The following is a 72,089-nucleotide window of genomic DNA, read 5'->3' on the forward strand; positions in this document are numbered from 1 at the left end:
CGCCCCAGGCCGTCATCCGTTTCGCCTGGCCGCACCGCTGGTAGCCGAACATCTGGCCGTTCACCGGCGGAGGAAGCTCCCCCTCCCGGCCATCCTCCTGAGATGGCCGATGACCCTATAGACCCCATGGACGATGACTGTCTGCCTCCTGCTAGCGGCGGCAGTGCTCGCTCGAAGCCAGGCCCTAAGCGGCCTTCGAGGTGACCCCTTCTCTCATCTTCCTTTTCTTACGATGGCACTTATTAACTGGAATATTCGCAGCATTCGCTCCAACCGAGAGGACTTGAAGTTGCTGCTCCGCTCGCATCGTCCGCTCGTCGTAGCCCTCCAGGAAACGAAGCTACGCCCATGCGATCAAATTGCCTTGGCACACTACACCTCTGTGCGTTTTGACCTACCCCCTGTGGTAGGTATCCCAGCTCATGGAGGGGTTATGTTGCTGGTCCGGGATGATGTTTACTACGATCCCATCACGTTGCACACCGGCCTGCAGGCAGTAGCCATCCGCATTACTCTCCCCACTTTCACGTTTTCCTTTTGTACCGTTTACGCTCCATCGTCATCTGCCGTTACCAGGGCAGACATGACGCAACTTATTACTCAGCTACCTGCACCATTTTTGTTGACTGGAGACTTCAATGCCCACCATCCTCTTTGGGGCTCTCCAGCATCCTGCCCGAGGGGCTCCTTGTTAGCAGACCTTTTCAACCAGCTCAATCTTGTCTGCCTCAATACTGGCGCCCCTACTTTTCTTTCGGACACATCTCATACCTATTCCCATTTAGACCTCTCTATATGTACTCCCCAACTTGCACGCCGGTTTGAGTGGTATGCACTTGCTGATGCATATTCGAGCGACCACTTCCCGTGTGTTATCCATCTCCTGCAGCATACTCCCTCTCCGTGCTCCTCTCGTTGGACCATTTCCAAGGCAGACTGGGGGCTCTTCTCTTCCAGGGCGACCTTTCAGGATCAAACCTTCACAAGCTGCGATCGTCAGGTCGCACACCTCACGGAAGTCATTCTCGCTGCTGCTGAATATTCCATCCCTCACTCTACCTCTTCTCCATGTCGCGTACCGGTCCCCTGGTGGACCGCAGCATGTAGAGACGCTATACGTGCTCGTCGACGTGCTTTACGCACCTTTCAACGCCACCCTACAGTGGCGAATTGTATTAATTATAAACGATTACGTGCTCAGTGTCGTCGTATTATTAAAGAAAGCAAGAAAGACAGCTGGGCTGCTTTCACAAGCACCTTCAACAGTTCTACTCCTTCTTCTGTTGTCTGGGGTAGCCTGCGCCGGCTATCTGGCACTAAGGTCCACTCCCCAATTTCTGGCTTGAAGGTCGCGAATGAAGTCCTTGTGGCCCCTGAGGCTGTCTCCAATGCCTTCGGCCGCTTTTTCGCCGAGGTTTCGAGCTCCGCTCATTACCACCCTGCCTTCCTCCCCCGCAAACAGGCCGAGGAGGCTAGGCCACGTGACTTCCGCTCCTCGAATTGTGAAAGTTATAATGCCCCATTCACCATGCGGGAACTCGAAACCGCACTTGGCCGATCACGGTCCTCCGCTCCAGGGCCTGATTCTATTCATATTCAGATGCTGAAGAACCTTTCTCCTGCGGGTAAAGGTTTTCTTCTTCGTACATACAATCGCATCTGGATTGAGGGACATGTTCCCGCATGCTGGCGCGAGTCTATTGTTGTCCCGATACCTAAGCCGGGGAAGGACAAGCACTTGCCCTCCAGTTATCGACCCATCTCGCTTACCAGCTGTGTCTGTAAAGTGATGGAGCGAATGGTTAACTCTCGATTGGTTTGGCTGCTCGAGTCTCGACGCTTACTTACCAATGTACAATGTGGATTTCGAAGGCGCCGCTCTGCTGTCGACCATCTGGTTACCTTGTCGACCTTCATCATGAACAACTTCTTGCGGAAGCGCCCGACCGCGGCTGTGTTCTTTGATTTGGAGAAGGCTTACGACACCTGTTGGAGGGCGGGCATTCTCCGCACCATGCATACGTGGGGCTTTCGCGGTCGCCTCCCTCTTTTTATTCGTTCCTTTTTAATGGATCGACAGTTTCGGGTACGTGTGGGTTCTGTCCTGTCCGACACCTTTCGCCAGGAGAATGGGGTGCCACAGGGCTCAGTTTTGAGCGTCGCTCTCTTCGCCATCGCGATCAATCCAATAATGGATTGCCTCCCAGCTGATGTATCAGGCTCCCTTTTCGTGGACGATTTTACCATCTATTGCAGCGCGCAGTGTCCACATGTCTTGGAGCGCTGTCTTCAGCGTTCTCTTGACCGTCTTTACTCCTGGAGTGTCGCCAATGGCTTCCGTTTTTCTGCCGAGAAGACGGTCTGTATTAACTTCTGGCGCTACAAAGAGTTTCTCCCACCGTCCTTACGACTCGGTCCCGTTGCTCTCCCACTCGTGGAGACAATCAAATTTTTAGGCCTTACCTTTGACAGGAAACTTAGCTGGTCTCCACATGTGTCATATTTGGCCGCCCGTTGTACCCGTTCTTTAAATGTCCTCCGTGTTCTCAGTGGTATGTCGTGGGGAGCGGATCGAACCGTCCTACTTCGTCTATATCGGTCGATCGTCCGCTCCAAGCTGGATTATGGGAGCTTCGTATACTCCTCTGCACGGCCATCCATCTTACGCCGCCTCAACTCCATACAACATCGGGGTTTACGACTTGCGATCGGAGCATTTTATACCAGTCCCGTAGAGAGTCTTCATGCTGACGCTGGCGAATTGCCACTCACCTACCGGCGCGATATACTGCTTTGTCGGTATGCCTGTCGGCTACTGTCAATGCCCGACCATCCTTCTTATCGTTCCTTTTTTGACGACTCTCTTGACCTTCACTACGGGTTGTATGTCTCTGCCTTGCTACCCCCTGGAGTTCGCTTTCGTCGCCTCCTTCAACACCTTCATTTTTCACTCCCTGCAACCTTTCGAGTGGGCGAGAGCCGCACGCTACCTTGGCTCCAGGCTCAGGTCCGCGTTCACCTCGACCTCAGCTCGCTCCCAAAAGAGGTCACCCCCGGTTCGGTCTACCACTCCCGTTTTTTGGAACTTCGTTCGAAGTTCAACAACATGACTTTCATTTATACAGATGGCTCTAAGACCAATGACGGGGTCGGGTGTTCCTTTATTGTCGGGGCACAAAGTTTCCAATACCGGCTCCATGGCCATTGTTCGGTCTTCACAGCTGAGCTCTTTGCCCTCTACCAGGCTGTTCTGTACATCAGCCGCCACCGACATTCTGCTTATGTCATCTGCTCAGATTCCCTGAGCGCCATCCAGAGCCTCAGTGATCCGTACCCGGTTCACCCTTTCGTACACCGGATCCAACGCTCTCTTCAGCAGCTGGTGGACGTCGGTACACCGGTTAGCTTTATGTGGGTTCCTGGCCATGTCGGTATCCCTGGGAACGAAGCTGCAGATGCCGCGGCCAAGGCTGCGGTCCTCCAGCCTCGGACAGCTTCTTGTTGTGTCCCTTCGTCCGATTTTAGCAGGGTCATTTGTCGGCGCGTTGTGTCGCTGTGGCATGCCGATTGGGCTGCACTTACCGACAACAAGCTTCGGGCCTTAAAACCTCTTCCCGTGGCTTGGACGTCCTCCTCACGCCCTTCTCGGCGGGAGGAGGTCGTTTTAGCAAGGTTAAGAATTGGACACTGCCGGTTCAGCCATCGCCATCTGCTGACGGCTGCGCCGGCGCCGTTCTGCCCATGTGGGCACTTGCTGACAGTTCGTCACATTTTAATGTCCTGTCCCGATCTTAAAACACTGCGCCTCGATCTTAACCTGCCTACTACTTTAGATGCCATTTTAGCGGATGACCCACGAGCAGCTGCTCGTGTTCTTTGTTTTATCAATTTGACAAACCTCGCTAAGGACATTTGATGATGTTTTTTACTCCTATGCCTGTCAGTCTGTCTTTTATTGTGTTTTCCCTTTTAGTTGTTGTTGTCAACTTGTGCCTCGCGGTGCATTCTTAGAGTAGTCAGGGCGCTAATGACCATTGAAGTTGTGCGCCCGAAAACCACAAAAAAAAAAAAAAAAAAAAAGAGCCCCTTGTCAGCCAGTAACTCTTTTTAAGTCAACCTCATTGTGAATACCAAGTTGCAATTGTGTACAAGTGCAGCTAAAAGTGTTTGTGCTGTGCATATAAAGATGGAAAAAGAAGCTTCTAATTACACAATGACAGGCAACTGCAGCTTTAGAACTTAGTTCATAAAAATGTATTGATGAAGATATAAATGTGTTATCCCAATTGAAGATGAATGCAAGCCCAAACCATATCATCACATAAATAACGTTATTAAATGGGGCTGGTAGCTGTACTTTTCAAGTAATTCATTCTCGTTTAGTTTTTCATGTAATAAGATATGTTAGGAAATCATAAATGAGCACTATGTTTCTGTTTATACTTTATCAGAATTTATGTTAATACGTAACTGCCTGGTCAGTGCAAAACTTCTGCATCTTGTGAAAGAACCTCGCTTAAAGTGACTCCTTACATGGATAGTTTTAGATTAGATAACTTTTGTACTAAAACACAATCTCTCTGCTTTTAATTATTTTGTAGTGGATCAAAATGGATCAAGTGGAGATAAGTGACATGACTATTTCATAGACCTTTTCATTTTTTTTTGTGTGTAATCAAAGATATCTTTCCAGAGTTGGTCACTACAAATGACGTGCTGCCCAACATGAAACTATCTCATCTGTGCAGCAGTTTTGCTTATTTATCACTCCAATAAGTTTTAAGTGTAACATAATTATACAAAAAGATTTTACCCACTTGAATTTTTATATCATGTCGCCATTACATGTGGTGCTACTGATGGCAAGCATTTTTTAACTTTTTACGAAGTTGGGAAGAACTGGTGTGAATGATACTTTATGAACTCTACATAAAGATCTCATTGTTAAATTGGAATTGCTGTGTCACTGATATACCGTGTGATCAAAAAGTCAGCATAAATTTGAAAACTGAATAAATCATGGAATAACATAGATAGAGAGGTAAAAATTGACACACATGCTTGGAATGACATGGGGTTTTATTAGAACCAAAAAAATACAAAAGTTCAAAAAAATGTCCGACAGATGGCGCTTCATCTGATCAGAATAGCAATAATTAGTATAAAAAAGTAAGACAAAGCAAAGATGATGTTCTTTACAGGAAATGCTCAATATGTCCATCATTCCTCAACAATAGCTGTAGTCGAGGAATAATGTTGTGAACAGCACTGTAAAGCATGTCCGGAGTTATGGTGGGGCATTGGTGTCGAATGTTGTCTCTCAGCATCCCTAGAGATGTCAGTCGATCACGATACACTTGTGACTTCAGGTAACCCCAAAGCCAATAATCGCACGGACTGAGGTCTGGGGATCTGGGGGGGGGGGGGGGGCAAGCATGACGAAAGTGGCGGCTGAGCACACGATCATCACTAAACGATGTGCACAAGAGATCTTTCACACTTTTTTTTTTTTTTTTTTTTTTTTTTTTTTTGTTCTAATAAAACCCCATGTCATTCCAAGCATGTGTGTCAATTTTTACCCCTCTATCTACATTAATCTGTGGTTTATTAAGTTTTCAAATTTATACTGACTTTTTGATCACCCGGTAGATAGACTATCTCAGTGATTTCTTTCAAGCATTGTTTTGATATCTATTCTATCGGTTAAGGAAAGGCAAACCTACATTATAGCATTTGTGGACTTAAACAAAACTTTCGTCAATGTTGACTGGAATAGTCTGTTTGATAGCAGGGGTAAAATACAGGGAGAGAAAGGTTTACAACTTGTACAGCAGTTGAGGGCCATGAAAAGGAAGCAGTGGTTGAGAAGGCCGTGATTCAGGGTTGTAGCCTGTCCCCAGTGTATCCAATCTATACACTGAGCATGCTGTAAAGGGAAGCAAAGACAAATTTGGAGTAAGAGTTAAAGTTCAGGGAAAAGAAATAAAAAGTTTGACAGCAAAGAACTTGGAAGACCAGTTGAACGGAATGGACAGTGTCTTTGTCATGAAAGGAGGATGCAAGATGAACATCAACAAAAGCAAAACAAGGATAATGGTTTTAAAATAAATGATGATGGCCGAGGTAGAGGGGACATAAAATGTAGACTGGCAGTGACAGGAAAAGTGTTTCTGAAGAAGAGAGATTTGTTAACATTGAATAGAAATTTAAATGTTAGGATGTCCTTTCTGAAGGTACTAGGGCTATTTGGGGAGTAATTTTTGATTGGTCACGAAATAGAAATCACTGTGAAAATCAAAAATGTTTTATTTTCAGCCTTTAACTACACCTTCCAGCTACTTGTCTACATAATTGCTGCTCCAACTTACTACTCTTTGTCATAGAAGGCAGCTGCCTGTGTTTTCTGACAATACTCTACACTGGTCTACAGCTCGATGACTGTGCCAAAATTTTGTCTTTGAAGCCAGCACTTCATGAGAGCAAAGATGAAACTCAGTGGCAGCTAGTCACAGGTTGTATTGTGGATAATCCAACACTTCCCATCGAAAACATTGCAGGAGCATCTTCATTGCTCCTGCAGAGTGTGGCCAAGAATTGTCATGGACAGTTGTTATGTGGGCTGCGGAACATCAGGAAAAATTTCTCAAGCTCCCCATACTTGGCGGGAAGCACCATTTCCTAGGCATCTTTATGTGGTCAGTGTACACTGAGAACTGAAAAGAGCAACATGACGCCATCAACAGGCATACTAAAGACACTGCCCGACACTTCTGTGCAAAGCTTCATGGGATTTCCACAGCGGTTTCCACTTTGCAACTGATCAGTACTTGCTTTCCGAATGGTCCTTGTATTTGTCTGGAGTGTAGCCATATATGAAATGAAGCATAGATGATAAAAAGTTTAGACAAGAAGAGAATAGAAACTTTTGAAATGTGGGGCTACAGAAGAATGCTGAAGGTTTAGATGCATAGATCATGAAACTAGTGAGATGGCACTGAATAGAATTGGGGAGAAAAGAAGTGGAAGAGAGGGGGAGGGGGGGTAAAATTGTAGATGGAGACCAAAAGATTAATACAGTAAGCAGATTCAGAAGGATGTAGGTTGCAGTAGTTATTCAGAAATGAAGAGCCTTGCACAGGATAGAGTAGTATGGAGAGCTGCATCAAACCATGCTTCAGACTGAAGCTAACACCAACACCAACACCTGTTTGGGTGGCCTGTTCTCAAAATTAATTGTTTTGTGTATGCTGCTCTGCAGCCTCAACAAATTGTTTGAAATGCACGATGTTGTAATAATAATCTACTAGAGCTGTCTTTTTTAATATATACACACATCCCAAAAAGTTTTGCATCACCCCAGTTCCCAGAACTGAAGATAGATGTTGGCTGTGGATATTATATCACAGACACAGTCCCTTTGGCTGTTCAAAGATGTCACTAAACTCACCACAAGATGTAAACAACAATGCACGAGCTGCACCGGACGGAGGGTGTCAGACAGCCAATCAGTTCCAGTCATTCCACCAGGAAGGAGGTACACGGCTCAAGTTGTTTGTAGTTCAGCCATGCCTGCATGGTCAATACCGCAGTTCGATCACGTCCATATTGTTACTTTGTGCCAGGAAGAGCTCCAACAAGGGAAGCTTGCTCTAATGGCTCTGAGCACTATGGGACTTAACATCTGAGGTCATCAGACCCCTAGAACTTAGAACTACTTAAACCTAACTAACCTAAGGACGTCACACACATCCATGCCCGAGGCAGGATTCAAACCTGCGACCGTAGCAGTTGCCAAGGGAAGCGTCCAGGTGTCTCGGAGTGAACCAAAGCAATGTTGTTCAGACATGGAGGAGATACAGAGAGACAGGAACTGTCGATGACATGCCCGGCTCAGGCCGCCCAAGGGCTACTACTTCACTGGAGGAACCCTGACAGCAATACCACCATGTTGAACAACGCTGTTTGTGCAGCCGCAGGACGTCGTGTTACGACTCAAACTGTTCGCAATAGACTGCCTGTTGCGCAACTTCACTCCTGATGTCAAAGGCGAGGTCCATCTTTGCAACTACAACACCATGCAGCATGGTACAGATAGGCCCAACAACATGTTGAATGGACCACTGAGGATTGGCATCACGTTCTCTTCATCGATGAGTGTTGCATATACCTTCAACCAGACAATCGTCGGAGACATGTTTGGAGGCAATCCGGTCAGGCTTAATGCCTTAGTCACATGGGCCAGCAAGTGTGCTGAGGTTCCCTGCTGTTTTGGGGTGGTATTATGTGGGGCTGATGTACACCTCTGGTGGTCACTGAAGGCACCATAACGGCTGTATGATATGTGAATGCCATCCTCTGACCGATAATACAATGATATCGGCAGTCTATTGGCAAGGCATTCATCTTCATGGACGACAATTCACATCCCAATTGTGCACATCTTGTGAATGACTTCCTTCAGGATAACAACATCGCTCGACTAGAGTGGCCAGCATGTTCTCCAGACGTGAACCCTTTCAGACATGCCTGTGATAGATTGAAAAGGGCGGTTTATGGACGATGTGACTCACCAACCACTCTGAGGGATCTACGCTGAATTGCCGTTGAGGAGTGGGACTCTCTGGACCAACGGTACCTTGATGAACTTGTGCATAGTATGCCATGATGAATACAGGCATGTATCAGTGCAAGAGGACGTACTACTGGGTACTAGAAGTACCGGTGTGTACAGCAATTTGGACCACCACCTCTGTAGGTCTCACTGTATGGTGGTACGACATGCAATATGTGGTTTTTGTGAGCAATAAAAAGGGCGGAAATGATGTTTATGTTGATGTCTTTTCCATTTCTCTGTGCAGGTTCTGAACTCTCAGAACTGAGGTGATGCAAAACTATTTTTGACGTGTGTATTTATTTACAGGTTGATACCCATTCTCAAGTGATGCGTTATAAGATCATAAATGTTATTTGTCAAAATAAACAAAAGTGGAGAATGAGCCCTCACTTGAAACTGGTAGCAGTAAGTATAAAATTGCATTGGATTATTATTACAACAATATGCATTTCATACAATCTTTCAGAATGCCCATACTGCAGTGTTCATCTGTTTGACAGTGTGTAGCTGGTAGTACTGAATGTGAATTTGACTGAAATATATTTCTAAAACTTGTAGCACAATGGAAATGATTGCCAGAACAATAAACATGGTTATGCAATGTTCAGTGAGTAATTAACTTTTGATACTTGTATATTGTCAGTGTGTAGGTAGTGAATATTCCCAGAGAACTTAAGCAGCTTTTTCTTAGGTTGTGCTACACCTGGTTCTGTAAACAGTGATTAGAGAGGGTTAGGTTACACAAGGCAGAGAGAATTATTGTCACTAAAGATCATCCATGTGAAGAAAACAGGTATTCTGAAAATGTTTTCCTTATTCTGTCAAAACATTATAATATCAACCTATGTACTTGTGGTGGTGACACTGGTAGTAGTATTAGAAGTGGCAGTGTGCTTGTCGTGGTCTTCAGGCTGAAGCCTGATATGATGCAGCTCTCCATGCAGGTCTACATTGAGCAAGTCTCATCATAACTATTGCAACGTACATTCTTTAGAACCTGTTTGTTGTATTCTTCCCTTGGTCTCTTTCTACTGTTTTAAAAACCCCTCACCTCAACATGTTTATTTGACCCCTCCACAGATATCCTTCTGATGTGTACATCTATCAGCAACATGAAAGGCAAGTGTGCCACCCCACTTTGACGAGGTCCATGGGTCATCGAGAGAATTATTTGGTTGCAGTGGTATTTTTCAAAAATTTTTTTTGCATCTATAAATGCTGAGTCCTGTTTATAGTACATCATAACTTGTCATAACAACTTAATAACCAATGTTGCTGCTTGCCTTAAGGTTAACTTAACTTTTCGTTCTCTGAATCTAGATATTCAGATAATTTGTAGAAAGAGCAGCTAATGTATATTTTTAATTTTCTTTTGAACTGGTAGTGATTCCTAATTTTTTGCCATATGTTAGAGATGAGCTTGTTGAACATCTCACCACAGGGGTACATAACTCCATTCTGAACCCTGCACAGTGAGGCTAAGTCTATATGAAAAATATTTTTGTGTCTTATGTTGTGAGAATGTGTACCACAGTTCAGTTGAAACTGATTTTCGTTACCAAGAACAAAAACCATTACGGACTAAATGTACTGCTGAAGTGAGTGTAAGAATTTTTAGATTCTTGAAAACACTTCTGTAAGCTGTAGCATTATTCACTTTGACCAATATTCTTACCACTCACTTCTGCTGAACACATTTTATTTACTTCAGGTGCTCTGTCCCACAAGATCTACATTTGTGTCTATACTCTGCAAACCACTGTGAAGTGCATGGTAGAAAGTACTTCCCACAGTATCAATTAGTAGGGCTTTTTCCCATTCTATTCATTCTTAGAGTATGGAGCATGGGAAAAAAGATAATTCCTTAAGACAACAGGGAGTGAAAATATGCAAAATAAGCATAGGGGAGCTCATGACTGCTGAATCAGTGGTTATAAATCTCAGAGTGCTGTCAGAGCTGCATCAAAGTATGAACACCTTAGAACTGAAATCAGATGGGATGGGATGCCACGCAAAAGAATGCCATTGATCAGACTAGGTTCTTGTATTTTTTGCCATTGAGATCGATAAGAGACTCTTTCATCACATGTAAACACCCCTTCATCGGAATAACTGTATCACCTGTCTGAAGGATGCCCTGTTGACAAACAAGATGCATCAACACAACTTGGATTTTATACTCTGCCATTTTCATGTACCATCTTGAAGTGTGTGTGTGACCTATCAGCCTAGACAATCCTTTACCTGGCCTCCTGCTAAACTCAACCGTTTTACATGGTACGTCTATGTATACATGAGGGGCAGTGTCTTCTGTATCCTATATTAAGAGGTTGGTTTAATGGAGTGGCTACTCACCTGTTGCTGTTGCCATCAAAAACTGAAGTGGTTTGATGCAAAGTGGCTCATTTATTCATTATTAGAATCTGCAACATATGGTGGTGGTACCAGCAGTGATATCGTTGACACAGTGGCACATCAAAAATCCAGTGCTGAATGGCATCAGACATTTTGTCGAGCACCCACAATGAGCTGTTCTCATATTGTGTGTCTTTTCCATATTGGGTTTGACTGTCATGCTGACTGCTGGTACAAAGACTAAAAACATCCCACTCACATGATACACCAAACTATTCCATTTGCCATTGTACCAGGAGCACTTAGTAAGACAGCTAACTATATTTCATACGTTTAAGGGTGTAGTATGGAATGCTCATATCATGGATACTTTCTTACAGCATCACAATTTTTATTACTGTTGGAAACATTCTTCTAAACATATCTGTTTTTGATCTAAGAGTTTAGTTTTAGTAGAATTTTGTATTATTTAAAGTTCTTTGGCTGCTTATTTTAGCTGAAAAGACTGAGGCTCATTGTTGCTCTAACAAGGCATTTTTTGTCAAATTGTTGTTATAAAATTGTCTGTTTCTTGGGCCTTATTTTTGATAAAAAACTGACATGGCTACCCCATATTCACCACATTAAGACTACATGCATGCGGAAGCTTACTGCTCACTGCCTCCGGGCCCACACATCTTGGGGTACAGACCGTGCTACTCTTCTCCATCTTTACCATGCTGTGGTCTTGACCAGACTAGATTATAGTAGTTAGGTTTATGGCTCAGTGGCTCCATCCACTCTGAAAATACTTGGCCCTGTTCACCATTGTGGGGTACATCTGGCTATTGATACCTTTCGCACCAGTCCTGTTGACAGTTCCTTATAGAAGTGGGGATTCTGTCTCTACAAATACGACAGATCCAACTCCTGGTTTCTTACGCAATCATCATTTGCCAGTTCCCTGACCATCCTGTGTACCCTGTACTCTTTACAAATGAGGTATGTCTCCCTCCCATAGGTGGATTGCCAGTTGGAAAGCATCTCACATTCATACCAAAGGAATCAATTTAATAACTATTATGGTGTAGTGACATTAACATGTTAGATGTTCTAGCACTTCTCGTGAACATGCTGCCTGCTGTTCCTGATCTAATGGAATGCTCTTCTGCTTATAATTGAAATATTGTTAAATAACTGATGTAAGAAATGTATAGCTACAGCTCTACCGATGATTACCAGACAAAGAATTGATTGAGATGGTTACAATGCCTAATTCATTGACAGTGATCATTGTAAAAAGTCAGTAGTTGAAAACAATGCTCATTTTCTGTTGTTGCTGTAAATGGTGTTGTTGCTCATTGGCCTGAACAAAAAGAGGTTACAATTTTGCTGAGAGGATTTGTAAGTCTTGAAAGTATTTAAGAGCAATAAGTTCCCCTTGGACTCAATTTTCTGGCTTAATTCCTTTATTCAGTAAAGTTGTGAATAATGTAGAACAGTTGTGCTCTCAAAATGACAAATTTCATGTGTAAATACAAGCACTCTCATATGCATGATTGCAATTTAAATAACCACAAAACAATTTTTTCACACTTCATGAAACATTAACAATATAACCAGCAAGGGCACATGAGGGACAAGTCACATTTTGACTTCTCTCCAGCACAGCTCACATCCATCTCTCTACCACCACTACTAGCCAAGCCAAAGATGCATAGGATTTATATCTCATTCATACAGATTTTTCAACAGAAATGACATACATATGGAATAGGTTATGTCAAATAATTTCTGTGTTGATTTTGAATAATCGATTTTAGTTTTGGATAGTCTTTCATAATAAAAGGAGATAAATAAACATGATATAAAAAATTGTGTTCCCAACCATAGAAATAAACCAATAATCTTATAATAAAAAATATACATTACCAATGTTACAAAACATTATATTATCAGAAAGGTGTATCGTGTTGTATGATTAGAAACGGCCTACTGTAGTGCAGAATCACACACATTTGGTCTTGTTATAATGTCTTCCCCCCTCCCCGCTCCCACTCTCTCCCTCCCTCCACACACACACACACACACACACACACACACACACACGTGTTTCTTACTCTTCATGAAAACAAAGTTCATAAGATTGAGAATTTTGAGTGTGTATTTCTGTTTTGCAGACTAAAGAAGCTTTAAGTTCAACTGATTCTTTTCACATGCAAAATATCACAGTTAATATTCTTATGAATATAATAGAGGGAAACATTCCACGTGGGAAAAATATGTCTAAAAACAAAGATGATGAGACTTACCAAACAAAAGCGCTGGCAGGTCGATAGACACACAAACAAACGCAAACATACACACAAAATTCAAGCTTTCGCAACAAATGGTTGCTTCATCAGGAAAGAGGGAAGGAGAGGGAAAGCTGAAAGGATGTGGGTTTTAAGGGAGAGGGTAAGGAGTCATTCTAATCCCGGGAGCGGAAAGACTTACCTTAGGGGGAAAAAAGGACAGGTACACACTCGCACACACACACAAACACACACACACACACACACACACACACACACACACACACACACATATCCATCCGCACATACACAGACACACAGAGACATTTGTAAAGGCAAAGAGTTTGGGCAGAGATGTCAGTCGAGGCGGAAGTAGAGGCAAAGATGTTGTTGAAAGACAGGTGAGGTATGAGTGGCGGCAACTTGAAATTACCGGAGGTTGAGGCCTGGCAGATAACGAGAAGAGAGGAAAAGTGCCCCACTTGTGACAGGGTACTTTCTGGGACTGGATCAGACTCTGAATGTGGCTCTCCAGCAGGGATACGACTTCCTCAAATCCTGCCCTGAAATGAGATCCATCCTTCATGAAATCCTCCCCACTCCACCAAGAGTGTCTTTCCGCTGTCCACCTAATCTTCGTAACCTCTAAGTTCATCCCTATGAAATCCCCAAACCACCTTCCCTACCCTCTGGCTCCTACCCTTGTAACTGCTCCCGGTGTAAAACCTGTCCCATGCACCCTCCCACCACCACCTACTCCAGTCCTGTAACCCGGAAGGTGTACACGATCAAAGGCAGAGCCACGTGTGAAAGCACCCACGTGATTTACCAACTGATCTGTCTACACTGTGAAGCTTTTTATGTGGGAATGACCAGCAACAAACTGTCCATTCGCATGAATGGACACAGGCAGACAGTGTTTGTTGGTAATGAGGATCACCCTGTGGCTAAACATGCCTTGGTGCACGGCCAGCACATCTTGGCACAGTGTTACACCATCCGGGTTATCTGGATACTTCCCACTAACACCAACCTGTCAGAACTCCAGAGATGGGAACTTGCCCTTCAGTATATCCTCTCTTCCCGTTATCCGCCAGGCCTCAAACTCCGCTAATTTCAAGTTGCCACCGCTCATACCTCACCTGTCTTTCAACAACATCTTTGCCTCTTTACTTCCGCCTCGACTGACATCTCTGCCCGAACTCTTTGCCTTTACAAATGTCTGCTTGTGTCTGTGTATGTGCGGATGGATATGTGTGTGTGTGTGTGTGAGTGTATACCTGTCCTTTTTTCCCCCTAAGGTAAGTCTTTACACTCCCGGGATTGGAATGACTCCTTACCCTCTCCCTTAAAACCCACATCCTTTCGTCTTTCCCTCTCCTTCCCTCTTTCCTGATGAAGCAACTGTTTGTTGCGAAAGCTAGAATTTTGTGTGTATGTTTGTGTTTGTTTGTGTGTCTATCGACCTGCCAGCGCTTTTGTTTGGTAAGGCTCATCATCTTTGTTTTTAGACACAGTTAATATTCTTTTCCACATGTAAAAAAGATACATATAAAATATGCTTGTTTACAAAATTGTTCATGAATCTAGAGTCTTTTCCTCTAATACTCACTTCACACTTTGATCTTAGGATCCAGACTTATTTCAGGAACTTTCTTTCTGTAACCATTTGCTCTAACACAGATGTTTTTTCATTCACTTATCCTCTTCTCAGTCCACTCTGAACTCAAAAAGCACATGAGTCCTACTCACTGGCTCTAGTTCTGTCTTTTGAGCTCCTTATTCATGTCATCATTTGCATTATCCTCATCATGGCCTTTACACCAGTATCATCATCTCAGTACAATCAAACATATGGTGTTGAAAATACATCCAACTTGATTTATTTTGTAGAAGGTGTGATATAACAAATGGAAAAGTTTGTCCATAAAAAAGAAAGGCATAAATTAGATGTGAATTCCAGTTATCACTAAGACTGAATACAATCAAATGACAAAAAGTTTTATTTTTATTTTTTATCTTTTTTTCTCTGTCCACCCCGATTAGCTGAGTGGTCAGTGTGACAGAATGTCAATCCTAAGGGCCCGGGTTCAATTTCCGTCTGGGTCAGAGATTTCCTCCACTCAGGGACTGGGTGTTGTGTTACCCTAATCATCATCATTTCATCCCCATCGATGTGCAAGTCGCCGAAGTGGTGTCAAATTGAAAGACTTTCACCCGGCGAACGGTCTACCTGACGGGTGGCCCTCATCACACATTTATATTTATTTATCTATACATGTATAGGATTTAAAATGACCTGATAACTACAAATTTCTTTTAAAAAAAGACAAATGGTTTTTCTATAGACTATAAGGTATACATATTTTTGACTAATCAAGCTGTAATTAACAAAAATTCCTTCTCCCCCTACCAACAGTCTTATGTGCAATAATTTAAGTTTTATCAGAAGATGATGTGGTAATAGAAGTAATAAAAGAAATGAGTAACAAGAAATTCTAAATACTAGTCACATGTTCTGGCAGTCTGTAGTTGTTTTGCTACATAGTGATGTCATCTCCCTGAAAAATAATACATATCATGAAATTAAAAGAGTACTCATGAAAAATATAGGAAAAGATGAGTATTACATATACACAAAATATGTACCATTAACCCTACCAATGTAGTGTATCACTACTTTCTCCGACCCGTACCAACATGACTGCCTGTAGCGATAGCATAGCTCTCTCTTTCTCTTGCTCTCATCCTTTCTACCACTTAAGCAACCAAACTACTGATAACTGATGGTCTTTTGAAACAGTAATAAATGTGACACTGTCTCAAATCTTCCTCTGTATATTCTTTCAATATACATTTGCACTGATAAACCAAGACATTATGAGCACTGCTCAGTGCAATATTGGATGTTGCCTGATGGCACTGTGGGCATGTGACATGGGAACGAATGTGTGTAAGTGGAGCAGACACATAGGAGATCACCCTAGAGGAGATATGGGCTGCAGATGGATAAATAAATTGAGATAAACAACTTTGACAAAGAGCAGACTATTATTACACAGAGCCTATGAAAGAATATCTTGAAAATGGTGTCAAACATTCAAGTGCTACTGTTGGCAGTATCTATGGAAGGAGATACAGAGACTGTGAAACCACCACTAGGTGCTAAATGGTTGGACGTCCACGCGTCTCCACAGAACGTGTGTTTCAGAGTCTTGTCTGCTCTGTAAAGTAGGATAGATGGGGACCTGTGGCATCTCTGGCAAAAAGAGCACAATGCTGATTTCTGCACAAGTGTTTTGGAGCACACTGTTCATTGTACATTGTTGAACATGGAGCTCTGCAGCAGACCACCCCTATGTGTTCACACATTGACCCAACAATATCATCAATTACAGTTGCAATGGGTATGGGACCATCAGGATTCGACTGTGAATCAACAGAAACCTGTTTGGTTTTTGGGTGAATCACATTTTTGCTACACTATGTTGATATTTGTCTTCAGAAACACCATCATCAAGGTAAATGGCAGCTTGAAATGTGCAGTGCACCATGGATGGAGTCTGGTGGGAATGGTATTATGCTATGGGAGACATTCTCCTCCACTTGCATGGGACCTGTGGCAGTAATTGAAGACACACTGACTGCTCTGAAACACCTGAATCCCTTCATTCTTCGTGTCTTCCCTGACTATGATGTCATCTTTCAGCAATATAATTAACCATGTCTCGAAACCAGAACCATGTTAGAGTGGTTTGAGTAGCTTTATAGTGAATTCATGTTGATGTCTTAGTGACCAAACTCACCTAATACAAATCCTATGGAACCCATCTGGGTCACTATCAGCCATCATCCACATATATGCAAATCAGTGGCCTATTGTTTATGTGAATTATGTGACCTACATATACATCTACATTTATACTTCGCAAGCCACCCAACAGTGCGTGGCAGAGGGCACTTTACATGCCACTGTCATTACCTCCCTTTCCTGTTCCAGTTGCATATGGTTCGCGGGAAGAACGACTGCCAGAAAGCCTCCGTGCATATTCAAATCTCTCTAATTTTACATTTGTGATCTCCTCGGGAGGTATAAGTAGGGGCAAGCAATATATTCGATACCTCATCCAGAAATGCACCCTCTTGCAACCCGGACAGCAACCTACACCATGATGCAGAGCGCCTCTCTTGCAGAGTCTGCCACCTGAGTTTGCTAAACATCTCCTTAACGCTATCACACTTATCAAATAACCCTGTGACGAAACACGCCACTCTTATTTGGATCTTCTCTATCTCCTCTGTCAACTCGACCTGGTACGGATCCCACACTGTTGAGCAATACTCAAGTATAGATCAAATGAGTGTTTTTTAAGCCACCTCCTTTGTTGATGGACTACATTTTCTAAGGACTCTCCCAATGAATCTCAACCTGGCACCCGCCTTACCAACAATTAATTTTATATGATTATTCCAGTTCAAATCGTTCCGTATGCATACTCCCAGATATTTTACAGAAGTAACTGCTAACAGTGTTTGTTCCGCTATCATATAATCATACAATAAAGGATTGTCTATGTTAAGGGTCAGTTGCCACTCCCTGCACCAAGTGCCTATCCACTGCAGATCTTCCTGCATTTCGCTGCAATTTTCTAATGCTGCAACTTCTCTGTATACTACAGAATCATCCGCGAAAAGCTGCATGGAACTTCTGACACTATCTACTAGGTCATTTATATATATTGTGAAAAGCAATGGTCCCATAACACTCCCCTGTGGCACGCCAGAGGTTACTTTAACGTCTGTAGATGTCTCTCCATTGAGAACAACATGCTGTGTTCTGTTTGCTAAAAACTCTTCAATTCAGCCACACAGCTGGTCTGATATTCCGTAGGCTCTTACTTTGTTTATCAGGCGACAGTGGGGAACTGTATCGAACGCCTTCCGGAAGTCAAGGAAAATGGCATCTACCTGGGAGCCTGTATCTAATATTTCTGGGTCTCATGAACAAATAAAGCGAGTTGGGTCTCACATGATTGCTGTTTCCAGAATCCATGTTGATTCCTACAGAGTAGATTCTGGGTTTCCAGAAATGATATCCAAGCAAAAAACATGTTCTAAAATTCTACAACAGATTGATGTCAGAGATATAGGCCTATAGTTTTGCGCATCTGCTCGATGACCCTTCTTGAAAACTGAAACTACCTGTGCTCTTTTCCAATCATTTGGAACCTTCCGTTCCTCTAGAGACTTGCGGTACACGGCTGTTAGAAGGAGGGCAAGTTCTTTCGCGTACTCTGTGTAGAATCGAATTGGTATACCATCAGGTCCAGTGGATTTTCCTCTGTTGAGTGATTTCAGTTGCTTTTCTATTCCTTGGACACTTATTTCGATGTCACCCATTTTTTCGTTTGCGCGAGGATTTAGAGAAGGAACTGCAGTGTGGTCTTCCTCTGTGAAACAGCTTTGGAAAAAGGGGTTTAGTATTTCAGCTTTATGCGTGTCATCCTCTGTTTCAATGCCATCATCATCCCAGAGTGTCTGGATATGCTGTTTCGATCCACTTACTGATTTAACATAAGACCAGAACTTCCTAGGATTTTCTGTCAAGTCAGTACATAGAATTTTACTTTCGAATTCACTGAACGCTTCACACATAGCCCTCCTTATGCTAACTTTGACATCACTTAGCTTTTGTTTGTCTGAGAGGTTTTGGCTGTGTTTAAACTTACAGTGAAGCTCTCTTTGCTTTCGCAGTAGTTTCCTAACTTTGTCGTTGAACCACGGTGGGTTTTTCCCGTCCCTCACAGTTTTACTCGGCACGTACCTATCTAAAACGCATTTTACGATTGCCTTGAACTTTTTCCATAAACACTCAACATTGTCAGTGTCAGAACAGAAATTTTCGTTTTGATCTGTAGGTAGTCTGAAATCTGCCTCCTATTACTCTTGCTAAACAGATAAACCTTCCTCCCTTTTTTTATATTCCTATTTACTTCCATATTCAGGGATGCTGCAACGGCCTTATGATCACTGGTTCCCTGTTCTGTGCTTACAGAGTCAAACATTCGGGTCTGTTTGTTATCAGTAGGTCCAAGATGTTATCTCCACAAGTCGGTTCTCTGTTTAATTGCTCAAGGCAATTTTCGGATAGTGCACTCAGTATAATGTCACTCGATGCTCTGTCCCTACCACCCGTCCTAAACATCTGAGTGTCCCATTCTATATTTGGTAAATTGAAATCTCCACCTAAGACTATAACATGCTGAGGAAATTTATGTGAAATGTATTCCAGATTTTCTCTCAGTTGTTCTACCACTAATGCTGCCGAGTCGGGAGGTCGGTAAAAGGAGCCAATTATTAACCTAGCTCATTTGTTGAGTATAACCTCCACCCATAATAATTCACAAGACCTATCCACTTCTATTTCACTACAGGATAAACTACTACTAACAGTGACAAACATGCCACCACCGGTTGCATGCAATCTATATTTCCTAAACACCGTCTGTGCCTTTGTAAAAATTTCGGCAGAATTTGTCTCTGGCTTCAGCCAGCTTTTCGTACCTATAACGATTTCAGCTTCGGTGCTTTCTATCAGTGCTTGAACCTGTGCATAGACATCCAGTAACACATAACTCCACAGAACCTACCAATAAACTGTCAGTCCCTGATACGCAGAACCAGTGAAGTATTTTGTTACAAAGATGGACAAACAAGCTATTAAGCAGATAGTCATAATGTTTTGGTTCATCAGTGTATCTTATTGTCTCACATAGTTATCCAAGTAATCTGATAAATGGTACTAGGGCATTTATTCAGACAATAAGAAAATATATTATTTAAGTGTACCCTGTCCCATTCGAAGATGAGGGATGTCTTCCTGTACACTTTTCAAATGAGGGATGTTTCCCTGCCACGGATTTGACTGATGGTTGGAATGCGTCACACTTCCCTCTGTCAGGATCTCCATCTCCTCTCACTGGACCATGCCCTGTGTATTTCCTCCCACACCCCCTTCAATGGTGCCTAGACCATCGTTTAGGAATGACCTGTTCCTGGGTCCTAAGGTCACTGTCACTGCTATGGTCTTCCGATGTGTTGTATGTTCCATTCTTGCAGAGTCCCAAGGTGCTACCATCATCTACACTGATGGTTCTAAGATGACAGACAATGCAGGATATGCTGCCACACTCCTACTGGCTTAGAACACCATTTATTGCTGGGATCATGTAGTGTGTTCCCAGCAGAGGTGATAGCCAGTAACAGTGACCTCCATTTTCTTACTCAGGCCTCCCTCCACAGTGTTTTAATGTGTTCTGACTCAATGAGCAGCCTGCAGGCTATCGACTGATGCTATTCTCATCACCCCTTGGTCTCTGTTATCCATGACCTGCTCTCTACCCTTTGCCGTACCACCTGTTCAGTGTCTTTTTCTGGGTCCCAAGTCATGGGCATCCCAGAGAAGGAACTGGCTGACCGTTTGGCTAGAGAAGCAGATACTTACCTTCCATTCCCTTTCATGATTCTAGCTGCAGATATGTGGATCTATGTCAAATTTCTCTTTTCCCATAGTGGAATGACATCTGGTGCACTACTGTTCTCCATAAAAACTCTGCACAGTCAAGGAGACTACTGCGGTTTGGCACTCTTCCTTCTGCTCCTTTCAGAAGGAGTTCACTATCTTATGCCGTATATGCATTGGTCATACCAGGTTAACCCATTGTTTCCTCTTGCGTAGTGAACCACCCACACAGTGTGGTTCTGGAGCCAGACTGACAGTATCCCATATATTTGTCGTATGTGCCCATCTTTTGGCTGTTTGTACTAAATATAGTATTCCTTAATTTTAATATTAGCAGATGATTCATATGTGTTTGAACTGTTCCTCAGTTTTATTTTCAGATATAGGTTTTTGCTTTATTCCTGCAGCAGGGGCAGTGTGGTTGTGGTTGGGGCCTCTCTTCATGTTTTCTGTCTGCGGTAAGGAAGGTCATCCAAAGGTGACTCAGCAGCTGCACAACAAAATCAAAGAAGGTTAGAGGGTAGAACGTATAAGAGATGCAGAGGGAGGGTGAGGAGACAGGGATTGGGGGGCAGGCAAGAGAGAAGAGAAAGGTGGACATGAAGAACAGGGAGAGAGAAAGGGAGAGGAATCGAAAAGAAGGAGAGGAGACACAGAGAGAGAGAGAGAGAGAGGAGAGAGAGAGAGAGAGAGAGAGAGAGAGAGGAGGAGGAGGAGGAGGAGGGGAGAAATGGTAGCACTGTGGGGGGAGGAGAAGGGGCAGGAGGAGTGGTGGGAGGAGGCTGTAAGAGTACATGGTCTGGATTGCTAAGAACTAGTGCGGAAAGAAGAGAGAAGGGAAAAGGGAAGGTGAGGCAATGGGAAACAGCATAGCAGAGGTATGTTGGAGAGGCAGTTCCCACCTGCCAAATCAGAGAAACTAGTGCTGGAACAGAGTATCCAGATGGCCTGTGTAGTAAAGCAGCTTTTGCAGTAATATGTGTTGTTGTGGACAGCATGTTTAGCAACTGGATGATCAAGTTTGTGGTTTGCCAAAGTTTGCCAGTGGCCATTCATGCAAATAGACAGATGGTTGGTTATCAAGCCCATATAAAATACAGCAAAATATTTGCAGCATAGCTGATATATCACATGGCTACTTTCAGATGTGTCCCTGTCTTTTACTGTGTAGGAAATGTCTGTGACTAGACTGTGGTGGTAAATGGTGGGTAGGTGTATTGGACAGGTATGACACCTGGGTTGACTGCAAAGGAATGACCCTTGTAATACAGGATTGGGAGCAAGATTGGAATAAGGATGGACAAGGATATTATGTGCATTGTGTGGGTCTCAGAACACTACTTTTGGGTGAATTGGCTATAATTGTGGTTATGATCTCCTTCATCTCATGTTATGTTGAAAGGTAGGCACAGCTCTGGTGAAAGACATAGTTGACTTTTCAAGGTCACAATGGTATTGTTAGATCAGTGGTGTGCTGGTCAGTGGCAGGTTTATTGGTGTCAGAGGAAGAGGTGGCATGTTTATGGATGGGCTTGATAGGATCTTCAATAAAGGCTGTGGTAAGGTTGTTTGCTATGTGTATTTCAACAACTCTCAGTTTCCACTGCAGACACAGCATCTGTGGGTGTCAAGGCTGTACACATGAAACTTTTTGATGTGAACAGGTGACAGCTGTCAAACTGAAAGTTCTGTCGGTGATTGGTGCACTTGATATGAAGAGACATTTTTATGGAGCCATTTGACAGATGGACTCCATGGATCAGAAAAGGGGAGGATATTAAATTTTTGTAAGTTCACATTGGAATAATCACAGGCAACACCAGGCAGAGATGGTGATACAGCTATGTAGCTGAATGAAACAATCAACATTTTATGTTGCCAGTGTACATGAGCAAACACTACAACGTCAACACCAATCACCAAGCACAAATTACACGTTCAGTAATGAGAGAGGAAGAGATAGAGATATATTCGTCAAGTGAAGCAACAAGCATTACTTCTGATGTGATTACACATTTCAGAAACATGACAGTGCAGTTAAGAGCCTGTATCAAATTGTCAACAAAATGCAGCAGAATGAGAACTGCTGACAACTAGCAGTCCATGTTCCATGATAATGAACAGAGCCCCACATCATTACCTGCTTCCTGTCTCCATAAATACCACAGTTTTCTTGCTCTGAATTCAGTTGGTCATTAGGGTTGATGACATTCATACCAAAGAACTCAGGCCAATGATTATTACGGTGTAATGACATTGACGTGTTAGATGTTCTAGCACTTATCGTGAACATGCTGCTTGCTGTTCCTGATCTAATGGAATGCTCTTCTGCTTATAATTGAAATATTGTTAAATAACTGATGTAAGAAATGTATAGCTACAGCTCTACCGATGATTACCAGACAAAGAATTGATTGAGATGGTTACAATGCCTAATTCATTGACAGTGATCATTGTAAAAAGTCAGTAGTTGAAAACAATGCTCACTTTCTGTTGTTGCTGTAAATGGTGTTGTTGCTCATTGGCCTGAAAAAAAGGAGGTTACAATTTTTCTGAGACGATTCATGAGTCTTGAAAGTATTTATGAACAATAAGTTCCCCTTGGACTCAATTTTCCGGCTCGATTCCTTTATTCAGTAAAGTTGTGAATAATGTAGAACAGTTGTGCTCTCAAAATGACAAATGCATATGCACTCTCATATGCATGATTGCAATTTAAATAACCACAAAACAATTTTTTCACACTTCATGAAACATTAACAATACAACCAGCAAGGGCACATGAGGGACAAGTTGCATTTTGACTTCTCTCCAGCACAGCTCACATCCAGCTCTCTACTACCACTACTAGCCAAGCCAAAGATGCATAGGATTTATATCTCATTCATACAGATTTTTCAACAGAAATGACGTACATATGGAATAGGTTATGTCAAATAATTTCTGTGTTTAGTTGATTTTGAATAATTGATTTTAGTTTTGGATAGTCTTTCATAATAAAGGGAGATAAATAAACATGATATAAAAATTGTGTTCCCAACCATAGAAATAAACCAATAATCTTATAATAAAAAATATACATTACCAATGTTACAAAACATTATATTAGCAGAAAGGAGTATCGTGTTGTATGGTTAGAAACGGCCTACTGTACTTCAGAATCACACACATTTGGTCTTGTTATAATTCCTTCCCCCCTCCCCGCTCCCACTCTCTCCCTCCCTCCCACACACACACACACACACACACACACACACACACGTGTTTCTTACTCTTCATGAAAACAAAGTTCATAAGATTGAGAATTTGGATTGTGTATTTCTGTTTTGCAGACTAAAGAAGCCTTAAGTTCAACTGATTTTTTTCACATGCAAAATATCACAGTTAATGTTCTTTTCCACATGTAAAAAAGATACATATAAAATATACTTGTTTACAAAATTGTTCATGAATCTAGAATCTTTTCCTCTAATACTCACTTCACACTTTGATGTTAGGATCCAGACTTATTTCAGGAACTTTCTCTCTGTAACCATTTGCTCTAAAACTGATGTTTTTTCACTCACTTATCCTCTTCTCAGTCCAGTCTGAACTCAAAAAGCACATGAGTCCTACTCACTGGCTCTAGTTCTGTCTATTGAGCTCCTTGTTCATGTCATCATATGTGTTATCCTCATCATGGCCTTTACTCTAGTATCATCATCTCAGTACAATCAAACATATGGTGTTGAAAATACATCCAACTTAAGATTCATTTTGCAGAAGGTGTGTTACAACAAACGGAAAAGTTTGTCCATAAAAAAGAAAGGCACAAATTAGCTGTGAAATCCAGTTACTACTAAGACTGAATACAATCAAATGATATAAAGTTTTATTTTTATTTTTTATGTTTTTTACGGTTGCATAATCAATATAAACCACATAAAAATAAAGTATAGTAGCAGTAAGCTTACAATTGTAAGTAGGGATCAGATTACATGCATCATAAAAACCTTAATATATGCATGCAAATATGCATGAAAGATGCTTAAAAATGCATGAAAATTGTCAAAATATGCAAGATCAAATAATAAAAAAACTTGGTATTTACTGCTTGCATTATATCTCAGAGTCCAAGCTCTGCATAGCAATTACTAGAAAGAGCACTGACCACGCGATAAATTGTTACATTTTGAATGCTGATATCATTTTCTGAATACTTTCTGGTAGGGTTTAGGATGCGAACCTTTTTGGGATTGTTTTCTAAAAATTTGCAAACTGGGGATGCATACCATCTTCCAAGAATTGTTACTTCTTTGCTATTGTTGTCAGTAACAAGCAGATGCGATGTGAGGGGGTTGCAGCAGAGCAGGCGATATGTACTGTACCTACTTCGAGATGTATCGCACGCAGAGGGGCACGCTCAAAACCTCTATAATATTTTATTTAAAAAAAACATAGAATCATGAATTGTTTTTAACAGCGCTAACTTTTAAGTAATACTATTGGTCAAAGCATCATTTACAATTTATTTTACGTTTTTCTACTACTGTAAACATAAATGACCAAGTACTGTTCCAAATGTTCAGTAGTAAGATGGTGTCTTCGATCACTCAAAACATTTTTATAAGCAGAAAAGGACTGTTCTACATCAACTGAGGTAACTGGGCAGTATTTTAATTTGGGTGCTATGTTGGTACTTATTGTGTCTGGTAATGGTTCACCTGTCCCATTAATAAAACTATCAATTTGGCACAAGGGCTCACAGCCTGGGTTACTGTTTAAAATGTTTTCAAACTTTTATTTAAGTTTTCTTGGGAATAGCTCTGGTAATTTACTACTCCTCTGAAGGCCTCGAAATGTTCATTGTAAAACAACACAGCTTCGACTCACGTACCCCAAGGAGTTACCACTAGTTCGGGAGGTAAAGGCACATTTGGTAATTTTTATTTGTAGTTCTTTATGTGAGCAAGAGCCTTTAGAAACAGTTTCTTTGTGAATGAAATCAGTTTATTTACATTTACAAATGTAGAATGTACTTCTTCAGCAAGGCATGAGCAAAGTATGTCACATGAATCAAATTGGGATAAAATACTTGGAGGGCTTTTTCTGCTTTGATTGTATAGGGAGCAGCATCTGAAACAAACACAAATACCCTTTCACATGCAGAAGAATCAGGAAATATTTTTCTAATACCCTCATTCACAAATCTGGTGATCGTAGAATGATTTACTTTTCATGTTCTTTGCAGACCAATAAATAGGAAGAAGAAGGCTCTTCTTTTAAAGCACTAACAATTAAATTTGCAATGTAATGGCAACAAGTGTCTGTAGTTTCGTCAACTGAAATCCTGATAATGCTGTTGTTGAGTTCATCGCGTAATTTACATAAATTGTCGGTGTGTAATTTTTATGCAATGTTGATTCATCTGGTGTATTTTGATGTAAGCAATATTTGCACAGGAAGCCTCTGAGGATAGGGCTTGTACTATACACCCAAACAAAGTTGACACTTCATGTGGTGGCTGATGGGAGCGACCATAAAGGCATTTCCTATTTACAATTGCTCCCATCAACCACTGCGCTGAGTGTCAACTTCATTTGCATGAACAGTAAGTTTGTGAAGAGGAATATTGCTTGCGATGAATGGTTCGCACAGATCCATGTTAAACCAACCTATTTAGTTACCCTTGGACAAATCCCCTGCTGCAACTTGCTGTTGCCAGAAGTTGTTTTGGTGCTTTCTTCTGCATTGCTGCAATATGAAGACTTTTCTTGATGTGCTGGTCTTTTTTTTGCATGAAATGTTTTTCTCTCATACTCAACAATATTAAACAATGCCATCATATGTAAATGTTCCAGGATGGTCAGCTAGCCACAAAATGATGTTTCATTTTTGGGGCAGCACGGCACACAACACATTACACACTACATATCATAAACACATTAAACTGTGTACAAGTAAATAGATTGCTAAACTGAAATGTTCGACATGTGACTAAAAGCTTGCATAGTTTAATTTAATTGTTGCCGATGCATACAGTATAACAGCATAGGGGATTAACCGGGGGCACGGCCACAGGAGCATTGACTCAACCTGCCTGTTCCTGTTCCTTTTCTGTAATGATTTCGCTAGGCAGTGACCTCTTGGTTAGCGATTGCATGCAACTCTAGGTCATGGTTTATCTGTGAGAGATCAAAACTAGGTTGATCTAGAAACTGCCCACACACACACACACACACACACACACACACACATATATGCTGCTACATGATGCCAACTGGATTTACAGTTCCAATGCCATTGTTTGGTAGGCAGACTGGTTGCGGTGGAGGTAGTGCGGCGTGGGGGTGGACAGAGGGAGATGGAGATACAAGGTAGGGAGAGGGACTGAGGGTGGGCAGCTAGTGGCTCAGAGGGAGGAGTGGCTGGTTCACCAGCTAGGAATGTGGGAAGGAGGGTGGCAGGTTTATGGGCTCATACATTTGCAACAGCTGGTGGGAAGTGGGAATGTGAACTTGGATGGGGTGGCAGGATGGAGAAAGGGACAGCTGCTGGGTCAGGAATGTGTGGACAGTGGGTTGCCTGAGATTGAGGCCAGGACAATTATGGAAGCAGAGGATGTGTTGTGAGGATAAATCCTGTCTACATAGTTCAGAGAAGCTGGTGATGGAGGAAAGGATCCAAATGGCTCAAGTTATGAAGCACCCATTGAAACTGAGCATGTTGTGCTCAGCTGCATATTATGCTACCGGGTGGTCAGCTTTGTTCTTGACGAAAGTTTAGTGGTGCCCATTCATCCATTCATCCTGGAGGACAGCTGGTTGGTAATCATACCCATATAAAAAGCTAGGCAATCTTTGTAGCAGAGTTGGTATATGAAATGGCTGCTTTCACAGGCGGCCTGGGCTCTAATGATAGGATAAGTCTGTGATAGGACAGGAGTAGAAGTGATGGGTGGGTGGACTGAACAGGTCTCGTACCTTGTTCTACCACAGAACTATGATCCCTGTGGTGAGGGTTGGAAATGAGAGTGGCATAGGGATGGACCAGAATGTTCTGTAGATTGGGTGGGCAATAGTACACAGCTTTAGGAGGGGTTGGAAGGATCTGGTTGTAATGTCTCTCTTTTCAGATCTGGATGAGAGATAATAAGTGCCTTGGTGAAGTTGCAGAAAGTTATCGACAGAGGAGGGATAGTTGCTTGTGCAAAAAAAGCAATGTAAAATTTACGTACAAAAATTCTGCACAGAGCAACATTTTGAAGTCTGTATTGTTGAGATGTCAGAAATTAATTCCAAATTGACAATTATAGCAGTATACAGGGCACACTCTGGTAGTTGTAATATATTTGTTAAAAGTTAGAGTACTTCTTATTGTACTTAACTAGAAAAAAATAGGAACTAAGAATAGCAGGGAATTTTTGATGTAAATTTCATTGTTAATTTTCCCCATAATAAGAGTTTGATTGTCTTATGCATGCTTATAACCTCATTCTCAAAATTCATTCCAAACACAACTACAGCTTGTTTCAGTTCCATAGTCAACATCAAGATTGTCAGTCATAATAAAATTTATGAATGGAAAATTAGGATTGATCATCCTGTCAACATCGAGGTCATTCAAGACAGAGTTAGTTCTCTTTGCTGATGATACAAGTATAGTAATCACACCTGACAAACAAGAATTAACTGATGAAATTGTCAATACTGTCTTTCAGAAAATTACTAAGTGGTTCCTTGTAAACGGACTCTCACTGAATTTTGATAAGACACAGTACATACAGTTCCGTACAGTGAATGGTATGACACCATTAATAAATATAGACCTTAATCAGAAGCATATAGCTAAGGTAGAATATTCCAAATTTTTAGGTGTGTCCATTGATGAGAGATTAAATTGGAAGAAACACATTGATGATCTGCTGAAACGTTTGAGTTCAGCTACTTATGCAAAAAGGGTCATTGCAAATTTTGGTGATAAACATCTTAGTAAATTAGCTTACTATGCCTATTTTCACTCATTGCTTTCATATGGCATCATATTTTGGGAATAAAATATTTATTGCACAAAAGCGTGTAATCAGAATAATAGCTGAAGTCCACCCAAGATCATCCTGCAGACATTTATTTAATGATCTAGAGATATTCACAGTAGCTTCTCAGTATATATACTCTCTTATGAAATTTGTTATTAACAATCAAACCCAATTCAAAAGTAATAGCAGTGTGCACAACTACAATACTAGGAGAAAGGATGATCTTCACTATTCAAGATTAAATCTAACTTTGGCACAGGAAGGGGTGAATTATACTGCCACTAAAGTCTTTGGTCACTTACCAAATAGTATCAAAAGTCTGAAAGATAACCAACAAGTATTTAAGAAGAAATTAAAAGAATTTCTGAATGACAACTCCTTCTACTCCATAGAGGAATTTTTAGATATAAATTAAGAAAAAAAAAAAAAAAAAAAAAAAAAAATAAAAAAAGTTGTTATATTAACTTAAGTATGTTGTTAAATTAACTTAATTATGTCATGTATTGGAAAATTTGACTCGTTCCACATCATTACGAAATATCGTATTCGTGATTCATGGAACTAGTATTAATCTAATCTAATCTAGAGCACAAGCTAAAAAAGTTTCAAGGATGCAAAATTGGCGAAGGGATTTGGCCACGCCTTTTCAAAGGAACCACCCGTGATTTTTGCCTGGACGGATTTAGGGAAATCATGCATAACCTAAATCTGGATAGCTGGACATGGATTTGAATCATCATCCTCCAAAATGCAAGTACAGTGTGCTAACTACTGCACCACTTTTCTCAGTCACTCAGTCAGAGTAGAGTCAATGGTATCATGGTTGAAAAAGTTGTATATTGTCTTTTTAACCATGCTGAGTAGATACATACCTCCCTGCAGTTTCAGTATTCTTCATTCCCATTGGTGCCATTAGGTCATAGAGGAAAACTGCAAGAAGAATGAATGACAAAGCTGTTGAGTTGTTAAGATTGTGCTCCAAGGAAACTGATATGAACAGTGTATATTGCAGAAGTTGCTAGCAGGACTGAGACAGTAACAAGTTTTAAACTGTATTCCAGAAAAGGACTTATGAAGCCAAACTACAAAGTCTTTTAAAAACTTGAATTACTAAGGGCATAACAGTATCCTGTGAGAGAAAGAGACAACTATACAGAGCTTCAAAACATTCTACCAAAACTGCAAAGTTAAGGCATTATAAACTCTAATTTAATATCCTATACTAGATAATTAAAAACTCTAAGAGTCTGTGCACAGTGTCTAAACTATCCACTGGACAACAAATAACTATCTGAAAAATTTTTCCTTCTCATTCCTTATGGTAAGACTCCCCTGACCTGGGGTTCTGGGTGACTTTTCTGAACTCTACCCCTTTTCGTAAACCTCTCCAGTCCCTGTCTTTCACCTCCCTTCCTTCCCCTTCAACCCTTCTGCCAGAGGAAGGAGCTGCTTAATGAGAAAATTTTTTATCTATCCACTTACATCAAATTGAAAAGTGTAATCATACTTTTTAACTGTCACTGTATAAATAGATGGCAAGTGATCTGTAGACAAAGCTGCAGATACACTGAAATTTATCTTCCCTGTATTGTGCAACCAAATAATGATAAATGGTCCCTGTGCTGTTGATGATATTAAATAGATGACATAGTCATTGCAAAGTAACACCTCTTCTGCCATATGATACTAACAAGCTGTTGAAGGTCTGATTTAATTAAATATACAAAACGTTTGCTCATATTTGCAATATTTAACTGCAACAAGGAATTGTTTAGCAAAGAATTAAATACATTCCATGTTTTACAAAACATGATGCTGGAGGAGTCATAAAGTATCATGCCATTTCACTTTTAACAACATTTTCTAAAGTTTTTGATAAGATACACGTAACAGAATACTGCAAATCTCAGAAACTTGAACTTCATTGACTGTCAGCAGTTTGATTTTCATAAGGAGATTTCTAAACATCAAGTTATCTTATTATTGTCCAGTGATTTGTTAGAATCCGTGAACAATATGAAGTTGCCGATTTGTGTCTTGTGTGATCTCTCAAAAGTCTTTGATGGCATATATCAGAAGGTACTCGTAGACAAGTCTTGGCATTATGGGATCACAGGCCCTGTAGGAAACTAATTAAAATAAAACCTTGGAGATAGAAGACAGGGATGGTTATAGATGTTTTGAATGGCACGTCCAAAGATTTGGTGGATTCTGTGTTGCCCATGGTACAACACGGAGTCCATTTGGTCCTCTGCACTCACTGTTGTTGTTCCTAATATATTAAAGCTTCTTATTGTTTGCTGATGACAGAAGCATTGTTTTGGATAATACATATGTTATTAAATAGCCTGATTTCAGTGAGATATTTGACAATTTTCTGCACTTGTTCACAATCAAGTTCAGTTCATCTAAGAAAGACTAGTTTCCAAAATTTAGTTATTTACATGTTAAGTTCCATAGGACCAAATTCAGGAGAAAATCTCCGAGGTCATAGAATGTGTCAGTGCCTGATATTACAACATTAAAGAAATAACAGATAAAAATAAAATGTCAGGCCATAAATTTAAGTAAACAGAATCAACAATATAACATAAGAATCAGCTTAATTTTTCAAGGAACTCCTCAGCAAAATAGAAGAAGTGACCCATGAGTAAACTCTTCAGTTTCATTTTGAAAGTGCATGGATTACTGCTAAGATTTTTGAATTCTTGTGGTAGGTTATTGAAAATGGATGCAGCAGTATACTGCACACTTTTCTGCACAAGAGTTATGGAAGTCTGATCCAAATTAAGGTTGGATTTCTGCCTAGTGTTAACTGAGTGAAAGCTGCTTATTCTTGGGAATAAGCTGATATTGTTATCAAGAAACATCAGTAAAATATACATAGATATAGAGAGGCCAATGTCAAAATACCCAGGTTAGTGAACAGGGGTCGACAAGAGGTTCACGAACTTACACCACTTATTGCCCAAACTGCCTGTTTCTGAGCCAAAAATATCCTTTTAGAATGGGAAGAGTTACCCCAAATACAATACCATATGACATAAGCAAATGAAAATAAGCTAAGTACACTATTTTCATATCGAACAATCACTTAGTTCAGATACCTTTCAAATAGTAAAAATAGCAGCATTAAGTCTTTGAACAAGATCCTGAACATGGGCTTTCCATGACAATTTACTATCTATCTGAACACCCAGAAATTTGAAATGTTCTGTTTCAATAATCATATGCCATTTCTGTGAAATTAAAATGCTGGGTTGTGCATTAGAAACTATAAAAACTGAGTCTTACAGTGATGTAGCGTTATTTTATTTTCTACAAGCCACGAACTTATGTCATGAAGCCAGTTTTGCATACAACATCCTTTACTACCAAGCTAGTGTCATCACCAAACAGAAATATTTTAAAGTTACCTGTAATACTAGAGGGCATATCATTTATATAAATAAGGCACAAGAGTGGCCCCAACACTGATCCCTGGGGCACCCCTCCATTTGATCGTACCCCACTCAGGCCCCACATCACAACCATTCTCAACACTGTGAATAATGACATTTTGCTGTATGTTGAAGTAAGAGGTGAACCAATTGTGAGTTATTTCCTGTATTCTGTATTGGTCCAACATCTGGAGCAATATTTTGTGATCAACACAATTAAATCCCTTAGTTAAATCAAAAAATATGCCTAGCATTTGAAACCTTTTGTTTAACCCATCCAGTACCCCACAGAGAAACGAGAATATAGAATTTTCAGTTGTTAAATGACTCCTAAAGCTGAACAGTACATCTGATAGCAAATTATGTGATATAAAATGCTCAATTATCCTTACATACACAGCCTTTCCAATAACTTTAGCAAACACTGATGGCATAGAAATAGGTCTAAAATTATCTACTGTATCCCTTTCTCCCCTTTTATAAAGCGGCTTTACTACTGAGTACTTTAATCATTAAGGAAACTGACCATTCCTAAAGGAAAAATTACAAATATGGCTAAGTACAGGGCTGAGATGTGCAGCAAAGTACTTTAATATTCTGCTAGGCACTCCATCATATCCATGAGAGTCCTTAGGCTTCAGTGATTGAATCATTGACTCAATCTCCCCCTTTGTCTGTATCACAGAGGAGTTTTTTAGACATCAATCTCGGAAAGGCATTTGCCAAGAGAGTTATATAATTCCCTGTAGAAACTAAATTTTTATTTAATTCACCAGCAATGAGAGGAAGGTTGGCCCTCAGTTTTAAAGAATATAACAACAGATCTAATTTTGTGCTTAGTTTTATGTATGTAATTGATTTTCTAATTTATTTCAACTATTCCTAGTTAATCTTTTGTTATCAGGTAAAATCAGTAATTGTTTTGTAATGTAAATTCTATTGTTGACTTATAAACAAATATAAATTCTGTACTAATGATAAACATTTGGAGGAACAACTAATAATATTCTTAAAGGATCTATTTGGCTCTATTTGAAAACATGTTAGCAAAGCCAGTCCTTAATTCCAAAGTAATTTTCAGTTTCATCAAAAGTATTGTTTGCATAACTATATATGTTAATTTCATCATTTAAACAAATAATTTGGCTTAACTCTTATAGTAGAAGAAACTATTAAAAAGAACCAATTTTTGGATGTATTCAGTTAATTTAATGAGTTAAGTTTTAATTGTAATTTCTGTAAATTTAACTTTGAACAATGTGTAGTTTCAGTATCTATTATTATGAGGATATATAAGGGCCCAATTTTTGGTCCCAAGACAGTCAGTCTATGGATGAGTTTCAGATGAGGAATCTGTATTGGTTAGATCAACATCAATGCATCCACTTCACTGTGAAATAAGTGTTACACCAATAGGCCATGTGTTAAAACAATGGCAGTGTCTGTTCCATATGTACCTTATTATTATACAAGAACAGTGAACTGTGTGGTTAGGCTTTTACTGCTCATAGATGTTCAACAGTAAAGTATTGTAGCAGTATGTGGATGTTTGCCTGCAACCTATTAATGAGACTTATCAAAAGTTAAACAATAGTGCACTCGCCATATAACTGTGTAATGTTGGAGGGTTGTGAACAGTGAAAGTAAAGCTGTTGGCTACATTATTTACAGTGGTCAGTGTCGATATTACAAACCCCATTTTTCAGCCAGTGTAGCAACTCAGTAAATCAACACCAAGGACAATCAACAAAGAAATAAAGCAGGCAAATGTCACTCACTCCGCAAGGAAATCCTTGAAAAACAGCCAGCTAATCCTGGTAAAGGAAGCCTCTGAATTGTCAAATTATTTAAGTGGTGGTCCGATATACCAATAATTTCAGAGTCAACACCTATAAGTACTTCACTAACTTTATCTCTAATATCTCTTATATTTTGATGAAATAAGCTAATTCCTTCTCTACTAGGAAACATGACATACTCTGAAGGTGATTGCTTAGAGAGACTTCCTTTGAGCAGGTATACCTGTCAACTGACTTCAATCTAAAAAAGATGCAGTTCTAACACCAACTACTACAGGAATTTTTCCATGAGTGATCCCACCACCACCCACTACACTGTCACCTATAAGCTTTGGCAGCATCCCCTTCCCATACCTATTGACGTGCAGGCCATGCCTAGTGAAACCCGATCTACTGCTACACTCAACTGGCACCACTGCAACGTGACCCATGCCCTCTGCCATCAGTGCCTTCTCCAGCCCCATGTTAACACGCCTAACAGCCACATTAATATGAAGTCGATCGTGACGCTGAAACAGTTGCACGAAATGCAAATTAGTGCCACATATTTGAGTCGCTATCTTTATCAGATCACCACCTACATCATGCCCCCCCCTCCCCCCCCCCCCCTTCTCAAGACTATTCACTGCACCACCCACTATCACTACCTGATCCTTCTTCATAAAACTCCTACATAACTCCTCTATGCTATCAGTCACCTAAGTCAACCCTGCACTAGGCTTCACAAAGCTGGTGACCTGGTACTCACACCCCAACACTTCCTGCAACTGCTGGCCCACACCTCTACCATGTGAACTACCTAGCAGCAGAACCTTCTTCTTTCTGTTAGACTTTGCAACTGATTTAGGCCTCCTAATGGCTGAGGACTCTGCATGTTTCCTACACCTACAGTTACAAGAGGCTCTTCTCCACTCACCTCTGACAGTTGGTCAAATCTATTGCATATACGCAAAATACAACTGTCTGAATACAAAAAGTAGAAGTCTCAAATCAGTAAACTATCCAACAGTAAACAACTTTCAAAAAAATGGTTCAAATGGCTCTGAGCACTATAGGACTTAACTTCTGAGGTCATCAGTCCCCTAGAACTTAGAACTACTTAATCCTAACTAACCTAAGGACATCACACACATCCATGCCCGAGACAGGATTCGAACCTGCGACCGTAGCGGTCGCGCGGTTCCAGACTGTAGCGCCTAGAACCACTCGGCCACTCTGGCCGGCTAAACAACTTTCAGAACCAGTTCAAAACCTAAAGTTTGCAGATTGTCTGACTAATATTTTGGACTTAAAAACAATGAATCAATAACTCATTGTACTAGGAAAAGGCTCCAAATATGTTCCACCACAAAAAATTTCCAAAAAACAACTGGAAGCAATAAAAATATACCTAGAAAGTGCTTTAGTTAATGAAAACTCCACTAAAAATCTTGTAGCTAACAAACTGGAAAAAACTAACCTCATTTCTACTGCCCTGTCACATGAAGAAAGATAAGTTTTAAACAATTGCAAGAAGAAAATAAGTGATAATAATGTTACAGAAATCAGATCAGAAAATGAGAATACTCTTGTCTTAAGGAACAAAGACGACTACATAAACAAAGTGGAAGATTCTCCAAAACTCCACAGTGAACAAGTTAGAACATATACAGATCACCCAAATGCCAATTTTCCTTCCTTGTGTCATCTCTGACAACAGGGTTAGTTCCCAATATATCAAGTAAGTTTGTGAGATTGTTTAGGCACTCCTTAACCAGTATATTAGTGAATAAGCAGTTGACATCAAAAGAAACTAGCTTGGGAATGGAAGGAGGGGGGATTTAAATTCCCTTTCACTTGTTCACTAAGTCTATTGAATTAAGAACACCATGACTAGGTTTCAACTTTGATTTTGATTACATCATTGGAGCTGAGAATGAAGGCCCTACAGGACTTTATGGGGCTTAGGGAGGTCATAGAGTCTATTACCTATATGATTCATGTTGGTTTGAAAGCAGAAACCAGAGTCAGATATCATACTTTACACAGTTTAATAACACTTTTTACTTCATCTTCATAAGAATGTGTGTAGTCTTTCTGCATCTTTTGGAATTTGGCAGAGTATAGGAATCTTCCACTTTGTTTCAAAGTAAACTTTGTTCATTAAGACAATCTGATCTAATTGCTATATGTTATTATCATTCAGTTTCCTCTTGAAATATTTTAAAATGTTTCTTTCTTTATGTGATTACGCATTAGAAATGAGATCAGATTTTTCCAGTTTGTTGGCTACAAAATGTTTAGTGACGATATCCTCCCCTAATGTATTTTATAGCTGTACTTTTATTGCCTCCAGCCATTTTTCGAAAAATTTTTGTAGTGAAGCATATCTGAAGCTTTTGTTTAGTACATTGAGTTCTTGTGTGGTTGTTTCTAAGCCTAAAAGATTAATCACATGTTCTACAAACTTTAGCTTTTGATATGGCTCTGAAAGTTGTTTACTACTGTATAGTTTACTAATTTTATCTTTCCGATTATTTCTTTTCTTTTCACAACATCAAAGTGATTTTTACAGATTTGTGCCCATGTGAAGATTTGCAATGCTGATGAGTCATTACTATGCTGAGCTTTACATCTTTAATATTTTTGTCCATTTTGGTAGTAGAATTATCAATGAGCAAGGACAAGGCCGTTTTATGGTTCTAGAACTTTGTTAGGTGTCATATTTTGGTTTAAAAATGTAAGTGAACTGAAGTTGACTAAAGTGGTTAACTAATACGTATATGCAGATAATGGGCTTCATGTGTCATAATACACTTCTGTGATTTATACTCTGGCATGAACACTCAGGAGGCATGTCTTCTTTGTATGTGAAGTGTATGGCAAGCATAAGGTGTAGCATTTTTGTAATTTTTCATTTTCAGTGCTGCATCTTCTGTCTGAATTTCTATTACGCCCAGATTGGGTCAACATTCTCTTGTGGATGCAATGTTACTTGCCCAATGCAATATTTATTACCTGATACAGTTTTATCTGCTCAGTGCAATGTTTATTGTTTGATGCAATGTTGTCTGCTTAGAGTAAAGTTTACATTTGTATTCAATGTTATCTTCTCAGTGCAGCATCATTTTTTAAAATATGTATTGTACTATTCATGTTTGCAATTAGTCGCACTTGGTAACTAGCTTATAACACATTTAATGAATAGCTTATAACACATTTAATGATCGCCTTGAAAAATAAAAAGCAAAATAAACTGAAAAATAATAAATAAAATTGATGTCACCTGAAGGAACCATATAAAATCCTGTCTCTAGTGTAACTTCAGGAATTCTGTGTACTTCCAGAACTTTGATGATACACTCAGGTGGTTCAGTCAGCAGCAACTCTCCAGGTCTGCTAAAGCCCCACTCAGCAAAAGACGGCCTTAGCATCCAAGTGCACTTGCAGGCAGTATGCCAGAGAGACATTGTGGCTGTGGGCAGACTGAGCCCACTGTACACAAGTGTAAAAAATACTTCAGATGCCCCCTGGTGAAAACTGTGTGCACTCATCATTTTAGATCAGTATTTTAATTTAATTATGAGTTCTAACAAAATTGCTCATGTATCCACATTAGGTGCACTATTCAAATTGCATCTTAGATTTAAATTATGTGCATTACATCTTTTAGACAAGATAATTTTAAATTTTAATACTGGGCAGTATTAGTGACTTTCCTTACCCCCTATCATCTTCCTCCCTCCTGTACCCACCATCCATAACACAAGGGTCTCTAGGATGCAAAATGGATTCAGTAAAATGCTGAATACCATTGAATGTGGTCACAAGTGTACTATAATGTTTTTCCTTTTATTTTACAGCTTATGACAATTTGTTTAAAGAAATTTGACCTTTCACAAGTAGTGTTTAATTGGGTAAAATTTTAAGAATTTTAAATTTAAATATTGTCCATCTATGTTATCTGCTTATCCAGGTACAATTTTAAGAACTGTGAATCTTGTAGAGCTTAAAATGATAATTAAAAATGATCAAAAACTATTTATCGAGTGTGACTAATTGCAACTGAGCCTATTACAATGAATGTTTTAAAAGACTTATACATTTGCTGCACCTATCATAACAATATGTCATTGAGTATTATAATATTGTTGGTTTAATGCAATGTCATTGGCAGACTTAGAGAAAGTTTTGACAATGTTGACTGGAATACTCTCTTTCAGACTCTGGAGGTGGCAGGGGTAAAATACAGTGAGCGAAAGGCTATTTACAATTTGTACAGGCACCAGATGGCAGTCATAAGAGTCAAGGGGCATGAAAAGGAAGCAGTGGTTGAAAAGGGAGTGAGACTGTGTTGTAGCTATCCCCAATGTTATTCTATCTGTATATTGAGCAAGCAGTAAAGGAAAAAAAAAGATAAAATTGAAGTAGGAATTAAAATCCATGGAGAAGAAATAAAAACTTTGAGGCCTGCCAGTGACATTGTAATTCTGTCAGAGACAGCAAAGGACCTGGAAGAGCAGCTGAACAGAATGGACAGTGTCTTGAAAGGAGGATATAAGATGAACATCAACAAAAGCAAAATGAGAATAATGGAATGTGGTTGAATTATATCAGGTGATGCTGAGGGTATTAGATTAAGAAATTAGACACTTAAAGTAGTAAATGAGTTTTGTTATTTGGGGAGCAAACTAACTGATGATGGTCAGAGTAGAGAGGATACAAAATGTAGACTGGCAATGACAAGGGAAGTGTTTCTGATGAAGAGAATTGCTAACAAGTATAGATTTAAGTGTCAGATAGCCTTTTCTGAAAGTATTTGTATGGAGTGTAGCCATGTATGGAAGTGAAACATGGAGGATAAACAGTTTAGACAAGAAGAGAATAGAAGCTTTTGAAATGAGGTGCTACAGAAGAATGCTCAAGTTTAGATGGGTAGATCATGTAAATAATGAGGAGGTATTGAATAGACCTGGGGAGAAGAGCAATTTGTGGCACAACTTGACAAGAAGAAGGGATCGGTTGGTAGGACATGTTCTGAGGCATCATGGGATCACCAATTTAGTACTGGAGGGAAGGGTAAAAATTGTAGAGGGAGGCCAAGAGATGAATACACTAAGCAGATTCAGAAGGATGTAAGTTGCAGTTGTTTGGAGATGAAGGGGCTTGCAGAGGATAGAGTACGATCACAACAACAATGTATGCAGTCTGATACAATGTCATCTATCCAATACAGTGTTCACCTTTGGCTAGTATAGCTCTGTTCACCAGTACAAAGTTTGTATTTTGACAATATGCTCACTCATTTATATACTGTTTACAAATCATTATAATGCTCCTTTTTCAACATAATATTACTTCCCAAATTCAGAGTTTCTTCTTGGACGTTATGCTAAGTACTTAAAACATTGATCAGTTATCAGTAGAACAATGTGTTCCTCATGCAACATCCTCTTCTTGTGGAAGTGTCAACTCATATTCATATATGCAAGTATCACAAACACATGTCAGGCTGGAAATTCTCAACAGGCAAAACATCATTCAAGTTCATAAAAGCTGCTATTAACATTATAAACACTCTTGCTCTACGATACTGTGGACTGCTACAGCTATGTTAGCACAAAATACTGTCATTCTCATGCCTTATGCTTACCACCAGAGAATTAACACCCTTTGTAATTGTGTATCCTGCATAGTTTTACACTCTTTTGTAGTTATTTTTACATATTCATTGACCTTAGGCCTTGTACATTCACTAAGGAATTTTAAATATAGCAACTGAAACCCTAAAACTCTCCTGCACAATGCACATGGTATCTTAAAATATTGGAGATAAAAGTCATTATTTCTACTGGAGTACCTACATTGTTTCGTGTGTGTGTGTGTGTGTGTGTGTGTGTGTGTGTTATATATAAAGCAGAGTATATGTATGTCTGGGATCTCCTCCCAAACCCCTGGATTGATTTCAATCAATTTGGCACAGAGACAGCAGGCCCCGTGAGTATCAGCACTCTGTGGTTTATAACCTACTATCTCCAATAGGAATGGAGATACAGGAAACAATGAGTTTTTCCCAGCCTATGGGTATAGGCTGCCCTGGAGGACAGACATGTTGTGTGGGAAGAGTACTGGCCTGCCAGATCAATCACTTGTACTATAGCAGGCCATATTTCCTTGTAGCTTTGTTACTCCTTTGACTGACAGTTAACTAATTACATAATCATTGCACATGTAGTATATGTTATTATGAATACTGATACAGAATCTAAATATCTGGTTAAACCAGACATTATTCAATATACTCAATTCAACCTTTTTTAAAAGAACTTCCATAACACCTTAATACATTTAGTGATGGATTATTTATCATTAATAATTCGTATGCATGCTGGCTATCAACTGTGCCTGGCCTGCTGCTGTAGAAGTGAACATATTTTTACTGTTGTAAATTGTTATTGAGTTTGCCTCATGTTTCAGTTATCACACACAATATAAGACCAACCTTACTGAACCATAATGTACTTTTCAGTATATTTTATTACTGAATTCATGCAATAGCAAAAGTTAACACTGTTGACATATTATGTACAACCACTTCTCTTCTCTTTATTTCAACCGTTCACAAGTCTACAGTTAATAATCAGTTTATTTATTTGCTCATCCTTTGAACCACCATCACCATCTAGATTTGTATTGATTAATATGGTATGTGTGTGCTGCAGTATGACTTTGGAATAACCTGTGGCACTATCTCCAATAGTCACAGCTCCTTTCCCTGTCAAGTTACACAGCAAATATCATCACCCTTGGTAAACACAAAGGTAATGGTGTATATGACACAGAAAAACAGAAAGTGGCTAATGCTGGACATTGGTCAAGAAGATGAGAATTCAAAGCAAAGCCACATGGATGATCTCAAGAATCAATAAACTTGTTATGAAAAATAGAAGATATGGGTTGTAACAATGATCAAGACATACACTCAATGCAGTTCATTTCAAAATGCTAATCATCGTACAAGAATTAGAAGCAATGTGTACAAATTAGTCTCCACTGTAAAAAAGTCTAAGTCTTTCTCTTACTATAGTTTTCTGTGCAAACTTGCAATTCTGATATGTCATAGTTATGGTAGGAATTGGTTAGTGCCATTATGTTGTATTACATTTTACTAGAAAATGTGTAAAATTATATTGATTTACTAACCTGAAAATTGTGCTAAACTTTTTTTGGGTAGGATTTGAAATAACATTATTCTTTATCTGTTGAGTGGCAACTTGTCAACTAATTTTGCTTTTTACTGGAAGTTTATTTTGTGTGAACCCCCAGAGGGACATACACACTTTGTATGATATGTGCTGTGGCAAGCACAGGGGCTTGAGCTCTTCTTGCACTGTACCATGATGTAAGAGACAGATTCAGCTCTATGACAAATATTTATGATCCAACTAATTTCATGGTGTTAGAGCCACATCTTCATTCATGTCAGCAGGGTCACAAGAACAAAACATGTAATGATCCTGCTTCAGTTAACATGTAGTTGAACTGTACCCAAAACTATCTAGGAAAATATTATACTCACATTTATTTCATAGTTTGGTTCAAACAATAAACAGTAGATGACCCAAAATTCTGTGACTAATTGTAATAATTTTTTTTTAACTGTCCAAGAGGTTGGCAGTAAAGTTAAAATATGGCAGAATGCAGTGAACAATGGTTCAAGCAATAACCAGTAGATAACCATACATTCTATGGTCAATTGTAATAAAAAGGTTTTTAACCTTCCAAGGGGTTGGTAGTCAAGTTAAAATATGGCAGAATGCAGGGAGCATCATTCCAGCAATGGAAGCTTGAAATAAGAAGGAAAACACTAAACTAAATGGATGTGAAAGTATAAAACTATTGTTACATTAACCAAATAAGGTAAAGTAAATCTCAAAAACAGAGCCTGCATGATTGGACTATAGGTAACAAAGCTCAAGACTAGATAAAATACTGTGTGGCTTTCGTTACTTATTGTGCAGTTATGCGGGCTCTGCTTTTGGGGTTTAGTTTGTCTTACCTGGTAAACATAGGTTTTCATCGCCTATGCATAACTTAGTTTTATACTTTCACAACCATTTAGTTTATTGGTTTTTCCTTATTCTAGGCTTCCATTATCAAAGGATGCTCCCTGTATTCTGCAGTATTTTAACTTGAGTATGGGTCTCTTGGACAATTAAAAAAAATTATTACAATTGGACAGAGAACGTTGGGTCATCTACTGGTTATCAGATGAACCAAGTTATGAAATAAATGTGAGTACACTATTCTCCTAGATAGTTCTGTATATGGTTCAACTACATTTTAACCAAATCAGGATGTTTATACAGTTTGTCTAGTTTTTATACAGCTGTGTTCCTGAAGATGTGGCTCTAACACCATGAAACTGGTTGGATCATAAATAAATTATTATTGTGCAGCTGAAGCAGCCTTTTTCATCATGATACAGTTCTGGAGCTGTGGATGCCCACAATACAAAATTTTCTGTTTCTAGAATGAGATTTTCACTCTACAGTGGAGTGTGCGCTGATATGAAACTTCCTGGCAGATTAAAACTGTGTGCCGGACCGAGACTCGAACTCGAGACCTTTGCCTTTGGCGGGCAAGTGCTCTACCAACTGAGCTATCCAAACATGACTCACACCCCGTCATCACAGCTTTAATTCCACCAGTACCTCATCTCCTACCTTCCAAATTTCACAGAAGCTCTCCTGCGAACCTTATAGAACTAGCACTCCTGGAAGAAAGGATATTGCAGAGACATGGCTTAGCCACAGCCTGGGGGTTGTTTCTAGAATGAGATTTTCACTCTACAGCGGAGTGTGCGCTGATATGAAACTTCCTGGCAGTTGGTATTAGTCTGCTGTGAAAAGTTACTCATCCTTATTGTCAATGGCTGAACAAAAAGAAAAAGAAACGAAATTTCTTGTAAAATGTAAATATTATTCACTGAACACACACACACACACACACACACACACACACACACACACACAAACAAACAAAAATGCCTATGCTCCTACATGGTGACAGCTCAACTGACAGTGTGAATGTTATTTTTCGGCAGGCACTCTGGTTGTGGTGGTGGTAGTGTTGGGTTGGATGGGTGGAGGAAGAGGGAGGTGGGAGGCAGGGAGAGGGATTGGGGTGGGCTACTTGTGGTTCGGAGGGAAGCAGCTAGTTTTCTGACTAGGAATGCAGAATGGAGGGGCAACAGGTATAAAGGGTGGCACATTTGTAGCAGCCATCGGGAAGTGCACATGCTGAAGGCGATTTGAGGATGTGAATTGGAAGAGGGTGACAGGACAGAAGAAAGGGAAACTGTTGTGTGGAGGATGCAGGGGCAGTAGTTTGCCTGAGACTGAGGCCAGGATGATTACGGGAGTGGATGATGTTTTGTAATGATAACTCCCATCTGCGTAGTGGTGGTAGAAGGAAGGGTCCAGACGACTCTGGTTGTGAAGCTGCCACTGAAATTGAGCATGTTGTGTTCAGCTGCATGTTGTGCCACTGGGTGGTCAACTTTATTCTTGATAACAGTTTGGTGGGAGCCATTCATTCTGCTGGACAGCTGGTTGTTGATCATACCAACATAAAAATCTGTGCTGTATTTGCCGCAGGATTGGTATGTGACATGGCTGCTTTCACAGGTGGCCTGGTGCATGATGGGATAGTATAATCCTCACAGGACTGGAGTAGAATGGGTGGATGGGTGGATTGGGCAGATCTTGCATCTTGGTCTGCCACAGAGATATGATCCAGGATGATATGAACCAGGTTATTGTGTAGGTTGTCTGAATGATGGAACACAACTTTAGGGGGAATGGGAAGGATCTTGGATAGGATGGTCTTCATTTTAGGGCAGAATGAGAGATAATCAAAGCTGTGGTAGAGGGTATGATTCAGTTGTTCCAGCCCAGGTTGATAATGGATGAGTGACAAGGGAGGTGCTCCTTTGTAGCTGATTCTTGGGGATGGTGGGAGGATTGTGTATGTGGACTGTGTTTGGGGGAGGGAGGGTGGTGGTATTTGTCAGTCTGTGAAGGCCTTTGTGAGGCCTTCAGCTTACTGGCAAGGGGGTGCTCATCACTGCAGATATGACATCCACAAGTGGCTAGGCGGTATGGGAGGGATTTTTTGGTGTGGAAAGGATGGCAGCTATCGATACGAAAGTACTATTTGCGGTTAGTGGGATTAATGTGGACACACGCCACCATCCTGGATGCTGACGTCCACCTCCTTGATGACTCCATCCATACCTCTGTCCACATTAAGCCCACTAAGCACCAACAATACCTGCATTTTTGACAACTGTAATCCCTTCCATAGCATAAAATCACTCCCATACACCCTTGTCACCTGTGAATGACAGATTCGCCATGGTAAGAACTCCCTTTCCCAGTACCCTGAAGGTCTCACAGAGGCCTTTACAGACAAGCAGTACCTCCCCCCCCCCCCCCCCCCCAACCTAGTCCACAGACAGATTTCCCATGCCATATACTCACACAGGCCAAACTTCATCAGCCCCAAGAATCAGCTACATAGGAGCATACTCTCACATCACCTAATATCACCCTGCACTGCAACCCTCTGCTGCAAGGGGTCCTTCCACCTGATGAAGCAGTCTCAGGGAGCATACAATGTGAACAAAAAGGTGATTTCTTAAAGACAAAAGTATTAATATTCATTTTATTTGGGAGGGGTGCCTCTTTGCTTACTATAATTAGTCTAAGTCTGTCTTCACAATAGAGATCAGAAATGAGCTTCATATACACGCTTTAAACTCAACAGTAAGTCCTGTGACATCATCTCTGAACTTGCCATTTCTGTGTGCTCAGAGACTCAACTTGTGAGTCTCAGCCACTGCCCATTTATCCAAAAACTCATCACTTGAGTCTGTTGTCAGGTACAGGCAGACTCGACCCCTGCAGAAAGGAGAGTGAATACACAAGTATAATCACAGAAATGTGGCATTGCCTGTATGTGTATGTGTGTATGTTTTTCAAAGATGCTGAAAATTTATTTTTCTTTCCTTCTCGTTTTCTTTCCTTCTTATCCTGTGTGGTAAGTCTCTCCTGACCCTCTGTTCTGGATGACTTTCCTGAAATCTACACTTTTTCCTAGACCTCTCCAATCCTTTTCCTTCACCTCTCTTCCTTCCCCTTCATCCCCTTTGCCTGAGGAAGGAGTCACTGGTCCAAAAGCTTGCCTAATTTCAACCCTCTTTTATGTGTGTGTTCTGCCACCACTTGGTGAGTAGATTTTTTATCCATCCAATTAAATTATTTTGTCAAAAATTGATTGTTTTCATTGAAAATTCATTTTAATATTTATTACCTATTCAGAAAATATCTAATGATAACATTGGCAAACATACACTTTTGAGATATTATTGAGTCTTTGCTGACAGTACAAGAAAACATGACACAAGTAAGAAATGAATCCTCTAAATGGTGATTGATTATTGAAATAAATTTGCAACACTCTTAAAAAAAGCTATAGAAATGAATGATAAACTACACAACTTACTGGTACCCATTCAATACAAATTACCATGACCAAAATAATACAGAGGTAATGCGATTTTTGGTCTCAGGAACATAAGAGTGATGTTACTCTGTGCCCAAGTTTTGTTTGATGGAGCACATACATTTTCTCATGATGAAGGTGGAATACACAAGAATACAACCATTTTGTTTGCATTGGATGAAATTTCTACATTTTTCATCTGAGGAGTGAAATACTGCATGGAACTTATTCCAGGCATCACTCCTCTAATAGAACACATTCTTAATTTTGTACACCTTTTGCTAAAACTCATGAACTCAACTTCTGTACTAATTCACAACTAGCCTTTCACTCCTGCATGCTTCAGTAAGAGAGAACAAGTTGATGAGAAGAAGTGACCACAGTGCCATAGTTCTCAGACTTTTCGTACTCATGGAACTACCATGGAAGGAAGGTACTGCAACAGTGATGTAAAAGCAGCACCTTGATTCCTAATGTATGCAGCCCTCAACATAATACTCATACTTGCTCCATTTATGACCTCCACCTCAAAGTATCTACAGGAATGGTATGTAGGTAACTGAAGAATATCTCTAGATTCTTCATGTAATACAAGTTCTCGAAATTTTGTAAGTATGCTTTCATGGGATAGTTCATATCTACCTTCAAGCATCTGCCAGTTCAGGTTTTTCAGCAGTTTTATGACAATCTGTGAGTCAAACAGATCTGCGAACATTCATGATGCCCTTCACTGAATATGTTCAGTATCCCCTGTTACTCCTATTTGGTATGTCTGGTACCGCATGCCGCCCGGAATTTGAATCCGTGCCAGATGTCATGGACGTTGGAGACCCCTAGAGGTCTCTGCACCATCACACCGTAAGCAGTGATGGCACGCACCTCCTGGCCCGCTTTTAGTGTGAGGGCACCACAGTGGAACACGTGGTTCCAGTGGACAATAGCAGCGCCCCCGATAGCATACTTAAGCACCTGCCTCTTGCTCAGCCAGCCAGTCCAATCTCGCGTACTTCTGTGGACACATCGCCTCGCGTTAGACAGCTTACTTACAATCTTCTTCTGTGTATGAATGGATGTGTTTGTTAGGTTTCCTTGTGACTCTATTGTTCGATCTTGTTGTTGTTCGTTCTGTGCTTCATTGGTCGTGTCCGTCCTCTCCCATTGTGTTGTTATTCGCGGGCCTCTCCGCAGGTCCCGTTGCGCTTTCCGTCATTTCAACCCCGCGACTGTCCCGGTCGCAGTTATACCTTTTTGGCGATGAGGATGGGATGTGAATTATCTGGATGTCATCTTGGTCACTGGGTGTTCCCGCCAGGAACATCTGCAAAACCTCAGCGCCTTATTTCATGCTCTGCAGTCTTCCTGTCTACACTGTCGTCTGGACAAGTGTTGTTTTCTTCAACAGGAAGTGGAATACTTAGGCCACTGGCTTAGCAAAGATGGCATTTGCCCTTTGGGTTGTAATGTCATGGCCATTGAGGCCCTTCCTCGTCCCAAGGACTTATCTGAACTGCAGGTGTTTTTGGGCAAGGTAACTTATTACTTAAAGTTCTTGCCCCAGGCTGCCTCCGTTGCTCAACCCCTCAATCACTTGCGTCGCAGAGGGGTACCTTTTGCTTCGACTCATGCCTGTGACCAGGCTTTTCTCCATTTAAAGGCAATGCTGAAGTCTGCCCCATGCCTTACTCCCTTCTCTCCGGACCGCCCCTTGGTTGTGGCATTTGATGCGTCGGCATATGGCATTGGGGCCATCCTTGCACACCGAGATGACAATGGCTCCAAACAGCCCATCATTTATGCCTCTGAGACGTTGACCCCAGCACAACGGAACTACTCCCAGATTGTAAAGGAGGCCCTGGTGATCATGTTCGCCATCCAATAATTTCACAGCTATCTCTTTGGGGCAAAGTTCACCCTCCTGACGCACCATAAACCCTTGGTTACACTTTTCAGACCCCACTCTCACCTTCCAGAGTGGATAGACAACATCTCCAGCACTGGGCATTGTTTTTACGTAATTATGCTTACACCATCCGGTATAAGCCCATTGCCTACCATGCTAATGCAGACGCTTTGTCATGTCTCCCAGCTGGCCCCAATCCTGGCTTTGACCAACAGGAGGTCCTCTGCTTTCACATTAATTCCGCCCACTGGGATGCGCTGGACGGGCTGCCTCTTATGACTGCTCACATTGCTGCGGCTACCAGCCAAGACCCTGTCTTGCGGCAGTTTCTCAACCACGTGGTCCATGGGTGGCCATCCTATGTTACTCGTCGGATGCAGTCTGATTTCAGCCGCTGGCGCCACCTGTCCCACAGGCTCTCCGTGTTCGATGATGTGCTTCTGTTGGCCATGGAGTCGGATGCCCACCGGGTGGTCATCCCACCGGAATTGCGGCTTCGGGTGCTCAGTTTTTTACATCGCGGGCATTGGGGTATGTCCCATATGAAAGTTTTGGCTCGCTGGAATGTGTATTGGACCAACATCAATGGTGATATTGAGCACCTGGTCTGTGTGTGCACTGTATGAGCGCGTCACCAGGCAAGCCTCCCTCAGTCGTTTGCACCCTGGCCTGTGTCTCGCTGGCCCTGGGATCACATCCATATTGATTTTGCGGGCCCGTTTTTGGGGTCCATGTGGTTACTCATCGTTGATGCCTACTCCAAATACCCATATGTTGTCTGCATGGCATCCACCACCACGGAGGCTACACTCATGGCCCTGGCCCAGGTTCTCACCATTGAGGGCCTGCCACACACGTTGGTCTCCAATAATGGTCCCCAATTCACGGTGTCCTCCTTCCATGATTTCTGTCAGGCCAACGGCATCAAACATATCCGTAGCCCCCCTTTCCATCCTTCGTCCAATGGTGCGGCAGAGAGGCTTGTCCACACATTTAAAACACCAGTCGACTAAGGTGGTCGACAGAACTCCAACCATGTCGGCCCTCACCCTGTTTTTGGGCACCTATCGCAATACACCAATTGACAGATGCAGTCCAGCAGAGCTCCTTCATGGGCGACAGCCGCGGACCCTGCTCCATTTGCTGATGCCATCCTCCTCCCTCTCCCACTCCTGGCCCTCGCTATGGTATGCCGCTGGCAAGGCCGTGTGGGCCCGCGAGTACGGGTATAAGGCAGGTTGGACACCCACCACGGTCGCCGTGGCCCTAGGGCGGCGTGCGACATCGGTGCAGACGTCAAAAGGGTTGGAGTGCCGCCATCATAATCAGCTCCGCCCTCGTGCTGCCATGGGACTCGTGCCACCGCCTCTTTCCCTACCTCCATCAGGTACAGACGTGGTCCTGGAGTCACCGTTGCTGCCCCCGGTTGCTGTCTCCCCGTGGGCCTGCCGCCGGCCCTCTCTGCCTCTGGGTGTATCGCTAGCTCACTCCCCCGCCCTGGACTCTGGATCAGCTGTCATGGATACCTCAGGCATCCCTTCATTCCCGCCAATTGTGGTTGAAGCACCCAGTTCCACCCACCTCAGCACCGTCCGTGGCATTTCTGCCCCTAGGTACAAGTTTCAAGGGGTAGGGATCTGGTATTGCGTGCCGCAGAATTTGAATCTGTGCCAGACGTCATGGATGTCGAAGACCCGTAGAGGTCTCTGCACCATTGCGCCATAAGCTGTGGTGGCACGCGCCTCCTGGCCCGCTTTTAGTGTGAGGGCGCCACAGTGGAACACGTGGTTGCAGCGGCCAATAGTGGCGCTCCCGATTGAGTACTTAAGCGCCTGCCTCTCACTCACCCAGCCAGTCTAATCTCGTGTACGTCTGTGGACACATCACCTCACGCTAGACAGCTTACTTACTTTCTTCTTCTGTCTACGAGTGGACGTGTTTGTTAGGTTTCCTTGTGACTCCGTTGTTCGATCTTGTTGTTGTTCGTTCTGTCCTTCGTTGGTTGTGTCCATCCTCTCCTGTTGTGTTGTTGTTTGCGGGCCTCTCCACGGGTCCTGCCGTGCTTTCCGTCATTTCAACCCCGGGTCCGTCCCGATAGCAGTTACAACAGCATAGGTCACAGGCACTTTATCAGTATTCTAAGGAGGAATGCACAATTGTTTTGTAAGGAATCTCATTTTTATATCGATTGCATTTTCCCAGTATCCTGCCAATGAACCAAAGTCAACCATGTGCCTTACTTATGACTGAGCCTACTTGATTGTTCCATTTCATATACCTATAAATCGTTGCACTCAGGTATTTGTGTATGAAGACTGATTTTGATTGTAAATCATTGCTACAGCAGTCATAGAATAATAACTATTTTCATTTTGTGAAATGCATAATTTTAAATAAATCTTTGTGTCAGTATGAAATCTTATCAAGATCTGAGTGATATTTCTGCAGGTTTTTTCAGACAGTACTTCATTACAGATAACTTCGTCATATTGAATAAAGTTTGAGGTTACTACTAATAGTTTCTGCCAGCTAACAAAAATGGTCCCAGCACACTTCCATGGGACAAGCCTGAAGTTACGTTTGCATCTATTGATAAGTACATCCAAGGTAACATGCTGCATCCCGCCCATCAGAAATCTTCTGTCCTGTCACAAATATTGTTTAATACATCATATAATCTTGCTTTTGTTAATAAACATTGATGTGGTACTAGAGTTGTAAAACTACTGTAGGCAGCTGTGCACATAGACTAACATAAGTAAGTGTAGACTACGTAAGTTTTCCTAGTAGTTTTGTCAGTTAAGGTCGTATCTGCATTACCTGTATGTTAGGTGTGTTGCATACCTATTAGGCATTTTTACCTCAAAACTAACTCTTTTTTTTTCATATGTGATCAGTGTCTTACTAGATTCCCCTAAAAAGTGGAAGTGGTGGACCATCTATTAACTGAGTGAGGATATTTAAAGAGATCAGTAACCGACAGAACATTTTTGTTATATATAGTTATTGTCCTGTCTGTTACTGAAAAACAAACAGTATTTATAGCAAAATTGAAACTGTCAATGTTTAATACAAGTTTTATTCAAATTTGTTGATTTGTAACATGAAACAGAGGAATGTTATAGTAAAAATAAAGGAAACAATACAGATTTATTGTGTAGTGCTAGATAACACAATTCCTTCAACAGAAAGCTAAAATAAAAAAATAAAAAAGACAAAATAAAAATTATTAAACAATGCTTCAGTACTTTGTTAAACTTACATAAAATATGTTTCTGTTGTTCGTACACAACTTTTGCATTTATCAGTAGTTACAGAAAACTCCTGCCAATGGTCATGATGAAGAACATGCGATTCAGAACAGAGTACATATTTTTTACGTTTGTGTATGACCTTGGATAAAAAGTAATTACTTTGTTTACATAAATGTGTGGAAGTTACATGATCAACTAATTTTTATTACTTACAAAATGCAATTCACGTTCAGTAAGGATGTAAAATAAATAAGCCGGCCGGGGTGGCCGAGCGGTTCTAGGCGCTTCAGTCTGGAACTGTGCGACCGTTACGGCCTCAGGTTCAAATCCTGCCTTGGGCATGGATGTTTGGGATGTCCTTAGGTTAGTTAAGTTTAAGTAGTTCTAAGTTCTATGGGACTGATGACCTCGGATGTTAAGTCCCATGGTGCTCAGAGCCATTTGAACCATTTTTTAAAATACATTATGGACAAACATTGAATTATGACAGGTTCTAATTATGTGAAAAAACAATAAACAAACAAAAAAACAAAGAGAAGTTGTTGGTTGTCAGTTTCTCTTTTACACATTCAGTTATCACACACTACCTTGTATGTGGAACAACCACAGCCATAAGTAGAGATCTAGAATAACAAATGCTTGGCTACTCATGTAAATAATTTATTTAATGCCTGGTTTTGTAGCCAAGAAGCCACATCACCAGGTTAGAGGTGTTAAATTAGAAAAATCATTTGTTACAATTGTGGCCAAATTATAGTTTCAATCAATAGTGAAAAACAAACCAAATTACTTACATTGTGTATCATGACATTCTTTGTCTATGAATAAATGATGCAATTAGCAGATTGGCACACTTGATGAACCATACATCCCACTTAGCTGACTGTCCACTAATTGCATCGGCCGGCCGCGGTGGTCTAGCGGTTCTGGCGCTGCAGTCCGGAACCGCGGGACTGCTACGGTCGCAGGTTCGAATCCTGCCTCGGGCATGGGTGTGTGTGATGTCCTTAGGTTAGTTAGGTTTAAGTAGTTCTAAGTTCTAGGGGACTTATGACCTAAGATGTTGAGTCCCATAGTGCTCAGAGCCATTTGAACCATTTGAACTAATTGCATCATTTATTTATAGACAAGGAATGTTTGGTCCCACCCATGTTGCGACTTTAATGTCATGATTCACCATAAAGGTAATTTGCTCTATTTTTTGCTGTTGATTGTAACTGTAACTTGACCAAAACTGTAGTGAATACTTTTTTCAAATTTAGCAAATCTAACTTGATGTGTCTTCTAGGCTACAAGACCAAGAGTTAAATAAATTATTTACAACACCAGCCAAGTGATTGTTATCAAAGACATTCATTTATGTTTCGTTCTCTACCAAACACTACTGGTAATCCTACCATTTAGTATGTAATTTATGTAGTATTCCAAAATTACTAAACCATAGTTTTGGTAGAGCGCAACTCTGTGTGGTACTGAGTCAAATGTTTCTCAGAACTCAGGAAATATTTAATGTAATTGATTTCCTTGATCTGTGGCTTTTTAAGATGTAATGTGAGAAATGTCATACCCTCAGACTGTAGCTACTCAGTAACACAACTAAGAATAGCAGGTTGCCAAACCACAGGTATCCACTGATGGCACCATTACACTGGACAGTGTATACCACTTGTAAATAAATACAGCATCTGGAATACTCATGTTGATAAAACAACATGTTTACAAACTAGCCCATGGCAAGCTCCACCCTTGGCACCCACATTGCTACTATCGGAGCTACAGTCGCAGAACTATTTTGTTTATGCTGTTCATGTGAGTGATGGGATGCAGGCCAAGTATCCATCGATCCAACAAGGATTTAAGTGTTTTGATCACAACGAGAAAAGCACAAATTGGTTTTGCCCAATTGATGTTTTCATAATCCATACTGGTTGGCATGTAAGTGATTCTGAAATACCTCATTATTTTTAACACAGAATATGTACCAGTATTCTACAACAGATGGATGTCAATGAGACTGAGTGCTAGTTCCATGCGTTTTTCCTGTTACCTTGTAGACAGGTGTAATCTGTGATTTTTTTGAATCTCTTGGCACAGTTGTTTATCACTCATCTTTGCAGTGGTGTGAGAAGTAAACTGGGATAGCACATCTGTATCTTATTTAGTAATGGAATATTTGTAAATGGAACTAAGTATTTTAGCTTTTGGTATGCTATGATTAATTTCAGTTCTCATGTCATCTATGAGTGCCATTGACAGTGTTTGAATGTAGCTAGAATCTCTTTGGGTTTTGTGAGAAATCTTTCAATAAGATTCTGTTACAGTAGTCACTGAAAGCTTCATGCATTGCTTACTTGACAGCTTTCTGACAGCTTGCTTTCATTCAGCAGCTTTCTGTCCATGGATGTATTCTTTGTTTCACATCTATTAAGCATAAGTCTCTGTTTCTTTGCAGTTGCTACATATAATTTAGGCTTCTTCCCATCATGCACTGTTCTGTATACATGTACATATCCATCTAGTGTTTGGTCATCTGTTCTTTCGTACTTGAGCCACAGTCCACCTACACGCTGATGTCCAAAGATATATGTTTTGAGTTCCTCACTGAGATGTGAGACAGCTGCCCCTTTATCTGACTTACTAAATATGTAAACCTTCCTACTAAATATGTAAATCTTTCATTTAACTACCCTTTTTACTGTATTAATCATTATTGCTACAACTGGGTCTTGCTCATCAGTTTCAGTATGGACATTCTCAAAGAGGTCTGGCCTACTTGTTGCTATTAGGTCGATTCTGTTTCCATTATGAGAGGGCTCCTGAACTATCTGGTCTAGATAATTCTGAGAGATGACATTTAGTAATGCTTAGCAGAATGTCTTGTCCTGCCCATCACTTATGAAACTCCAATTTTCCCAGTTGTTTGTTGGATAATTCACTGGCTTCCTTTAGTTTTTGCTTTTGCAGATTGCTTCATTACTTATGTCTGATGAGAGTCTGTTCTTATACTAACAAAGAGATAGAGGGGCTGGCCAGTACTTACCTCAGCTCAGTACAGCCGATAGATACACATAAAACAGAACTGAAAATTTAAGTTCCTAGCTTTCGGAACAAATGTTCCTTCATCAGGGAGGAGAGAGGGGAAAGAAAGGGAAGAAGGGAAAGGAGATTCAGTTACTCACAACCCAGGTTATGAAGCAACAGGGAAAGGAAAATAGGGAGGGTAGCAAGGATGGAGGCATGGTTATCAGAGGGAAGCCAAAGATATTCTACTGTAAGTACTGTGCCAGCTTCAAACCAAAGAGGATGCATACAGAAGTAAAGAGATATATAGTATAAAGATAAAAACACAACTATGTAGGATGAAAAGATGCGTGAATGGCTAAAGAGGAAAGGGAAAGAGGAGAAGACTGAAGAGTGAATGGGAGTGAGGTTGTTTAACGTAGGTTCAGTCCAGGGGGATGGCGGGATGAAAGGATGTGTTGGAGTGCAAGTTCCCATCTCCGCAGTTCAGAGGGACTGGTGTTGGGTGGGAGAAGCCAAATGGCACGTACGGTGTAGCAGGTTCCTAGGTCCCTAGAATTATGGTGGAGGGCATGCTCTGCTACTGGGTATTGGGCATCTCCTAGGCGGACAGTTCGTCTGTGTCTGTTCATGCGCTCAGCCAGTTTAGTTGTTGTCATGCCAATGTAAAAGGCTGTGCAGTGCAGGCATGTCAGTTGATAAATGACATGTGTAGTTTCACATGTAGCCCTGCCTTGAATTGTGTATGTTTTGCCAGTAGCGGGGCTGGAGTAGGTGGTTGTGGGGGGATGCATGGGGCAGGTTTTGCAGCGGGGTCGGTTACAGGGGTAGGAACCGCTGGGTAGAGAAGGTAGTCTGGGAATATTGTAGGGTTTAACAAGGATGTTACAGAGGTTAGGGGGGCGACGAAAGGCAACTCTGGGTGGTGTGGGGAGAATTTTGTCAAGGGATGATCTCATTTCAGGGGTTGACTTGAGAAAGTCATATCCCTGGCGGAGTAATTTGTTGATGTTTTCGAGGCCAGGATAATATTGGGTGACAAGGGGGATGCTTCTGTGTGGTCTGGGGGTAGGAACGTTGTTGTGGGACGGGGAGGAATGTATTGCTCGGGAAATCTGTTTGTGGACAAGGTCTGCAGGATAGTTGCGGGAGAGGAAAGCACTGGTCAGGTTATTGGTGTAATTGTTGAGGGATTCGTCACTGGAGCAGATACGTTTGCCACGAATACCTAGGCTGTAGGGAAGGGAGCGTTTGATGTGGAAAGGATGGCAGCTATCAAAGTGAAGGTACTGTTGTTTGTTTGTGGGTTTGATATGGGCAGAGGTGTGGATGTGAGCTTCAACAAGATGAAGGTCAACATCCAGGAAGGTGGCTTGGGTTTTGGAGAAGGACCAGGTGAAATTCAGATTCGAAAAGGAGTTGAGGTTATGGAGGAAATTAAGGAGTGTTTCTTCACCATGAGTCCAGGCCACAAAGATGTCATCTATAAACCTATACCAGGCCAGAGGAAGCAGCTGTTGGGTCTTCAGGAAAGCCTCCTCCATGCGGCCCATGAAGAGGTTGGCATAGGACGGAGCCATCCTGGTTCCCATGGCTGTTCCCCTGATTTGTTTGTAGGTCTGGCCCTCAAAAGTGAAGTAAGTATGGGTGAGGATGAAGTTGGTAAGTGTGATAAGGAACGAGGTTTTCGGAAGATCTTTGGGTGGGCGTTGGGAGAGGTAGTGCTCAAGGGCAGAGAGACCATGGGTATGTGGGATGTTTCTGTAAGGGGATGTAGCATCTATGGTGACAAGAAAGGTTTCAGGTGGGAGAGGAGTGGGAATGGATTTGAGGCGTTCTAGGAAGTGGTTTGTGTCTTTGATGTAGGATGGGAGTCTGCGGGTAATAGGTTGTAGGTGCTGGTCCACCAGAGCTGAGATACGTTCGGTTGGGGCTTTGAAGCCTGCTACAATGGGACGGCCAGGATGGTTCTCTTTGTGGATTTTGGGTAATAGGTAGAAGGTAGGGGTACGTGGCTCAGGTGGAGTGAGTAAGTCTATGGAAGCCGTTGTGAGGCCTTGTGAGGGACCTTGGATTTTTAGGATTTTTTGCAGCTCAGTCTGGATGGAGGGAATGGGGTCCTGGGTAACAGCTTTGTAGGTTGAGGTGTCGGAGAGTTGACGCAGTCCTTCTGCCACATACTCCACATGGTCAAGTACGGCAGTTGTGGAGCCTTTATCCGCTGGGAGGATGACAATAGAGCAGTCTATTTTCAGCTCCTTAATGGCATGGGATTCAGCTGGGGTGATGTTGGGGGTTGTCTGTATGTTCTTCAAGAAGGACTGGGAGGCAACACTGGATGTGAGGAATTCCTGAAATGTCTGCAAGGGATGGTTTTGGGAGAGGGGAGGAGGATCCCTTTGAGAAGGCGGTCGGAACTGTTCTAGACTGGGTTCAACACTGGGTCTAGTATTTGGGGGCTGTGTTTGGGTAGTGAAGTGATATTTCCAGTTGAGGTTCCGGGTGAATGAGAGGAGATCTTTAACCAGGGCAGTGTGGTTGAATTTAGGTGTGGGGCTAAAGGTTAAGCCTTTTGATAGAACAGATGTCTCTGGAGGAGAGAGGGATCTGGATGAGAGGTTTAGGACTGAATTGGGACTGGTGATTTGTGGCATTTGACTGTGGTTATAGTTGAGATTTGGTCTGTGTGGGGTATGTGCTGGGATGGGGAGATTGAGTAGGGTGGCTAGGCTAGGTTTGTTGGCTATGAGGGGGGTTTGTTGAAGGTTCTGTTGTGGTTGGTGTTTGTGAGGGATAGGGAGAGGGACCCCACTTCTTAGGTGTTGCACTAGCACTGTGGATAGTTTTTTCAGGTGGTGTGTGGCATGGAACTCAAGTTTGCAGCTGGCTTCTAGGATGATGTTCCTGAGTGTGTTCTCCAAGCAAGGGTTTGAGAGGTGGAGGACTTTGAAGAGAGATAGGAGCTGTTGGGAGTGGTGGTTACATGAAGTAGTGTAGAGATTCAGGACAAGTTGGGTAAGGGCTAAGGATTGAAGGTTCTGGAAGTCCAGGAGAGACTGGTGGAAGGAGGAATTGCACCCAGAGATGGGAATTTTTAAGGTAAGCCCTTTAGGGGTAATTCCAAAGTCTGTCTTGCCAGTTTTATTTAGAAGCAGTTCACATCCTGTGAAAATGTTTCTCATATTTGTTTTCTGTATTATGTATGAAATGTACATTTATTTTTATACTTAACTTATGTCTGGCTCATTTCATTGACTGTTATACATTGTCACTCTCTGATCTGGAGAAGTCTCACCTGGCCTCGGCAGCCAAAGATAGTGGTCATTCATGTGTGTGTGAGTTGAATTTCTGTGAGTATGTGTGTGTGAGTTGCATTTCTGTGAGTATGTGTGAATGTGTGTGTGTGTGTGTGTGTGTGTGTGTGTAAGCTGTCTAATTTGGGTGAAAACCTTTTGACCGAAAACTTGCTTTTTAGACAGTCTTTTTGTCGTGCCTATCTTTAAATCAACATCTCTGCTATATAGTGAGTAGCCATCTAATCTTTTGATAATATTGTCATTATTCCATCTTCGATTTTCCACTGTTTTATAGTAATGACACAAACAATGTTAATAATGAAGAAAACATATAGAGAAAATAGATCATCAGTGACCTGGGACAGCTGGCTCTAGAAATGATAAGTAAGTATGTAACTAAATTCTGTAACAGTAATAAAGTTCCTTTTTTATGTGTTGATGTAATGTTACAGTTCTTGCTGTTAGTGATGCTGTATTATGTTTGGCAGTCCACTTTTTTTCTTATCCATTAATTGTAACATTCCGTTTGTAGCAACCTCCCAATCCCATTTCTTTATTTTAATTACAGTTAAAATTTTTATCTGCCATCATTTGTGTTTACATAACTTTCAATTAAGGTTTGACCCGTGGTCTAGGGGTAGCGTCTTTGATTCATAATCAAAATGTCTTCGGTCCCGGGTTCGATCCCCGCCACCGCCTAAATTTTGATAAATAATCTGCATTGGCGGCCGAAGACTTCCGGCATAAGAAGTCAGCCTCATTCTGCCAACGGCCTTGTCAAAGAGGGCAGAGGAGTGGATAGAGGTTCAGGGCACTCTCTTGTCCTAGGGGTGGGAAATTGCCCCTAAAGGCGGAAAAATCAGCAATGATCAACGACATGAGGATGCAGAAGGCAATGGAAACCACTGCATTAAAGACACGTAACGTGTATCCACAGGACATGTGGCCTGTAATTGAAGAAGTGTCATGATTGGCAAAAGATTACGGAATAGTCCCCCATTCGGATCTCCGGGAGGGGACTGCCAAGGGGGAGGTTACCATGAGAAAAAGATTGAATAATCAACGAAAGGATAACGTTCTACGAGTCGGGGCGTGGAATGTCAGAAGCTTGAACGTGGTAGGGAAACTAGAAAATCTGAAAAGGGAAATGCAAAGGCTCAATCTAGATATAGTAGGGGTCAGTGAAGTGAAGTGGAGGGAAGACAAGGATTTCTGGTCAGATGAGTATCGGATAATATCAACAGCAGCAGAAAATGGTATAACAGGTGTAGGATTCGTTATGAATAGGAAGGTAGGGCAGAGGGTGTGTTACTGTGAACAGTTCAGTGACTGGGTTGTTCTAATCAGAATCAACAGCAGACCAACACTGACAACGATCGTTCAGGTATACATGCCGACATTGCAAGCTGAAGATGAACAGATAGAGAAAGTGTATGAGGATATTAAAAGGGTAATGCAGTACGTAAAGGGGGACGAAAATCTAATAGTCATGGGCGACTGGAATGCAGTTGTAGGGGAAGGAGTAGAAGAAAAGGTTACAGGAGAATATGGGCTTGGGACGAGGAATGAAAGAGGAGAAAGACTAATTGAGTTCTGTAACAAGTTTCAGCTAGTAATAGCGAATACCCTGTTCAAGAATCACAAGAGGAGGAGGTGTACTTGGAAAAGGCCGGGAGGTACGGGAAGATTTCAATTAGATTACATCATGGTCAGACAGAGATTCCGAAATCAGATACTGGATTGTAAGGTGTACCCAGGAGCAGATATAGACTCAGATCACAATATAGTAGTGATGAAGAGTAGGCTGAAGTTCAAGACATTAGTCAGGAAGAATCAATACACAAAGAAGTGGGATACAGAAGTACTAAGGAATGACGAGATACGTTTGAAGTTCTCTAATGCTATAGATACAGCAATAAGGAATAGCGCAGTGGGCAGTACAGTTGAAGAGGAATGGAAATCTCTAAAAAGGGCCATCACAGAAGTTGGGAAGGAAAACATAGGTACAAAGAAGGTAGCTGCGAAGAAACCATGGGTAACAGAAGAAATACTTCAGTTGATTGATGAAAGGAGGAAGTACAAACATGTTCCGGGAAAATCAGGAATACAGAAATACAAGTCACTGAGGAATGAAATAAATAGGAAGTGCAGGGAAGCTAAGACAAAATCGCTGCAGGAAAAATGGAAAAATGTGAAGACATCGAAAAAGATATGATTGTCGGAAGGACAGACTCAGCATACAGGAAAGTCAAAACAACCTTTGGTGACATTAAAAGCAACGGTGGTAACATTAAGAGTGCAACGGGAATTCCACTGTTAAATGCAGAGGAGAGAGCAGATAGGTGGAAAGAATACATTGAAAGCCTCTATGAGGGTGACGATTTGTCTGATGTGATAGAAGAAGAAACAGGAGTCAATTTAGAAGAGATAGGGGATCCAGTATTAGAATCGGAATTTAAAAGAGCTTTGGAGGACTTACGGTCAAATAAGGCAGAAGGGATAGATAACATTCCATCAGAATTTCTAAAATCATTGGGGGAAGTGGCAACAAAATGACTATTCACGTTGGTGTGTAGAATATATGACTCTGGCGACATACCATCTGACTTTCGGAAAAGCATCATCCACACAATCCCGAAGACGGCAAGAGCTGACAAGTGCGAGAATTATCGCTCAATCAGCTTAACAGCTCATGCATCGAAGCTGCTTACAAGAATAATATACAGAAGAATGGAAAAGAAAATTGAGAATGTGCTACGTGACGATCAGTTTGGCTTTAGGAAAAGTAAAGGGATGAGAGAGGCAATTCTGACGTTACAGCTAATAATGGAAGCAAGGTTAAAGAAAAATCAAGACACTTTCATAGGATTTGTCGACCTGGAAAAAGCGTTCGACAATATAAAATGGTGCAAGGTGTTCGAGATTCTGAAAAAAGTGGGGGTAAGCTACAGGGAGAGACGGGTCATATACAATATGTACAACAACCAAGAGGGAATAATAAGAGTGGACGATCAAGAACGAAGTGCTCATATTAAGAAGGGTGTAAGACAAGGCTGTAGCCTTTCGCCCCTACTCTTCAATCTGTACATCGAGGAAGCAATGATGGAAATAAAAGAAAGGTTCAGGAGTGGAATAAAAATACAAGGTGAAAGGATGACATTGCTATCCTGAGTGAAAGTGAAGAAGAATTAAATGATCTGCTGAACGGAATGTACAGTCTAATGAGTACACAGTATGGTTTGAGAGTAAATCGGAGAAAGACGAAGGTAATGAGAAGTAGTATAAATGAGAACAGTGAGAAACTTAACATCAGGATTGATGGTCACAAAGTCAATGAAGTTAAGGAATTCTGCTACCTTGGCAGTGAAATAACCAATGACAGACGGAGCAAGGAGGACATCAAAAGCAGACTTGCTATGGCAAAAAAGGCATTTCTGGCCAAGAGAAGTCTACTAATATCAAATACTGGCCTTAATTTGAGGAAGAAATTTCTGAGGATGTACGTCTGGAGTACAGCATTGTATGGTAGTGAAACATGGACTGTGGGAAAACCAGAACAGATGAGAATCGAAGCATTTGAGATGTGGCGCTATAGACGAAAGTTGAAAATTAGGTGGACTGATAAGGTAAGGAATGAGGAGTTCTACGCAGAATTTGAGAGGAAAGGAATATGTGGAAAACACTGATAAGGAGAAGGGACAGGATGATAGGACATCTGCTAAGACATGAGGGAATGACTTCCATGGTACTAGAGGGAGCTGTAGAGGGCAAAAACTGTAGAGGAAGACAGAGATTGGAATACTTCAAGCAAATAATTGACAAAAAAAAAAAAAAAAAAAAAAAAAAAAAAAAAAAAAAAAAAAAAAAAAAACCTTTCAATTGGTATTCAGTACAGATAATATTTCTTCGCCAAACAACTTTGATTCCACAAGGAACAGTTGTGTGCAGTGACTGTAAATTAATTTAAGGAAGGATAGGAACACAGCAATCATTCACATTCTGATCAGTTTTTTTATTATTCTTGCATATCCAGATTTCGGCTATAAAAAGCCATCTTCAGTGTCCTTCTGCCTGTACATCAGTAAAGTCATTTGATGACATGTACTGCTGCAGGTTTGTTGAATAGTAGCTCATTCAAATTCACCGAAGACAGCTATTTATAGTTTAAATCTGGATATACAAAAACAATGAAAAACCAATGGGATTGCGATTGACTGCTGTGTTTCTATCCATGCTTAAATTTCTTAATTAATTACTCATTCAGTCATCATTAATTCACTACTCCACATACTTATGATCATTATTAAGTTACATCTTATTTTGTCTCTTGTCATATGGGTCAGTTTAGTATTAATCTGACTGCAAACCTGCCTAATGTTTGTGAAAAACAACTTACTCTTGTGGTCTGGCTTCCTTAGGACAAGAACAAAATAACTGCAAGAGTGAATATTATTCCAAATATAGTCTCTGAAAAGTTACTTAACATCACTTCTAACTTTCACAGGGATGAACATAATTTATATTATTTTAATTCCTCTGAGTAGTATGGATGAAAGCTGCTATTTGTAACTTGGATATAAAAAACTGTAAAGACTGAGAAATCCTGGGAGATATCTTGATGCTCTAATAGACACCCTTAAGTGAGATAATCGAACAATGGAAAATCCAGGATGGAATTTAACAATATTATGAAACGGAAAGTTGATACTCACCATGCAGTGGACATGCTGAGACGCAGATAGGCACAACAGAAAGACTATCACACATAAAGCTTGCAGCCAGTAAGGCCTTCATCAAAAATACACACACACACACACACACACACACACACACACACACACACACACACACACAACTGCAGTCTCAGACAACCGTGGTTTCATGGTCTCAGGCAGTGTGGTTTCAGTTGCCTGAGACTGCAGTTTTGTGTGTGTGTGTGTGTGTGTGTGTGTGTGTGTGTGTGTGTGTGTGTGTGTGTGTGTGTGTGTGTGTATTTTTGACAAAGGCCTTATTGGCCGATGACTATTTGTGACAGTCTTTTTGTTGTGCCTGTCTGCAACTCAGCATCTACGCTATATGGTGAGTAGCGACTTTCCTTTTCATAATATTGTTAAGTAAAATAATTTTAGATAATTTCCTGCTGTTACTGAAAAAGGCGAAAAGCAATAGTTGAGTATATTTGAATTTTCCATGTAATGGCAGCATATTGTTGTCCACCAGTGATGTTCTGTTAACTGGTGGTGCTGCACTTAGAAAATGCTAGAAATATCTACTCTCACTTCATCAGATACAGTGACTGCATTTGACATTAAACAAAACATAAGAGAGAGATGGCAGCTACTGATCATGCTTCTTTATATAAAAAAGAAAAAGAAAATATTACATAATACTCTTTCCAAGAATAATACTTCATACACACAGTTATAATTTTCAGTGCACAGATCTTTTACTTGTGTTTGACCATTCTTTGATTTTGTATTCAGCTTTCACTTTGCTGTGCAATGTTTATCACAAGGAAAAAAAGTCATGAAAAATTGTAAAATCACATATACTGTCCTTTCGTTTGGGGGTGCTGTAATGCCCCCTGGAACATTAGCAGCATACTTGTCAAATGTCTGCTTAGCATTCCACCTAAGCATCTCTTTCACTTTAGAACATAAAATTTTTCTCTATCAGAGTTATAAGGTTACATTTTCATATTTTCATGCTTGATGCAGTGTTCATATGTAGAGACATTTAATCATCTTTTCATAACACTTTCATCTTTAGTTTTATATTATGGTTCCTTAACATTGTATAGGTACAAAACTTTACAATTGTTTACAGGTTTTTGTACAATTCGATACAATGTTGGGGATAGCCTGTGTTTTATGGTATGCAGCAGACTATTTGCATTTTATGCTCCTCCATTTGGACAAGGGCTGAAGGAAAACACCAGACAACCCCACCAGAGCAGACTGACTATTCCATAAAATTCTCATACTTCCCCTATTTTAGTTATTATAGAACAAAATTTGAATAGCGTTCAGAAAAAATTGAAATTTTTGCAGTTACTGTCACTACAAACATTCTTTGTAGTGCATTTTTTGGAAAAAGTGGAGTTTTATCAATTTAAAGGCTTTATAGTTTAGTCTTTTGATTATTTAGATATTTTTTGATATTAACTGGTTACACAAATTTCACAAATGTTGGCACATACTCGTGATAAAATTTTCAAATTAGTGATTTTGTTATAATCTTCAGAATGTTTGTTAATGGCTTGAATAAATACAAAATATTTCTCATAGGTTTATATAATAGTGTTTGAATTATTAATTTTTGTTGACTGCCGTCATCTTGAAGTATCGTGGGCTTTCATCAAACGCTGTTGGAGGTCGTCATGGAGTGGAGCTTTGGTGGCTGGAACTCATTGCTGTTGACTGGTATAACTACTGGTCAGAACACTCCGTCAGGTCATGACACCTGGATTCACAGTTGTGTAGTTACATGGCTGGACCTCTGTCAGCAGGAGTCGTATAGGCGTGGGCTCCCACTGCGGTGTTCGGGCCTTCAGGAATGTGTGCCTGAAATTAAATTCGCATCACCTTATTACATTCTGACTAGAAGCAGTCATTAATTTTGCTGTGGGATAGGACATCATACAATGATTATTCACTATTATTGTTAAGTGCAGAACCAGTTTCAGTCACTATCACATGGCATCTGTGTAATTATGAGCATCCTCACAGTTCGTAACATGGTTGCTTTGCTTACTTCATTCATTAAAGAATCCATGAATATTTTGTTAAGGTTTGGTTCACTCATTAGTTTTTACAAAACGTGGTGCTCATCACAGCATTGGCAGTTTGTAAGTGTTCAGCTACAGTGGCTCTGTGTGCACTACACATTGTCACAAAAACATTTTTCCCCCCACAAACCCATGTCACTCATTCATTCAGCATCCAGTGCATGACATGAAGACACGTTGTTGTCCTGGAATATGTTCTGCCCATTCCAAACACATAGGCACCACATTTCGACTGTAGTAAAGTACCACTGTTTTTGTATAGCACTTACGCTGTGTTCTCTATGTTGTCAAGAGAGACAGAAGTATCACCAGACACAGTCTTTCCAGTCTCTGCTGTCTTTTTCTGCATACATACTTATGTCTACACTGTGCTTGCTAACACTGAATATTACACTTCATTCTGCCATTAATTACTATTAATCTGCAGTCACAGTTAGCAGAAAACCATTAATACTGATTACTGACACTGACACACTTTACTTGCAAAGTTTGAGTTAACATAGATTAGCAATTTTCAATATTTGTTCAGACTCAGTTTCATTTATATGAAATAGTTCACATTTTGATACAGTTATCTGTGCATGAGCATCAGGGTAAGTATTTACTTATATTTCTTTTCACATCTTAGCACTCAATGTCAAGGTTTTCTGATCAACTGATCCTCCAGACTGGTATCGAAATTCTGCCCTGACTTTACAATAATTCTCTCTTATAATTTGTTGATTAAGATAACAACATGCTCTCATTTATTATTAAGCCCTAGGACCGCCATGAGTGTTCTTGGTGTGTATTTAAAAAAATGCCAACCTCAATTCCTACATGAAGTTAAATTTTGACATAAGTGGCACATCTAATCCCTAAAGGATTTTTGGTACCCAGCCTCAACACAAAGAAAGCGTTGACACCAGAATTTACAAGTAAGAGTTCCTGTAAACTGAGTTGCAACAGCTTAAAATTACTTAGCCTCAGTATACTGTGTCTCAAAAATAAAATTCTAGATCTCGTGATTGAGGGCAGTGAATATTGTGTTGATTGTATTTGTATTCAAGAGCATTGGTGCAAAAATTATGAATTAGAAAAATTAATATTCCCCCATATACCTTGGTTAGCCACTTTTCTAGGAAGGAAGCCAAGAATAGAGGTGTCTGCATTTATGTGAAATCAGATATTAAAGTGAAAAACAGGCCTGAAGCTGAACTTCTGAGCATAGAAAAACATTTTGAGGCAATAGCAGTGCAAATGAATGTAAAAAATAGGAAAATAACAGTCATGTCAGTGTATAGATCACCATGTCGAGACACAGAATTTTTTAAAAATAACATTGAAGAACTACTGAGCATCATGCATGATAAGTCATCAATAATTGTATGTGGGGACTTTAATGTCAATATGTTGGTAGATAGTCCATTTAAAATTAAATTCCTCAATTTTCTACACAGTTTCAACCTATATTCTAATATAAACAGTCATACAAGGGTAACAAACATTTCAGAAAGTCTTATAGATTATATATTTTCAAATATAGAAAGCCCAGATACAGAAGTTTTGAATATTGACCTAGGAATATCTGATCATAACGCACTTATTATTAAAGTGCTCACAGTTCCAATACATGCAAAAACAGTACATCGTATGTATAAGAGAATTTTCTCTCCCGAAAACTGCAAACAATTTGGTATCACACTGACTAACCAACCTTGGGCAGAAGTATTGTCACAAACTGATACAGATGCGGCATACAATGTTTTCTCCTCTCTTTTCATGACAAATTTTGAAATGTGCTTTCCAAGAGATTAGTTAAAATCAACTCATCTAGCCATAGACACACAAATTCTTGGATCACATCTGGCATTAAAAACTCTTCCAAGACTATGAAAAGAATAAACTCTGAAATGAAAACCAATACTGACCCTAATTTCAAAAAAACATGTTAGTAACTACAAAAAGGTATGTAGAAGGGTAATTAATCTAGCAGGAGTATTAAGTAACGATAGACTAATAAGGAATTCAGACAATAAATCTAGGACCACATGGGGAATTGTTAAAAGAGAAATAGGAAAAAGCTTTAAAGACTAGGATATTGTACTTAAATCTAGTGATAACATTAAAATAAAGAAGGAAGTCTTTCCCAATTACATTAACAATTACTTTTTAAGTGTACCTGATAAATTAAGCAAGAGCTTTACCAATGAAGAGAAAACAACAGCTCCAAAAGTGGTCAATAGCATGATAATAAGTTCCACTAATAAATATGAAATACTGAACGTAATTAACAGTATGAAACCCAAAATGTCTGCAGGACTGGACGAAGTGCCAGTGACAATAATAAAAAAAAGTCGTCACACAAATCTTGGAACCACTGGTACATATTGCACATTTGTCATTCAGTGAAGGTGTTTTCCCCCAAAGGTGGAAAAATTCTAAGGTTAAACCATTATTCAAAAATGGGGACATACATAAGGTAGAAAACTATAGACCTATATCCCTCCTTCCATCTTTATCAAAAATTTTTGAAAAACTGATGAAAATTAGACTCATAAGCTACCTTGACACCTCCAATCTTCTAAATTGTAATCAACATGGTTTTCGTACAGGTTACAGCACAGAAACAGCTATACATATCTATATGGAAGAAATTATTAGAAATATAGACAAAAACAAATGTGTGGTAGGAATCAACCTAGATCTTTCCAAGGCCGTCGATACAGCAGACCATCAAATTCTCCTTGACAAACTGGAGGCAATAGGCATCAGAGGAATTGGGAGGAAATGGTTTGAATCCTATCTCCAAGATAGAACTCAGGTTATGGAACTCACCTAATCTCAGAATAAGCAAAAAATAAAGTGGGTTTCTGATGCTTAGAAAGTGGCAATAGGTGTACCTCAGGGTAGTATTCTTGGCCCCCTATTATTCCTAATCTATATAAATGACACTGAAAGGCCCAACAGATCATCAAAAATTATGTTATTTGCAGATGATACAAGCATAATTATAAGTGATGACAGCAAATCCTTATTCACGACAGCTGAAAAAGTTCTGAAGAGTGTGCAACAGTGGTTTTACGCAAATAAGTTAACATTCAATTTAAATAAAACAAATTACATACAGTATGGTAAAGTAAATGAGAAGGATGATCACCATTTATCATTGAGTGCCCATGAAACAGAGAAAGTCTGGTCTACAAAATTTTTGGGCATGTACATTGATCAGCACTTGAGCTGGAAAGACCACATCACATACGTATCCAAAAAACTCAATTCAGCATGTTTTGCACTGAGAATAATTTCTAGAGTTTGCAGTGCAGAATGTACAAGATTAGTGTATATGGCTTATTTCGATTCTATTATATCCTATGGAATAACATTCTGGGGTGCAACTAAATGTCGCTTGAGAGAGGTTTTTAAATTACAGAAAAGGGCCATTGGAATTATTACACACAGCTTCCCACAAACACACTGCAAGCCCTTGTTCATGCAGCTAAACATACTTACAGTACCATCTTTGTATATATTAAAAAGCACACACACACATATCCATCTGCACAAGTATATACCTGTCCCTTTTTCCCCCCAAGGTAAGTCTTTCCGCTCCCGGGATTGGAATGACTCCTTACCCTCTCCCTTAAAACCCACATCCTGTCGTCTTTCACTCTCCTTCCCTCTTTCCTGATGAAGCAACCGTGGGTTGCGAAAGCTTGAAATTTGTGTGTGTGTTTGTGTTTGTTATTGTCTCTATCAACGTACCAACACTTTTGTTTGGTAAGTTACAGAATCTTTGTTTTTAGATACATTTTTCCCACGTGGAATGTTAATCCATCACATATGGTACAAGTTAAAGGAGCATGTAAAAGAACAACACATTAATTCAATGTTTTAGTTTTCAACATATTATATAATGTTAATTTTATGTGTTTTAATTCAATGTTTTAATTTTAAACATAATGTTAATTTTGTGTGTTTTATAGAAATTTATAATATTCTGCTGTGCATATTTTGGACAGTATTATGACAATTCCTATATCATGTAAATGATGAAAAGGATGATGATAAATGAAATGAAAAAAATGAAAAAATCTGAGCAAAAGCATGCACTCAAGTGGCATGACTTCATCTAAATTGGAGTTCTCTTTTATACTTGAAATCCAGATAGCATCAGAGATGACTCATGGCGCTTTTCATGTGCTGCTAAGCCACACACACATGATCATCCTTCCTGTATCCTGTATCCCACCCTTCCTTTCTCATACAGTTAGCAGAAATGAATAGCACTGGTTACACATAAAATAATAAAGACTTAAAAATGCTCACAAATCTGCTCTTTTAAGTAATGACTGCTAAATTAAAACTGAAAGATAAATGAAAAATCCTGTTTACAAATAAGGTGTCTTTCATTATTTAATTCTTTTCCTTTGACTTCAGTCCACTAACTCAAAACAGAAATATGAAGTTACTTTCTCTTAATATGCTTAAAATAAGTAATCCTCTGTCAAGTACAGACTTATGTGCACAGGTGCATTTTGCATTCATGCTAGGCAATTCATAAGCAATGAAGTTATTACTAAACATTTACAACTACTATTCTTCAGACACTTGCATATTAAACACAAACATGACATAATAAAGTAAGGAAGGTCCTATATCTACTGTTCCTGGGTGTGTAACTGAATATACATCTTCAAATTTTTAGAAGGGTACAATCTCTTTATCTTATTAGTTTCCACATCTGCCAAAACATAACTACAACTGTGTAGTATGTCTACTATCTTATAAGGTCCTGAATAGATCATTTGCCACTTCTTTTTCCTTTTAATTAAGAATGGTGACTTAGAAGGTTTTTTTAACAATAATAAATCACCTATAGGTAATTTAAAGTCTTTTGCATATGCTAGTCATCTTTAGCCTTTCTATATTGTCCATATCTTGTTAAATTTACTAGAACTTCGCTTACTTTCTACTCTCTAGACTTAACCATTCTTGCAAGTCTAGGCAAAGGTGAAAAAGATGGCTCTATGATTGTTCATATTTCCTTAGTAACAGCTTCTTTCTTAGGCCATGGGACTGAATATGTGGTGTGACAAAATGTTTCATGAGGCATAATATCAATATTACAGGTGTATCCTTTAATTGTACCTGTCTTTTCAGAAAAGACATCTAGATGTTCTGTTAATAGCTGAGTTAGATCTTTCTCCTGATTGCTATTCAAGGATAAGATTCCTTTGCCTTGGAGCTAATTAATTTCAGTCTACCAAGAGTATCCTCTCCTTCAGTGTCTGAATAATAATATTCTTTGCCTGATAAGTTGGTATTTGCAGCCCCATGTAATCTTTGTCCATATACTCAGACAGTATTTGCATGTATCTCTCTATTGTGCATCATATCCAGTTCATTTATTCTCCCACTGTATTCTATACTAAGTTCCCCATTCAATTGGTCAGTTCTGATCTTCTTTTCTCAAGTAAATCACATCCTAGAATGTGGGCTGCTGACAATCCTTTTACCACAAGAAAAGAGCATTTTATGGTTTATTCTCCCATTGTCATTTCCAACTGCATTTGATGCTTAATAACTTGAGACTGTGAAACAATCGATCCAGTTACCTTACATTTTGTACTGGATATGAGGGTAGTTTCTGTGTCTGATTTATTGCTTTGAATAGGTCATAGCTTAGGACACTGGCTGTTGCTCCTCTGTCTAAGCACACACTCACAGTTATGCTACATATTTTTGCTTGTATCACCACTCGTATCAACTCAGTTTCAGTGCTTTTGCATTTGCATGGTTCTGTTAACAGTTCTTTCTGCATAGTGAAACTGTCATTGTACAGCAGCATGTCTATGTTTTCATGGTGCTGGGAGATGTGCCACCTCTCTGCCCATCAACCAACAATGGGGAGCATATTGTGGTTTGTTGGCTGTGAGGGGCGTGGATGGTGTTCACCTGTTACCTCCACTATTTGCACATTCTGGTTTGATTCAGGCCAGTGTGGTTTATTTGTGTTTACGTCTTCTCTGAATTTCTATAGTAATTTTGATATGCGTTTTTATTGTAAGGTAATGGCCCTGTGTTTGGGTTGCACCATGGAGCATAGTTATTGGGCCATTGGTTTCAACTATTGCACCACTACCTGGGATTAAATCTATTATCATATCTTCGTTTATGGTTAAATTGTGGGTGAACAGTTCCATTCTGCAGGATTCCATTAGCTTACTGATGCTCAAATCTTTTTCCATTGACATTGTCATGGTTAGGATTAAAGGTTTTTCTTTCATGCCTACCCATAGATGCTTGGTTGTTTCTGTACTCTTTACTTGTTTTTGAGTAAGTTAGCATGTTGAAATATTACAATGTTCATGACAAAAGTATGTGAAGTATTATTTTTGTTGATAATTTTAACATAGATCCTGTGACTTTACAGTTAGCTCTATCATACTTATTTTTATTTTTTCATGTATGCATTTTGCGAATGATAAATTAGACATTTGTTTACATTGATTCTGGCATATTTTCAGTTTATGGTTTGATTCTTTATAAATAATTACAGTTCATTGTAATTGGTTTTGATACATCTTGAGTTGACTTAATTTCATCAATACAATAATCCATTAATGTTACAATACAAGATATTTCATTCACATAACTTTGTGACTTAGTAGCCTTATCAGATATTTCGTTATTGTTGGAATTGTAGTTTTAGTTAAATGTAGTTCTGTTAGGCTACATTTTGTGATGTGTTCACCAACAAATAACATCATAAAAATGCAGGAAAATATCTTTAAGGTACTGTTATTATACCATATCATGAATAAAAATGACATGAATTAACTGTTCACTAAACTGATTCAAGACTGGCGCAATATGGCTACTGCTGCTGGTGTTTATGCAACATGCAACAATTACAAAGGTTTTCTGTGTACTTTTTGAATTGTACATTATTAAACTTACAATTGAAATCTATGTAGGGGAGACTGGGCCAAGGTGACAATGTTGATGTTAACCATTTGTAATATATTGCAATGTACTGGGAGATGAAGAAGCTTGCACAGGATAGAGTAGCATGGAGAGCTGCATCAAACCAGTCTCAGGACTGAAGACCACAACAACAATCTTTGGGGAAATATTTTTCTTTCTCACATTAATAGAATGACCATAATTTGTACTGTACGTTGTTGTATAATTTTTTATATTTTTGCCTTTACAAATGTCTGCTTGTGTCTGTGTATGTGCGGATGGATATGTGTGTGTGTGCGCGCGAGTGTATACCTGTCCTTTTATCCCCCTAAGGTAAGTCTTTCTGCTCCCAGGATTGGAATGACTCCTTACCCTCTCCCTTAAAACCCACATCCTTTCGTCTTTCCCTCTCCTTCCCTCTTTCCTGATGAAGCAACCGTTGGTTGTGAAAGCTTGAATTTTGTGTGTATGTTTGTGTTTGTTTGTGTGTCTATCAACATGCTAGCGCTTTTGTTTGGTAAGTTACATCATCTTTGTTTTTAGATATATTTTCCCACGTGGAATGTTTCCCTCTATTATATTTTTATATAATTATAATCACAATTAATTTGCCATTTTAAACAGTAGTGGAAAAGTGTCATTTTGTCCCAGTACTGGGGCAAGATGACTTTGATTACGGGACAGGGTGACAATTTGGTTACTAACTGAATACATTTTTGTTCTCAGAAGGTGAAAGATAGTACATCAGTTAATTAAACATAACTAATTAGGTATTACTGATAGTATGTAACAAAAGGATTATACTGTTGAAAATTAACATCTCAGAAACTATATTTTCACTAGTAAAAATCACACACAAATGTGTGAGCAGTCCTCATGCCATCATGTATGGCATTTGCAACACTCTATCCAGTCTTCTGATAGAGCATCAGTGTAGATCTCATTACATGGAGGACACTGCACTATACTATCTTTGGAAGTGTGAGTTGACATCATGGGTGTAAAACTTTCAGACAGCATAGCTTTTTTGTTACAGATACCATATTTAGAGTCCATGGTACCAATGCCTTTCTTTGCATACTGAGCCTCTTTTCTTTGTTCTTTAGTTTTCTTGTTCCATCTTATGTGATTTCTTATCAGCTAATACCTGTTTCATTGCTGAGTTTGTTAAAACGGTTGCATTTGGCATAAAGTGATCTTTGTGTTTTGTCATACTTGATCTTTGTGCATGCAGTGGTTTAAAATTGCAAATACTTAAGCATTGTTTTGACTTACTGAAGCAACACTCATTCATGGTATTGGATTTTCATTTTGTT

Source organism: Schistocerca nitens, chromosome 8 (genome assembly GCF_023898315.1).
Source record: "Schistocerca nitens isolate TAMUIC-IGC-003100 chromosome 8, iqSchNite1.1, whole genome shotgun sequence".
Taxonomy (NCBI): Eukaryota; Metazoa; Arthropoda; class Insecta; order Orthoptera; family Acrididae; genus Schistocerca; species Schistocerca nitens.